The sequence below is a fragment of the Haliotis asinina genome, chromosome 13, assembly GCF_037392515.1.
Source record: "Haliotis asinina isolate JCU_RB_2024 chromosome 13, JCU_Hal_asi_v2, whole genome shotgun sequence".
NCBI classification, from domain to species: Eukaryota; Metazoa; Mollusca; class Gastropoda; order Lepetellida; family Haliotidae; genus Haliotis; species Haliotis asinina.
The window spans coordinates 21265616-21337704 of NC_090292.1; the positions used below are offsets into that span (position 1 = coordinate 21265616).

Here is a 72089-nt window from a genome sequence, read left to right on the forward strand (position 1 = left end):
TCAAATGCGTCCTCTCACGAACTCGCTTTGTATCGACACTAAAGTTTGACCGTGTAGTTCTCAAATTGTCTGCTACTGCTTGCCATTTGCCCTTGTCTTTGAACGGGTTGGAAGCCAACACTTCCCTGAGCAGTGTCACATCGTCTTTTTCAGAGAACCTGACTTGGGTTTTGCGTTGTGCCATACTGAAATTCGTAATTACTCATAATGCACATGTCTGCAACATATATAAATAATATTGACAAACTATTGATATCAACGATTCTAACGATGACCTTCAGGAATGATAGGCTAAATATCGAGTCTAAAATACTGCAAATAACTCGCTATATTTCACAGAAACTTGTCACAATTTTAATACTGGATGATACCTTGATACTTATATCAATATACTATCTTTAGGATTCAACAGTCTGTTCAGCTGTTTTTTAAAAAATGCTCACAAGTTTTCACTTACGTGTATCCTTCGAAGTAGGCGACAGCGGAAACTTGTAGGACGACAGGTTAGCAAATAGTGATGACGTAATACACACGTATTTAGGGGAATCCCCTAATCACCCGTAGCCGTACATGTACACGTCGCGCTGCTCAACCTCTCTATTGATTACTATACCCGGCATCAATCGTATTGAGGCTGAACTTTGATAAAGATATTTCATTATTTCATGGGATTTTCTATCTAGAATATGTAGACTAACCCAGTGAAATGAAATAAATTTTTAACCATTTTGTTAATCTGACTGTAGATTGTTATGTTATTTTGACAGGATGACATGTCTTAGACAAATTTTGAGTAGCGTAAGACTGATCTGAGGATGTGAATTTCTTTTTCTGTTTTGTTACACTCCAATTATTATATGGCACTCCGGGGATAAGGACACCTCTAGGTGTGTTTTTTCTTTCTTTTTTTTTTTCGTTGTTGTCTAGGTGACATGACCTCTCCTGCAGGACCTCTTGGGAAAATCATCCCACACAAGTACCATCACCATGTCAGCATGGATGTGCTATCGACATATGTGGTGTGAGATATGAGAACGAGTGATGCCCTCGTGGAGAAAATGGGCAAGGGCACATCAGTAATAGTGATGGATTACTCTGAGCAGGTTTATCCACACATACTCAAAAACCCGACACCCACTGGAGAAAAGGCTGTGGCAGAAATCCACCCATAGATCTTAAACCTGTTGGTTGATTGGTGCAACTTTGACTCAGTTATCTGCAGTCAACCTCTTGTGAGTTTGTATTTAGTAAAAATGATACGATCTACTCTTTCTTAACTTCTCGGACACTTCATGTTTACTAACTTTTACATTTAATCTGGCAAGCTGGTAATTGTAAGAAATGATGGAGTTACATCCCTTGTCAATTAAATGTCACACTTTTCTGTAACATTGTACAGTTAAAAATATGTGTTTGTGCAGATGTCAAATGACATTAGTCGACCTGCAAGTATCTTACATACTGAGGAAGGACCCATGACAGAGTCTGAATTAAATTCGGTCGTTCCATCATGCAGCAGCCACACAGTCCAGGCGACAAGTGATGGTAAGTAATGCTATTTGTTTGAAATTTTATCTTGATACTAGTGATGCATGTAGTTTGCCAAAGTACACAATCCCAACAGTAGTTTCAAATAACATGTTTTTGTGCAAAAGATGCACAAATGACAGTCTGCTACTATTAAAGTTGCAATGTTTATTCTCAGTTTGAATGAAAAATGGTGTTCACTTATTGGAGAATGCGATGCTTTGTGGTTCCTCTGTATTTGTTACAGGTGACAACATTCATGGTATTGGTTGGTAGTATATTTCCTTTCAATAAACCAATCAGTCATCAATGACATGATTGTCACATTATGATTTGTTTGGTTTTAGCAAATTATGACCATAATCAGTAGTGGTTATATTTTGTAAGATTGAAGAAGTAGGCCAAGTAGTCACTGAAATGAGATTGGTTATCAATTTCATTATTCATAAAAACAAAACATTTATTTCAACATTTCGGATGTGAAGCAATTTCATGTTGTGATATATTAAGTTCATCGTCATAAGAGAAGAAATATGATCATTCACAAAAAAAAAAATTTGTGTGTCTACCTTTTTGTACCTTCAGGCACCCGTGGCGAGCCACCTCCTCGTGGTGGGTGCTGGGTAATGCTAAGAGCTCGCCGACACCCCCGTAGTGGACCCGGGGGGATATTTGGTCCACCAACCCGTTTGCCGTGGGTTGCGGCCCTGTGTCGGCGGAGGAAGGGATCCTGGTGGTTGAGGGCAATAGGAGCTTACAACCTTGTTCCTGTTGCTCAATACACCACTTTGGCCCTGACTTCGCCTAGACGGGTGGTCGAATGGGCCCGGTTCGACCAATCGGCTGGTCATGCCAAGCCCTGTGCATGGATTATACTTGTATTTATCATTGCACAAATATCATTTGGAATTGGTGTACTTTGGTCTTGGCTTTATTGTGTAAAATATTTGTAATTTGAAATATGTTGTTCTGAACTTTGCCTAGAGTCCTATGCCAGAAGGCGGTGGCTCATGGGCCAATCTGGTGGAATTATTAATCTTTTGATTCTTCTGCTGGAGTATATCATTCGAGTATCCTTGGTGCTGCAAGCTGGAGGCCCGCTTGCTTTAGCATTGTCCTTGTGATACTCCGTGGTGGGTGGGGAGCTCGGATGACGAACCAATATACCAGTAATCATGGATTACCAAACCCCTAACAAAAAAAACAAACGTCAATTGGAAAATGACGATCAGCATCGACCCTCTGTACAAATTGATCACTGGCCGCGTTTTTTGATTATTGAAACACTTGACTCCTTTGAAATTAAATCCCTTTGCAATTTCAAAAGGCATCTCTGGCATTGCAGGTGAGGTGAAAGATATCAAACGTTTGCGATCAGGTTCACTGCTGATTGAATGTAGCAGAAAACAACAAGCTACCAACCTGTTATCAACTGATTTTTTTGTCGGAGTCCCTGTATTAGTATCTGCCCACAGAACACTGAATACAAGCAAAGGTATAGTTCGAGACCGTGAGCGTCTTCTAGCAGACATGACTGAGCTCGATATAATGTCCGAGATGAAAGATCAAGGAGTATCTTTCGTCAAACGTTTCACAACACGGAGAAATAATGAGACTGTCCAAACCAATACATATTTGTTTTCATTTTCAGCTCCAACACCTCCAAAGTCAATCAAAGCAGGTTACTGCAATCTCAATGTTGACATATATATTCCAAATCCCCTGCGCTGCTTTAAGTGTCAAAAGTACGGACATGGTGTTAATACTTGCACATTGTCTGTTACATGTGCTCACTGTGCTGAGAATACACATGTAACCGAAGATTGTAACAGTATTCAGAAAAAATGTGCAAACTGTTCAGGAAATCATTCATCCTTTTCGAAAGAATGTCCCATCTGGAAAAAGCAAATGGAAATTAATAAAGTCAAATTCTCCAGGAACGTCAGTTTTGCTGAAGCAAGAAAGATTGTACAATCTACTGAGCACACTGAAACGTACGCCTCTATCACAAAAACATCTGAAACCTTATCAAAAGGAACAACTACGCCAGTACTAACTTCGTCAAGCTCATGTCAGACTGACCTCACATGGGTACATTCAGATATTCCTGAGTCTATCTCACCTGATCTTCCACAGTCTATCTCAGAACAGTCTACTCAGACAGATACAGCTCAGTCTACGCAAAAGACTATAACTCCTTCGACTACAACTCCTTCACAGTCTGATAGACATGATAAACAAACTGTAAAATCGAAATTCAAGACAAGGCCAGAAACTTCGAAATCAAATCGAGCACCAAAGGGGTCAGATAATAAAATCAAATTGTTTAACAAGTTTGGATCACTTGAAGAAATGGATGTATCGGATCACATCCATCCCAGGGCACATAGCTTGTCGCCCTCCAAAAGAGTGCGGGGTAGATCCCCAATAAATCCCCCCAAAAGATAGTTTATTCCAATAATATTGTACAGTGGAACTGCAGAGTATTGAGGACTAATTTACATGAATTACAGCTATTAGTACAGGATTTTACACCTTCAGCGATATGTCTCCAAGAGACATATTTAAAACAAACAGATACATTTGACCTTCGTCATTTTAATGCATACCATTGTTTTTCACCTCCGGGTGATAGAGCCACTGGTGGGTCATCCGTTCTAGTCAGACAAAACGTTATTCAAAGCCCTGTTTCACTTAATACTAATATGCAGGCTGTTGCAGTGAGAATTACTTTACATGTAGCGTTTACACTATGCTCGCTCTATATTTCGCCGTCTTCGACGTTTGCCAAAACTGATCTTCAAGCTCTCTATGACCAACTCCCAAAACCCTGTATTATAATGGGAGATTTAAATGGGCACAACCCACTCTGGGGTAGTGTAAATATAAACACTAAAGGGAAATTGTTGGAGGACTTTTGTTCTGACAATGACATGTATTTATAATGATGGTTCCAACACATATTTACACCCTGGTACAAGGACGTATTCTGCTCTCGACTTGTAATTGACAAATTCCGAACTATTAAATGAATTCGAATGGTCAGTCCACGATGACCTCTGTGGAAGTGACCATTTTCCTACTATATTAAAAGCTGTAACTCCATCTGATGTTCCTCCATCATCAAGGCGGAATTTTAAAAAGGCTAACTGGGCTTTATATGAAACACTGTGTGCTGAAAAACTTCAACCCGAACGTTTTATTGACGTTCCTGATGCCATCAAATCTTTTTCTGATGAACTGAATTCCATAGCTGATGAGTGTATACCAAAGTCCTCTACAGTTCCACACATAAGAAAACCATGGTTCAACGATGAGTGCAAACAAGCTAGGAAGGCAAGGAAAAAAGCAGAACATTATTTCCGTCGCCATCCTATGGTACATAATTTAAATAAATTTAAATTTTTAAATGCTAAAGCACGGCGTACTTTTAAACAGAACAAACGCCAAACTTGGCAAAATTATGTGTCCAAAATAAATTCTCAGACACCCATGTCCAAGGTATGGAACATGGTCCAGAAAATCAAAGGTAAAGGTACTAAATCTACTGTCCATCATCTTAAACATGGAGATCAATTGCTTACTGATAAATCAGATATTGCTAATAAACTAGGTGAAACCCTTGCTAAACACTCTTCCTCTTCTAATTATGTACCAAAATTCCAGCAATATCAAAAACAAGAAGAAAAGAAAACTATTAATTTCAATTCGGATAATGGGGAAGATTATAATGAAACGTTTTCTATTCATGAACTCCATACTGCTCTTGATCAGGCTCATGACACTGCTACTGGAGCTGATAACATACATACATACATACATTATCAACTCCTGAAGCACTTACCAGAATCCTGCCTAGAAACTCTCCTAAATATTTTTGATGATATTTGGACATCGGGTAACTTTCCTCCGTCATGGCGTGACGCCATAGTAGTACCAATACCTAAACCCGGACGTGATCATACGGATCCATCCAATTATCGTCCGATTTCATTAACAAGCTGTGTTTGCAAGACCATGGAACGCATGATAAATAATCGACTTGTTTGGTACTTGGAAACTAATAACCTTATCACAGATATACAATGTGGTTTCCGCAAAAACAGAAGTACAGTCGATCACTTAGTGCGTTTAGAATCATTTGTAAAAAACGCACTGATTAACAAACAACACGCTGTGTCTATCTTTTTTGATCTTGAAAAAGCATATGACACTACTTGGAAATATGGCATTTTACGAGATTTACATGACTTCGGGTTGCGAGGTCGTTTGCCTGAATTTATTGCCAAGTTTTTAAATAACAGACAATTCCAGGTCCGCGTGGGCTCTACCCTGTCTGATCATTACAATCAGGATCAGGGTGTTCCACAAGGCAGTATTTTGTCAGTCACTCTTTTTAGCATCAAGATCAACAGTTTATCAAAAGTTTTAAACGATTCAATTGATGGATCGTTATTTGTGGATGATTTTAATATTTCTTGTCGTGGTAAAAATATGCATACCATCGAACGGCAATTGCAGTTGTGTTTAAACAGGATTAATAAATGGTGTCTTGAAAACAGCTTTAAATTTTCTAAATCGAAAACTAACTGCATACATTTTTGTCGAAAATACAAACCACATAAAGACCCTGAACTGTCTCTAGATGGGACGCCCATTAAAGTTGTGAAGGAAGCCAAATTCTTGGGTCTAATCTTTGATTCACATTTAACGTTTTTACCACATATTAAATCACTTAAAACTAAATGCCTGAAAGCACTTGACTTGTTGAAAGTTGTTTCAAATTCAAAATGGGGAGGGGATCAAGCTACCCTTCTCCATCTCTATCGATCACTAGTTCGTTCTAAACTTGATTATGGCTCAATCGTTTACGGTGGAGCCTGCAAAAGCAATCTTAAACTTCTTGATCCTGTCCATCATCAAGGTCTGAGGCTTTGTCTTGGATCTTTTAGAACTTCACCTATTGACAGTCTCTATGTTGAGGCTGATGAACCTTCTCTTGAGCAGCGCCGTATAAAGTTAGCTTTACAATACATTACTAAATTATTCTCTAATCATTCTAACCCTGCATATAACTGTGTTTTCAATCCCCTTTATGAGGATTTATACAACAAAAAGTCTTCTCTTGTCCCGCCTCTGGGACATAGAATTAAACCCTTTCTTTCAGCTGCTGGGATTCAGCTGGAAAACATAGCTCCCTCCCGTCTTCTTTCTTCTCCTCCCTGGCAGTTGGTCAGGCCTCAAGTAGACCTAACATTGACCACATTTAAAAAATCAGAGACTAATGAATTACAATATAAGCAAGAATATAATCAATTAAAACATAAATATAGCAATTATAAATCCTTATTTACAGATGGATCCAAGGATGGTGGCGCTGTGGCTTGTGCCACTGTCATTGGATCCAGAACAATATCTTCTAGATTACCAGATAGTAGTTCTATTTTTACAGCTGAAGCTAGCGCCATATTAACAGCCCTTAAATATATTCAAAGACACCCTAAACGTAAACAATATATAATCTATTCAGACTCTCTTTCTTGTCTCCAGGCGATTAAAAATTTATCATGTAAACATCCACTTTTAATTGACATTATTGAATTGTATAATAATCTTGCTACTGGCCAATACGACATCGTCTTCTGTTGGTTACCCAGCCACGTGGGTATTTCCGGTAACGCAATGGCTGATCTTGCTGCCAAGGCAGCTCTCAACAAATCTGTGACACCACTTCTTATTCCTTACACTGATTACAAAGCTAGCATTAGAACTTACATCCGTGATCTGATGCAGAAGAAGTGGGACACCCAAGTAGGTATAAATAAATTACATGAAATAAAACCGTATATTGGTTACACCTACTTGGGCTGTCAGTCCAGATTTGAAGAGGTTATTTTAAGACGATGTCGTATTGGCCACACACGATATACTCATGCATACCTATTGAAAGGTGAGGATCCTCCGTTTTGTATCCCTTGTGATGAGAGAGTCACGGTCAAGCATATTCTGCATCACAAGGGATAAATATTTCAATGTCAAAACTGTAAAGGATCTTTTTACTAACATTAATTCTCATTTAATCGTTGGTTTTTTAAAAGAAATTGATTTTTTGGTAGAAGTTTGAATAACGTGTTCTGTAAATAGATGTATTTTAATTATTGGTTGTTTAGATTTGTAACTAGAATTGTTAGTGGCTGTACCCTCAAAGGGGGTTGAAGTATTGTAAAAATATTGTCCTCCTGAGAGGGTACGTAAGTCCACAGTCAAAGTCAATTCTAAATTTCCAGGTTTTTAATCGTAGAATATGCGTCTTTTTATTGTATGGCTAGATTTCACAAATTGCTGACGGCTGAGGGAATGATGTAAATCCAGCTAGGGTCCATGCAGGTAGCAAAGGTACTGTAAGTCCCCATGGTCCCTAGTATGGTGATCTACCTTCAGTTGTTAGCAATCTATAGCCCATTTTTACATTGTATTGTCCTGTATAGATAAATTGTTTTAGGTATAGTTACTAGTTTTATATTCTACTCTGTGATATCCTAGTTGTTTTACTGTCCTTCGCTGACAGGTTTTATAATAGACATATATTTCATTTTAGTACTAAATGTTCTCGTCACGATATGGCTGAGATATTGCCGATGTGACGTTAAATATTAACTTGCTTACTTACTTACTTGTACCTTCAGTTCTATACCAGTTTTATACTTATGAATCTATCTTTCACAGAAACATGCGAATGGAACTGCCAGTCCACAAAGCTCCTGTTGGACAAGTACCGGGAGCATAAGGAGAAGTTCAATCAACCAGCCAAAAAGATATCTCTTTGGCGTATTATTGCTAAGGAAATGCGCGATTATGGCTGCAATATCCTCAATACTCATGCTGAGCGCAAATTTCGCAATCTAAAAGCACATTTCAAAAAGACCATTGCCCACAATAACAAAAGTGGGAATTCCCGCAGTAAATGGGAATACTTTGATCAAATGTTTGAACTTCTTAACAATGACCATGCTATCTTCCCAAAAGTTGTGAAAAGTACAATGGTACCCGAAATGTCAAAGACAAACTTAGAGTCCCAAAGTATCACTCAAGAACAAAACACACTTGAATGTGAATCGAATTCACTCACTACAAAAAGGCCAAAAAAGCCACAAAAACCACAAAAGAGAAAATCAACTCCACCCCTTTGGTTCCAGGTCCACATGGAACAACAACAACAAAAAAAGAAAAGAAAAAGAAGCCAGACTTGCCGCATTTCAGAAAAATGCATGATGAAAATATGCAAATGCAGAAAAAAAAGTTGGAAGAACTGCACAACATGAATGCGGCATTCATGCAGTACCTACAAAACTTAAAATGAATTTTGTCATGACATCGGAAACAAAAAACAAGCAATATGGTTTGTTCACTTCAGTATTCGTTTCTAAATAGCTTTATTTTGTACCAAATAATGAGACAGTACTAACTTCACACCCATGGTATTCAAAATTTCACCATACTTAAAACACTGGCTATACACAGTAGAAGATATCTTCAAATTTGTTAGGGTCTGAAAACTGCTTTAATTCTTAGAAACCTCACTTCAATACCTAAAAGTCATCACTAAATATTTCTTGAAGACTCCAGAAGTTCATGTTCAAGATATACTAGTATTATCATTTATCATCATTTTACAGTAGCACATTTTATCACATTTCTGTGACAACATGAATTGGAAAATTAAAAAAATAACACTTTTTTTTGGATGATTTATAATGGTAATGAGACAATCACCAATTGTGAGATTTCAAGAAATTGCCAACACTAAAATGAATATTGTGATAAACCTAAATTGCTGTGCACCGTTTTAAGTTGGGTCATTAGCTTTGTTTATCTTTCAAGAGAAAGTTTCAAGTTACATTCCATGTTATTTGAGAAAAGGTGACTCAAGAGAACTACATGTATATTGCATGATAATGATTAGCTCACACGATAACCATGTAGGTGAGTTTAGGAGTGTAGGAGGCTTTTTTTTTAATCCTCTCATTCCAGTCATCAGACTTGTTATGTTCTTGTTATGTTAAAGATATTTCTGTCATTTTGTCCAAGTTAGCTTCCCTTTGCCTGGCACACATGAGACAGAAAGGGAATGAATTAAATTTGATTCTTAACTTGCAATAGTAAGTATTTCTTCTTGTTTGTAAATATCACATATTTGTACAAATAGGAACCGACACATTTCTTAACTTACCTTACCTCACGTGACGGATAGCGTGAGATAGGATGAATATATAAATATGCATCCTATGTTAAAATTTTAAAATTTTAAAATTTATCCTACCTCACGGTAATCCTCGGATCATATAGGAAAAGTATAGAAATATACTATCTGTCTAAAAGTTTCGTTTCACCACGTCTCGTAACTTCTACACAATCAGCAGCATCAGACATGCTAATAACTAATAACTATATTCAGTATAGACCATACTATGTTTTTATACAGGATATGTGAAACATCTGACACACACTTCATAAATAATTTGTCTTGTTCTCAAACATCATCATGATTCTTTCAGCTTGCACTTCAGATGGCCATCCTATGTAACGAGGACTAAGGTTGCTCTCTGACTTGCAGAACTCCATTACATTTCGATGTTTATGTCCCCTGTCAATACCAAACCTATCTCTAACTTCTCTGTAAGATTCCCTGGTACAGAGGAACCATATGGAGGACAGTACTTTTCCTTCGAGAGACTGTGAAACACATCTACTCATGGAGCATCACCCATTAGAATCTGTAATAAAAAAAACCCAAACATATTCCATTTATATGAACTAACTGGGATTAGTCAATATTTCTTTCAGGAGAAATGAAATTTACTGATATGGCTTCCCTTCCCAGCAAGTTAACATTTCAAGTACTGCTTGAGTGCAGACAAAAGCATGGAAAATCATAATCATACTGGTCACCTAAAGAACACAAAGCAATATTAACAGTTGTCTCCTATCCATCTTTCCAATAAATGGTTGAAAATACCTTGTGTATGAAAAAAATAAGCATGTGTTTAAGAATCAGTAACTGTATAAAATGAGTATGATTCTTTACACAAAATTACAAACCCTTGAAGTGAGTGAGTGAGTTAAAATTTAACGTCACATCGGCAATATCTCAGCCATATCGTGACGAGAACATCTAATATCAAAATTAATTATATGTCTGCTATAAAACCTGTCAACGACGGACAGTAAAACAACTAGAATATCACAAGTGGAATTAAAACTAGCATGGAAAGTTAAAAATAACAACACCATTTGGACAATACACTATAAAGTCAGGCTATAGATCGCCAACAATTGAAGGTAGCTCACCATACTAGGACCATGGGGACTTACAGTACCTTTGCTACCTACATGGACCCTAGTTGGATTTACACCATCCCTTCAGCCGCTGGCGAGTGTACAATATGCTAGCCACAATTAAAACAACACGAATACTACGATTAAAAACAGTGGTAGACTTAAATTTACTATCAATGTTTTTGGACTTACGTACCCTCTCAGGAGGACAATAATTTTACAATACTTCAACCCCCTTTGAGGGTACAGCCACTAACAATTCTAGTTACGAATCCAAACTACCAATTATTAAAATACATCTTTTTACAGAAACATATTGCTCAAAATTCAGTCAAAAAATCAATTTCTTTTAAAAAACCAAGAATTAAATGAAAACTAACGCTGCTAAAAAGATCCTTCATTGTTTTAACTGAAAAATACATATCCCTTGTGATGGAGAATTCAACACAGTCAAGCAGAATATGCTTGACTGTAACTCTCTCATCACAAGGGATACAGAAAGGAGGATCCTCACCTTTTAACAGGTACGCATGAGTATATCTAGTGTGTCCAATACGACATCGTCGTAGAATAACCTCTTCAAATCTGGACTGACAACCCAAGTGGGTATAACCAATGTAAGGTTTTATCTCATGTAATTTATTCATACCCACTTGGGTGTCCCACTTCTTCTGCATCAGGGCACGGATATAACATCTAATAGTGGCTTTGTAATCACTGTGAGGAATAAGCAGTGGTGTCACAGATTTGTTGAGTGCTGCTTTAGCAGCAAGGTCAGCCAATGTGTTAACAGAGATCCCTACATGGCTGGGTAACCAACAGAAGACGATGTCGTATTGGCCAGTAGCAAGATCATTATACAATTCAATAATTTCTATTAAAAGTGGATGTTTACAAGAAATATTTTTAATAGCCTGAAGGCAAGAAAGAGAGTCGGAATAAATTATATATTGTTTTCGTTTAGGGTGTCTCTGAATATACCTAAGAGCTGTCAATATGGCGTTAGCCTCTGCGGTAAAAATAGAACTATTATCGGGTAATCTAGAAGATATTGTTCTGGATCCAATGACAGTGGCACAAGCCACAGCGCCACCGTCCTTGGACCCATCTGTAAATAAGGATTTATAATTGCTATATTTATGTTTCAATTGATTATATTCTTGTTTATACTGTAATTCATTCGTTTCTGATTTTTTAAGTGATGTTAATGTTAGGTCAACTTGGGGCCTAACCAACTGCCAAGGAGAAGAAAGAAGACGGGAAGGAGCTATATGGTCCAGCTCAATGCTAGAAGCAGCAAGAAATGGCTTAATTCTGAGCACAAGAGACGGAACAAGGGAAGACTTTTTGTTATACAAATCCTCATAGAGAGGATTAAAAACACAATTAAATGCGGGGTTAGACTCATTAGAAGCTAATTTTGTAATGTATTGTAAAGATAGTTTGATACGACGTAAGTTGAGAGAAGGCTCATCAGCTTCGACGTATAGACTGTCGATAGGAGAGGTTCTAAAAGAACCAAGACAAAGTCTTAGACCTTGGTGGTGCACAGGATCAAGTAGTTTTAGGTTGCTTTGACAAGCGCCACCATATACGATGGAGCCGTAATCAAGTTTAGATCGGATCAGTGATCTATATAAGTGAAGAAGGGTAGATTGATCCCCTCCCCATTTTGAATTTAAAACAACCTTTAATAAATCGAGTGCCTTCAGGCATTTGGCTTTCAGGGATTTAATATGCGGCAAAAAGGTCAAATGTGAGTCGAAAATAAGTCCCAAGAACTTGGCCTCCTTGACGACTTTGATTGGGGTACCACTGAGAAATAGTTCTGGTTCTTTATGGGGTTTGTATTTACGACAGAAGTGTATACAATTGGTTTTTGATTTAGAAAATTTAAAGCCGTTTTCAAGACACCATTTATCAATTTTGTTTAAACACAGCTGCAGTTGCCGTTCAATAGTATGCATATTCTTACCGCGGCAAGAAATATTAAAATCATCCACAAATAAATATATACTATTAAATCGTTTAAAACTTTAGATAAACTGTTGATCTTGACGCTAAAAAGAGTGACAGACAAAATACTGCCTTGTGGAACACCCTGATCCTGATAATAATGATCAGACAGGGTAGAACCCACGCGGACTTGAAATTGCCTGTTATTTAAAAATTTTGCAATGAATTCAGGCAAACGACCTCGCAAACCAAAGTCATGTAAATCCCTCAAAATGCCATGTTTCCAGGTTGTGTCATAAGCTTTTTCAAGATCAAAAAAGATAGACACAGCATGTTGTTTGTTAATTAGTGCGTTTTTAACAAATGATTCCAGTCGCACTAAGTGATCGACAGTACTTCTATTTTTACGGAGACCACATTGTATATCTGTGATAAGGTTATTAGTTTCCAAGTACCAAACAAGTCGATTATTTATCATACGTTCCATGGTCTTGCAAACACAGCTAGTTAGTGAAATAGGTCGATAATTGGATGGATCCGTATGATCACGTCCAGGTTTAGGTATTGGTACTACTATGGCGTCACGCCATGAAGGAGGAAAGTTACCCGATGTCCAAATATCATCGAAAATATTGAGAAGAGTTTCTAGGCAGGATTCTGGTAAGTGCTTCAGGAGTTGATAATGTATGTATGTATGTATGTTATCAGCTCCAGTAGCAGTGTCATGAGCCTGATCAAGAGCAGTATGGAGTTCATGAATAGAAAACGTTTCATTATAATCTACCCCATTATCCGAATTGAAATTAATAGTTTTCTTTTCTTCTTGTTTTTGATATTGCTGGAATTTTGGTACATAATTAGAAGAGGAAGAGTGTTTAGCAAGGGTTTCACCTAGTTTATTAGCAATATCTGATTTATCAGTAAGCAATTGATCTCCATGTTTAAGATGATGGACAGTAGATTTAGTACCTTTACCTTTGATTTTCTGGACCATGTTCCATACCTTGGAAATGGGTGTCCGAGAATTTATTTTGGATACATAATGTTGCCAAGATTGGCGTTTGTTCTGTTTAAAAGTACGCCGTGCTTTAGCATTTAAAATTTTAAATTTATTTGAATTATGCACCATAGGATGGCGACGGAAATAATGTTCAGCTTTTTTCCTTGCCTTCCTAGCTTGTTTGCACTCATCGTTGAACCATGGTTTTCTTATGTGTGGAACTACAGAGGACTTTGGTATACACTCATCAGCTATGGAATTCAGTTCATCAGAAAAGCATTTAATAGCATCGGGAACGTCAATAAAACGTTCAGGTTTAAGTTTTTCAGCACACAGTGTTTGATATAAAGCCCAGTTAGCCTTTTTAAAATTTCGTCTTGATGATGGAGGAACATCGGATGGAGTTACAGCTTTTAATACAGTAGGAAAATGGTCACTTCCACATAGGTCATCGTGGACTGACCATTCGAATTCATTTAGTAGTTCTGAATTTGTCAATGACAAGTCAAGAGCAGAATAGGTCCCTGTCCCAGGGTGTAAATATGTGCTGGAACCATCATTATAAATACATAAATCATTGTCAGAACAAAAGTCCTCCAACAACTTACCTTTAGTGTTTGTATTTACACTTCCCCAGAGTGGGTTATGCCCATTTAAATCTCCCATTATAATACAGGGCTTCGGGAGCTGGTCATACAGGGCTTGAAGATCAGTTTTGGCAAAAGTCGAAGACGGCGAAATATAGAGTGAGCATAGCGTAAACGCTACATGTAAAGTAAGTCTCACAGCAACAGCCTGCATATTTTGCAGTATTTAGTGAAACAGGGCTTTGAATAACGTTTTGTCTAACTAGAATGGATGACCCGCCAGTGGCTCTATCACCCGGAGGTGAAAAACAATGATATGCATTAAAATGACGAAGGTCAAATGTATCTTTTTGTTTTAAATATGTCTCTTGGAGACATATCGCTGAAGGTGTAAAATCCTGGACTAATAGCTGTAATTCATGTAAATTAGTCCTCAATACTCTGCAGTTCCACTGTACAATATTATTGGAATAAACTATCTTTTGGGGGGATTTATTGGGGATCTACCCCGCACTCTTTTGGAGGGCGATAAGCTATGTGCCCTAGAATGGACGTTTTCAGAAACGTCCATATCTTCAAGAGACCCATACTTATTGTACAACTGAATTTTATTTTGTGATCCTTTAGGAGCTTTGCCACTTTGTTGTTTTGAAGCATCAGGCTTTGGCTTCGGTTTACTTTTCACAGTTTGTTGACTATCAGCTGTCGATTGGGATTTTGAGTGTGACTGAGATGATGATGATTTGTCATCAGAAGAAGACTTTGATGTACCAGGAAGTAATTCCTCAGTCTGGGATGATATAGCAGGGTACAAAAGCTGTGTAGAGTCGCAATTTACCCAGGTCAAGGTAGTTTGGCATCCTGTGGATGATTTTGTTATTTTAGAGGTAGACGCCGTTGATGTTTTTGCTACCGTAGCATAACTCTCTGGAAGATCAGACCTCTTTACCAGTTTTTTTGCCTCAGAAAAGGAGATATTCTGAGTAAACTTTATTCTGTTAATTGCCATTTGCTCTTTCCAAATTGGACACTGTTTCGAAGAAGATGAGTGATCGTCTGAGCAGTTGGTGCATTTTTTAAAATCACTGTCACAAGCTTCTGTTGTGTGTGTCTTCTCACCACAGTGAGCACACACAACAGACAATGTACAGGTAGATACACCGTGTCCGTATTTCTGGCATTTAAAACACCTGTGCGGGTTGGGGATGTATGTTTCAACTTGGATGTTACAGTAGCCTGCCTTTACTGACTTAGGGGTGTTTGGAGACGAGAAGGAAAACAGATACGTGTTTGTTTGGATAGTTTCATTATTTTTCCGGGTTGAAAAACGCTTGACATAAAGCACACCTTGATCTTTCATTTCGCAGGCTATGTCAAGTTCGGACATGTCAGCAAACAGTCGATCACGATCTCTGACAATACCTTTGCTTGTGTTCAGGGTTTTGTGAGCAGAGACCGTGACCGGAATGCCCACGAAAGATTTAATACTCATCAGATTGGTCGCTTGCTGTTTTTTCCCGCACTCAACTAGCAGTGCACCCGAACGTAAGCGTGTAATGTTTTTAACATCCCCAGCAATACCTTGAATACCCTTAGATACTGCAAAAGGGTTCAACTGTAATGGTTTCTTGTCAGGAGTTTCAATTACAAGGAAACGTGGCCAATATTCAATCGATGCAGGCGGTCTGTGCTCAGTATCAACAGGATCAATATCAAGTGGACGTTTTGTTTTTTTTGTTGGGATTTCATAAGCCATGGTTAGTGTAATACGGTTCATCATCCGAGCTCCCCACCCACCACGGAGTATCACAAGGACAATGCTAAAGCAAGCGGGCCTCCAACTTGCAGCACCAAGGATACCCGGATGATATACTCCAGCAGAAGAATTATAAATAATTAATCTACCAGATTGGTCCATGAGCCACCGCCTTCTGGGCATAAGACTCTAGGCAAGGTAAAAACTTCAAAAATGCATTTCAAACTCAGAACATATCGATGAACAATAAGGCCAAGACCGAAATTAAAATGTCCAAATACAATTTGTGCAATGGCATGTATATATAGTCCATGCACAGGGCTTGGCATGACCAGCCGATTGGTTGAATCGGGCCATTCAACCACCCGTCTAGGTGAAGTAAGGGCCGAAGTGGTGTGTTAGGCAAACAGAACATGGTCAAAAGCCCAGTTGCCCTCAACCACCAGGATCCCGTCCTCCACCGACACGGGACGCAACCCACGGCAAACAGGTTGCCCAATTTAGTCGCCTCGTACGACAAGCAATGGGGTGCTGTGAACACATTCTGTCCCGGGTCCACACGGGAGAAGAGCACTTAGCGTTACCCAGCACCCACCACGAGGAGGTAGCTCTTCATGGGTGCCACAAACCCTTGAAATCCAGTTCAATGGTGAGTGAGTGAGTTAATATTTAACGTCACGTCGGCAATATCTCAGCCATATCGTGACGAGAAAACTTGAATGAACACTTAAATGAAATATATGCATATTGTAAAATTCTGACAACGAAGGACAGTAAAACAACTAGAATATCACAATTTCAATTAAAACTAGCATGGAAAGTTAAAACTAATATCACTAATATACTATTTAGACAATACAATATAAAAACAGGCCATAGATCGCCAACAACAGAAGGTAGATCACCATACAAAGGACCATGGGGACTTACAGTACCTTTGCTACCTGCATGGACCCTAGCTGGATTTACATCATCCCTTCAGCTGCTGGCGAGTGTACAAAATGCTAGCCAAAATTAAAATAACAAGAATACTACAATTAAAAACCTGATAGATTTAAATTTACATAGAATGCTTTGGGACTTACGTACCCTCTCAGGAGGACAATAGTTTTACAATACTTCAACCTCCCTTGAGGGTACCGCCACTTACAATTCAAGTTACTAATATAAACTACCGATAATTAAAATACATCTATTTACAGCACATACTACTCATAATTCAACCAACAAATCAATTTCCTTTAAAAAACCAATGATTAAATGAGAATTAACGGTGTTAAAAAGATCATTGACAGTTTTGACATTGAAATATTTATCCCTTGTGATGGAGAATTCAATACAGTCAAGCAGAATATGCTTGACCGTGATTCTCTCATCACAAGGGATACAAAACGGAGGATCCTCACCTTTCAACAAGTATACATGAGTATATCGTGTATGGCCAATACGACATCGTCTTAAAATAACCTCTTCAAATCTGGATTGACAACCCAAGTGGGTGTAACCAATATACGGTTTGATTTCATGCAATTTATTTACACCAACTTGGGTGTCCCACTTCTTCTGCATCAGATCACGGATGTAGGTTCTAATGCTAGCTTTGTAATCACTGTAAGGAATAAGAAGTGGTGTCACAGATTTGTTGAGTGCTGCCTTAGCAGCAAGATCGGCCATTGTGTTACCAGAAATGCCTACGTGGCTGGGTAACCAACAAAAGACGATGTCGTATTGGCCAGTCGCAAGATTATTATACAATTCAATTATTTCAATTAAAAGTGGATGTTTACAAGAAATATTTTTAATGGCCTGGAGGCAAGAAAGAGAGTCAGAATAGATTATATACTGTTTATGTTTCGGGTGTCTTTTAATATATTTAAGAGTTGTCAGTATTGCGTTAGCTTCAGCTGTAAAAATGGAGCTGTTACCTGGAATTCTAGAAGATATTGTTCTGGATCCAATGACAGTGGCACAAGCAACTGCACCACCGTCCTTGGAACCATCTGTAAATAAGGGTTTGTAATTGCTATATTTATGTTTTAATTGATGATATTTTTGTTTATATTGTAATTCATTAGTTTCTGATTTTTTAAATGAAGTTAATGTTAGATCAACTTGTGGCCTAACCAACTGCCAAGATGGAGAAGAAAGAAGACGGGAGGGAGCTATGTTTTCCAGCTCAATGCCGGCCGAGGAAAGAAAGGGTTTAATTCTGTGCCCAAGAGGGGGAACAAGAGAAGACCTCTTGTCGTATAAATTTTCATGAAGTGGATTAAACACACAATTATATGCAGGATTAGATTCATTAGAATATAATTTAGTAATGTACTGTAAAGACAATTTTATGCGACGTTGAGTAAGAGATGGTTCATCAGCCTCAACGTAGAGACTGTCAATAGGTGAAGTTCTGAACGACCCAAGACAAAGTCTAAGGCCTTGATGGTGGACAGAATCAAGAAGTTTAAGGTTGCTTTTGCAGGCTCCACCATATACGATGGAGCCGTAATCGAGCTTCGAACGGACCAGTGATCGATATAGGTGTAAGAGGGTAGTTTGATCCCCTCCCCACTTTGAGTTGGAAACAACTTTTAACAAATCTAGTGCCTTCAGGCATTTAGCTTTCAGGGATTTAATGTGCGGTAAGAAGGTTAAATGAGAATCGAAAATTAAACCCAAGAACTTGGCCTCCTTAACAACTTTGATGGGAGTGCCATTTAAAGATAGTTCAGGGTCTTTATGCGGTTTATATTTTCTACAAAAGTGTATACAATTAGTTTTGGATTCAGAAAATTTAAAACCATTTTCAAGACACCATTTGTTTATTTTATTTAAACACAACTGTAATTGCCGTTCAATAGTATGCATATTCGTACCGCGACAAGAAATATTAAAATCATCCACAAAAAGTGATCCATCGATTGAATCAGTTAAAACCTTAGATAAACTATTGATTTTGATACTAAACAATGTAACGGACAAAATACTACCTTGTGGAACACCCTGATCCTGATTATAATGATCAGACAGGGTAGAACCCACTCGGACTTGAAATTGCCTGTCTTTTAAAAACTCTGATATAAAAAGAGGCAAACGACCTCTTAACCCAAAGTCATGTAAATCCTTTAAAATGCCATGCTTCCAGGTGGTATCGTAAGCTTTCTCAAGATCAAAGAAGATCGATACAGCATGTTGTTTATTCACTATAGCATTTTTAACGAAGGATTCTAAACGTACCAAATGAACTATGGTACTACGGTTTTTCCTAAAACCACACTGTATATTTGTGATCAGGTTATTGGTTTCAAGATACCAAGTTAATCTGTTATTCACCATACGTTCCATGGTTTTACAGACACAACTTGTTAAAGAGATTGGTCTGTAATTAGACGGATCGCTATGATCCCGGCCAGGTTTTGGAATGGGGACTACAATGGCATTACGCCATGAAGTTGGGAAATTCCCTGTAGTCCATATCGCATCAAATATATTAAGTAGAGTTTCCAGACATGATTCGGGCAAGTGCTTTAGGAGCTGATAATGGATATCGTCGGCCCCTGTCGCAGTATCATGAGCTTGCTCAAGAGCAGTATGGAGCTCATGTAATGAAAATAACTCATTATAATCTTCGCCATTATCCGAATTAAAATTTATCCGTTTCTTCTCTTGTTGTTTCTGGTATTGTTGAAATGCAGGGACGTAATTTGACGAAGAAGAATGTTTGGCAAGAGTTTCACCAAGCTTGTTGGCAATATCAGCTTTATCCGTTAACAAATTGTCATCATCCTTCAGATGGTGTACCGTCGACTTGGAACCTTTGCCCTTAATTCTTTGTATCATATTCCACACTTTTGAAATCGGTGTACGGGAATTGATCTTAGATACATAGTTTCTCCAAGACTGACGCTTATTCTGCTTAAATGCACGTCGAGCCTTAGCATTGAAAATTTTTATTTTATTCAAATTATGAACAGTAGGGTGGCGTCGAAAATATTTTTCAGCTTTCTTCCTACTCTTTCTGGCCTGCTGACATTCACTATTAAACCATGGTTTACGAATGTGTGGAACTGCAGAGGATTTTGGTATAGATTGGTCAGCAATGTTGTTCAGCATATCTGAAAATAACAGTATAGGATCTTTGCTGTTCGCGAAAAGGTCATGTTTTATGTAATAAGTACATAGTGTCTTATATAATGACCAGTCAGCCCTGGCGAAGTTCCGTCGTGACAATGGCGGATCATCACCAGGGTGGAGTGTTTTAAGAATGGTTGGGAAGTGATCACTCCCACAGAGGTCTTCATGGACCATCCATTCAAATTCATTAAATAAGGTAGAATCGGTGATTGACAGATCCAGGGAAGAATATGTCCCCGTTGCTGGATGCAAATAGGTGGGTGAATCATTGTTAAATATACATAGGTTATTGTCTGAAATAAGTTCCTCAAGGATTTTACCTTTATTATTAGTATGGGCACTTCCCCAAAGCGGGTTGTGTCCGTTGAGGTCGCCCATGATGATACAGGGCTTCGGCAGTTGATCATACAGATTTTGGAGATCCGACTGTTGAATAGTAGAAGATGGAGGAATATATAAGCTGCACAATGTCAGTGCAATGTGAAGGGTCAGTCGAACAGCAACAGCTTGAAGATCTGTATTTAAAGTGACTGGGCTATGTATGACACTCTGATGAACCAAAAGAGAAGCGCCTCCTGTTGCTTTTTCACCAGAGGGAGAAAAGGAATGATAATTACTATATCGTGTTAAGTTAAAGCTGTCTGTGTTTTTCAGATATGTCTCCTGGAGACATAAAGCTGCCGGCTGATAATCTTGTACGAGTAATTGCACTTCACTGAAGTTATGATTCAATCCTCTACAATTCCATTGAATAATATTGACCAATTGAGTCATGGTGCTACAACCGGGGACCGTTCACGTGAACGTGAGGAATTTTTCCTCTGTTTGTCCTGTGAGGACAAAGTAACCTCCATATCTAGAGGCCCAAATGTGTTTTCTAAAGGAACCTCTGGTGGGGAGGGGATGGTAGGTGTTTGGTTCCTGTTTAGTTTCTTTTCTTTCCTTTTTTTGGAATTAGTAGTTACTGGTTGAGAAGAAGACGTGTCAGGTTGATTTTCAGATAAACTCTCTGTCTGGCTTCCACACGTAGACTGACTGGCTCGGGACGTAGATGCAATGACCGCGGACTGAGGTGAAGCATTAGAAACAACAGGTCTTTCTGACTTGACCCAAGTCAAGTCAGTCTGACATGCTATAGAGGACGTTGCTACAGGGCGAGAGACTGCAGCTGAATAGGTTAAATTCAACGGATTTGAGTTTTGGTTTTGCAAGAGTTTTTTAGCATCAAAGTATGAGATATTTTTCTAACATTTCAGTTTCATGATCTTCGCCTCTCTTTGCCACACAGGGCAAGACTTGGAAAAAGTAGGATGTGAGCCATCACAATTTGCACACCTTGGATCTTTTTGGCAGTTAGTATCCTCGTGGTTGTCTCCACAACGTTGACACACCACAGCGTTACGACATGATTGTGAGCCATACACCTCCACTCCGATATTGAAATACCCTGCCTTAATTGAAGTTGGAATACTAGAACGAGAAAAAGTCAAGAGGTAGGTGTTGGTGTTAATAATGACTCCTTCTCTCTTAGCAGTAAAACGTTTCACTGATGTGACAGCCTGTTCCCGGAGCTCCGTAGCAATGTCCTCTTCAGACATGTCAGAGAGACATCGTGCTTTATCACGAATGATGCCGCGACAGGAATTTAACGTTCTGTGCACAGACACAACAACCTCAACGTTAGCAAATGTTTTGATAGATATCAGATTCAGAGATTGTTGTCTCCGTGCACACTCGACCAACAACGAACCAGTGCGAAGACGAGTGACATTGGACACTTCTCCACATATTCCAGAAATGGCCTTAGAAACGGCAAACGGATTAAGCTTTAAAGGTTGTTTATCTTTGCCCTCGATTACAAGGAATCGAGCCCATGAGTCAGCATTAGGAGATATATGTCCAGAAGGTTGATCAATTTCATCTAATCGTCTCTTCTTTTCATTACGAGTTGAACCAGATTGCTTGGGATCCATGATGAAAAAAAAATTGTTCAACACCCCTGCTCCCCATCCACCACGGAATGCCAACATGGACAGTGTCACAAAGCACCGGATATCCAAGATGCTAACACTGGGGATACAGGGGTGGTATACTCCAGAGACAACAACACAAATAGCTGTATTTGTCTACCAATTTCATGCCCGACTGGTTCGGCCCAAGGCAAGAAAGTAGAGACATACATCATTTGGAGGTTATTATCACCAGATTGGCCCATGAGCCACCGCCTTCTGGCATAGGACTCTAGGCAGTTCAATATATAAATAGTTTAGATATTTGAGATAGATATGGCCAAGACCCAGTAACAATTTACATGTGCAAAATACAGCCTCCATGCCCAGGGCTTGGCGTGACCAGCCGATTGATAGAATCGGGCCAATTCTACCACCCGTCTAGGTGAAGTAAGGGCCAAAGTGGTGTGTTAGGCAATAGGAACACGGTTCCAGGCCCCTATTGCCCTCAACCACCAGGATCCCCTCCTCCGCCGACACGGGCCGCAACCCACGGCAAACGGGTTGGTGGACCAAATATCCCCCCGGGTCCACTACGGGGGTGTCGGCGAGCTCTTGGCGTTACCCAGCACCCACCACGAGGAGGTGGCTCGCCACGGGTGCCAGTTCAATGGTGAAATGAACTGAAGTTGAAGTAAATGTCATTCAATACATATTGCATTTAGATGGATGTGCAAACAGGACTATAACTGCGAAATGAACATTAAGTGCAGTAAGATTCTCGATACAGGCCTTTGACCGGAATCGAACCGATGTCTAAAGAAGAATCTTTAAGACTGCCATTCAAAAGCTTCATTTGAGAATTTTGTTAAATATACATGTCAACATTATAAATACAAACTGTGTTATAATTATTAATAAGTGAATGGAGTCACTGAACCCATCACACAAGCTAAAAAAATCAAATTGTGTGAACCCATCACACTAATAAAATTATAAATTGTGTGAACCTATCACACAAGCTAATATAATTATAAATGTGCGAAACCCATCATATTAGCTAATGCACTCACTGCATAAAGGATGATGAACTTGACAATCCTGTCTAGCCAAGGGGGTGCAGAGCTCCAGGATCATTATTGTGTACATTTATTTCCAGCAAGGAAACACCAAGTGTCATAATTCAAAATCTGTACCTGATATGTACTTTTTTTTTCATTTCTTAAACAATTACATTAATTCTCCTTTACTCCTTGGGGTGAACTGGGACTATTTTGGAGTTTATTATGAGATGCATTTATTTTGCAAGGTAACAATCAAATTGCCCCAGCTGCAAAATGCCAAAGACTTTTTGTTAAATTACCATAGGTGAGAGTCCAATATAATGAATAAAATTACAAGAATCAAATGAAATGAGTAATCGCAACAATACACAAGTATATATAGTATAATATTTATCTAAACAATCTAGAGTTTTCGGGTTAGTCTTGTTCAAAGGTGAGCTCACCGAGGATAAGAGCTGAATGTAAAAACCACTTGACATTCACGTGCTACGCTGTTGTCTAAACAGGCAAATAATTTAATCCCTCCCACACCAACCACCAGTATCATGGAAATAATCTGTTCCGTGAATATCTTCTTGTCAGCTACAAATCTGATTGTGGGATGTTATTTGAAACGCTTAAACTGGGATGACAAACAACGTTACCTCTACCGTTGTGCGTGACATCCGGAAATGCATATGGAAATCGTCCGGACTGTACTAGCTAAGATACATAGCGTTCACAACATGTAGTGAACGCTATGTATCTTTGCTAAGATTGTGTATAGAGGGCTTCGGCCTTTTTACTAAAAATAGTAACAGTATCCCAGAAGGCCTCAGTGTCGGCCATATTGGTAGGCTTTGTTTGCCGAGTCATTCTGCTCACGATATAGCGACTAGAAGTACACGTGTGATATTTCCGAAGTATTCAGTGAAAAATTACAGTTTACCTGATCTACAAAATGGAGAAGTATACTGAGTCACTAGACAAGAAGGCTTTCGCCAGTTACAAGGAGAAAACGTCCCTAATTGGTGGTGAAGATCCTTACAAGATCGACAAGTCTGAGTGGAGTAAAGATCACGATATCTTCCCAGAAGTTACCTACCCGGACTTGGTGAACTATTTGATATTTCAACCCAGCCCATTTTACGGACTGAAAGATTTTCAGAATTACAAGAGTCTCGAAAGTTACGACCGTTTTGTTTGTGGATGGGTTCGTGATGTTTGTGTCTATGTGCACAAGCCCAGTGGACATCGTGTTATCAAGGCAAGAGTCATGCATTCACTGAAGTTATCTGATCCAAGTTTGACTCCCTGGATTATCACTGATAAGCAGTCTAAAGTAACGTCAGCTCACTGTGACTGTAAGGCAGGATTAGGAGAATGTTGCTCACACGTAGCATCAGTCCTGTTTTATGTAGAGGCAACAGTCAGGATGAGAGAGACCAGTACAGTGACGCAGAAACCCGCTTACTGGATGTTACCTGCATCAAAGACAAGTGTTGCGTATGCTCCACTACGTGAGATTGATTTCACTTCGGCCAAGACACGGAAAAAACAACTGGATGAACAGAGTGGTGGTACCCACACAGAGGTAAATACAGGTGAAACCCCACTGAAGAAGCAGTCAGTGAACATATCTCAGGCAAGGTATGACACTTTCTTCAAGACACTAAGGGAAGACAAACCAGTTTTTTTGTCAGTAAAGAAAGACTACAGTGCCGACTATGTGCCAACAAGTCTTGAGGCCAAGTACCCCAAAGTGTTAAGTGAACTGAGGGATGACCAGTGCAGAGGAATGTCTCGAAAAGAACGTTTGGAATATTGTGATTCACTGCTTCCCAGTATCACATTTACTGACGAAGAAGCCATAAGTGTTGAGGCTGCTACCAGGCAACAAGCTGAATGCAACTTATGGTTTCGGTTCAGGACAGGAAGAATAACATCTTCACGGATAAAAGCAGCTTGTGCAACCTTATGTGATCATCCATCATTCAGCCTGTTGAAACAAATTTGTTATCCACATGAACACAGATTTACAAATGTTGCGATGCAGTGGGGCTGTGACCATGAAGATGTTGCCAGGAGACACTACACAGGCATATCTTTGGATAATCATGTCAATTTCCAGACCCAACCTTGTGGATTGTTCCTCAATAAAGATTATCACCAGATGGCATAGTGGCATGTGATGTTGTGGAAGAGGATGTCTTGAAGTAAAATGTCTTTATTGCATGAGAGATGAGAATGTTAAAGCTCAGAAAGGATCTTGTCTTGTGGACAGCAGTGCAGGACTCAAACTAAAGGAAACACATGCTTATTATTCACAAGTTCAGACCCACATCCATATTGCCGATGTAGATTACTGCGATTTTGTAGTGTGGACACCAAAAGACATTTTCATTCAGCGGATTGAACCCAACAACGAGGTGTGGAGAAAGTTACTGAATCAATCATCAAAGTGCCACCGTCATTCTTCCAGAACTTGTTGGGAAGTTATACAGTTCAAGTCAGGAGGAGACACACCCATGTGCAGAAAATAAGTCAATGAATAAGATACCTCTTAGACAGCCTGATTCTACAAATAGAAAGAAGACCAAGTCAAAACCAGCCACAAAAGAGAAGAATCCATGTCCAAGGCTAAGGCAGTAGTTTCAAAGTCCTCCAAACCTTCACCTAATGCAAGAAGACTGGACACATCTGAGGAAAATCTGACCCTTTTCTGTATTTGTAATGGTGCAAGAGACGGTGTAATGATTGGCTGTGACTCTTGAGGACTGTCCAAACAAGCCCTTTGAATGGTTTCATTTGTCGTGTGTAAACCTGAAAGCTGAACCAGGTTTTGTCCAGACTGCTTGGAAGGCAACTTCCTGAGAAGTATTAAAAGGAAATAAAGTAACATGCCTGGAATTCAGATTCCCAACCTAACTTCACTGATTGTTGACATTAGTTGTTTGTTCTGACACAAACAAAAATCAAAAACATGTCTGCAGTTTTCTCCAATATTTTATTGAGAAACCCTAGCTGCACTGACGAGCCTTGGGAAGGCGAAACATGTTTGTAATTCACTCAAATCGGGAACATTTATTGTTCTTGGCAATTTAATTGTCCTCACTAGTTACAACCAAAATAGACATCAACTTGACTAAATATGTCAAGTATGTTGTCATGTTGGAAAACAACTACAATATGATACACATTTCTCTCTCTCAAATGTGTTGACCAAACAAAAACATTTCTCTGGTCAAATATCACAAGATTCAATTGGAAAATTCAACATCTTTCGCCCTCCCAGGGCTCTTCAGTGCAGCTTGGGTTATCCAATACTGTGATTAAACTTATCACACAAATGGATAAACTGCAGACATGTTTTTTGTTGTTGTTTTCTTTGTTGTTTTTCTTTAATTCTAAACATGCCAGAAACCAATGAAAAGTAACACTGATGAATGAAAGTCAATGAAACTTTAATAGATGAATGTTAAATCAATGACAGTGACATGGCACAACAGAATGACAGATGTTGCTGACTGTTAATGTTGGTCAAATGGCACAACAGAGGGGCACATGTTGGTAAGAGCACAGGATACAAACACAATTTTGTCAAGAATTGTACACTTGTCACCAGCTTTCGAAATGAGATAATCAATTGGACTAGTCGCTCCAAGAATCATGAACTTCTGACGTACAGTTCCAATGACCCTTTCCACATGAATCCTAACATTAGCAATTTTTCTTGTTGATTCAACTTCAGTGGTACTCAGCTGCTGCTTTAATCTCATAAAAGATGGAAATTTCACTTCGGCCCCTACCAATGCAACCACTTCCTCGATGTCAAATCCCCGATCTGCTAGTGTTAAATCTCCATTCATCAGATTGTCTAGGAACTTGCAATTGGCTGTTAGATGTTTGTCACTTACTCGTCCTCCCAAGCCCTCTGATATGAAGCTTACACTACCCTGAGGAGTAACTCCAATCAGATACTTGGCTGTGCCCTTGCAGTCATGTTAGATGGTCGGTCTGTGAAAATCTCAAAACAATCAATGATGCAGGTGACTCTCCTTCCAAAGTATTTACGAAACACCATCGGCATTGTTTCCCTTAGTTCACCACATCAGGCCAATGCACTAAAGGTTGCAATGCAACATGCATTAAGTTCAAAGTATCCAAGAAAGCCTTAGATAATGTAGCTTTAGATACACCAAAGCGATAACTTAAGTCTGTGATTGGCAAATTTAATCTAAGTCTCATTAGGGTTATGATTATCTTCTGAAATTTGCTGAGAGACGAATTTCTGTTCTCAGTCATTTCAGGGGCCGAGAGATGATTCAGTGCCATAAGAGTTACAAAACTTGGCAATCCAGTATAATACTTCACTTTGTCATTGTCACCTTCAAAGTCCTCTGGTGAATTAGCCTTCATTTTGTGTACAATATTCTTTAAACACTCATTTTGTTCCCTCAGTTGCTTATTTTCTTCTTTCAATCCAGTTATTTCCTGATAAGCTAGCTCCAGCTTCTCTGTGATGCTTGGTTCCTCTTCAACTTCAAGTGACTCAGGGATGGGTTCAGCTAAATCTCTATCAGATCCATGTTCCATGTATGCACTTAGTTCTAGTAGACTTAGAGCAGCTTCTGTTTTCTTTGCAGCTTCCTTTCTGTTTTGCAGTCTTTCATGGCGGACAACTGCTTTACTTGGAGACTTTGTCTGGATGCGATTCATCATATGGATGCGGTTTTCCTGCAAATATGATAATCATCCATTACACAATATCATTACTTACAGTTTATCTGTCTGTAAACTTCTCTACATGTAAAAATTATAAAAAAATAAGTTAACTCATGATTTCATATGACGTTATGTTAATTCCACATTACTCCTTTGAAACAAGATAATAAATATACCATTAAAAATAGGTTACTATTTTTCTGATAAAACAAAAGTGGACACTGAATTCATTGCACAATGATGTACTACCAGGCCCAGCTCTACTAACGTATGCTAAATATTTAAATGTACAGTCAGAGATTCGAAATATCGCATCCATTTGATACATTTTTCAATATTTCCACTATTTTAGATTGACATCTAACTACAAAACGTTAACAATATACCTTACCTGCGATGAAATGATCCGAACAAACACGAAGTTGATCGTAACACGTCACATCGGACCGGTTTATTACAGCAATCCATGCTCTCCTTCGCCGTTCGCTCTTCTTTTCTGCTGCTTCCCCCTGTCCATAAATAACCTTAGGAATGCGATAAAAGCTCTTTTTATCTCTCCCACTCCGATTGTGGCAGTAAACAATAGCACACGTAGTCGGCATTATCTCTGGATGAATGATCAACAACAATGGAGCTGCGTAAACAAAGCCTACCAAAATGGCCGCCGGGAATGCATTGTGGGTAATGTAGAAAAGCCCGAAGCCCTCTATACTCTTTCATATGAGAGTGCCTCCTCCTCTGGGAAGTGAGCAAAGGCCGCTAAGGTGATAATGTGCTCGTCCTGCTCTGCATCATCAAAGAACTCATCCATGGTCATTAAATTAGTTGGTTCGTCATCGATGACTTCTTCGTTCATATTATTCAGGAAGGCGAGTACCCCAAGCGGTACGCGCGCCGCCATTTTGAAAGAGAGCGGACGCGATTCGAACTGTTGTAAACCCCGGATGAGCGATTATTTTGCTTACTCTAAGCGATTCATGCGTTGCAACGCACCCTAGGTCAATGAAACTCCGATCACATGGAGAGAATTTGCTGTGGATATCGACAGTATATTTTCGTGATGTTATGTTCACAGTGAACCAAACTATTCCAATACAAATTTCCCCAATGTGAGAGGATACCTTTTGGTAGTTTCACAATTTGTAAGAAAAGATGCAAGTGTACTGCATCAAAAAGCAGGTAATAACGATTTGGATGTCCCTGTCAGATACATATTTTAGTTCTTAGATTACCATATTCTCCTGTTTGTGTATATGTATTTTTATTAATTTTCCATCATTATTAACGGAGTAACAGCCACATTATCAAACATAATGAAATAACTGAAAATAATGCGACATTTTAGTTGACGTCACGGCATGTTTTGTGGATTTTGTGACGTCGGAAAAAGACTACTCTGGTTGCTGATTAGTATATATCTAGCCTAATTTCCACTCAATGTCTAAAAGATCTCGGCTTCTGTGTCAGAATTCAGAATTTTTAGCCATAATATAAAATGAATGGTTTTATCACTGAAACAGTGTCCTGAATATATAAACAATTACGCGGTTTTACTACATATCTTATGGTAAGCAACACGCGCACCTGCCTGGCATCTACTTAGCGTAAATGAAAATTTCACAACACCTGAATATTCGTTGAGTATGCATTTAGGAAATAGACTTTTCTTCTCATGATTATGAAATCAATTCCCTTCTTAAGTATTCAATGAAAGGTACAAAGAGATCGCTTTTTCAGTAAAGAAGTATTAGAAAATGGACGTAAGGCTTGTCCAAATTAAGACATGACCTGATTTATATATTTTTAACAATTTTCGTATGAATATTGTTTGAGTTAGACATTCTGCCATCAGATATATTTCAATCGCATTTGAATTGACTTTATTATCGAAAAACAATGACAATGAATCATGAAACGTTTTGACAAACTCGCACCCATACTCAGTTAATATTCATAATTGTTTTGTCTATAGAAACGACACAAACCAATACAATGAACAAGACAATTCCTTTAAATAGTAGTATGTGTGCCCCTACATTTCATAAATGTACAAATCATTTTAATTAATATTATCCGTTTTACTTATAAGTTGGAATTAAATCGCTGTTTATTAACCTGTTCATATGAAACTGCAATATTTGTCCCAACGTATTGAATATTGCGCGTCACGGGAACTAAAGCACGTTGCAGTAATGGCTACGTGTGATCTTCCAACACTTGTGTAGAGGCTTCAAATGTGGTATAGTGCACTTACTGAGTCAATTTCCCATGTAAATATTATTCAAACAATCAAAAGCTTTCAAAGAATAAAAACGGATACCTTATATCCACACGATATGGTGTTGAACATGGACATATGTAGATACTGAAATCAGTTTCATGAAAAAAATATCTGAACGATGCGCAAAATATACATCACAATACTAAAAGTGCAATCGGAATGGCATGGGCATTGTGTTTACTCTTGTTCAACCGACCTTCACCTCAAAGAGAGGGCGACACGGGATTTTGCGAACACTTTTTGCTTGATTCTGGGATCTTTTGTATATAAATGTGAGATGTAAGTAATCAGAATTATTCTGGCTATCTGTATTGTTATATGTTCTTATCGTTTACATTGTAAATGACGAAAGAAGCCAGAAATGCCGATAAGTACCGTTGTCGTTCTGTGTGATTTTGAGTCAGTCATGGCGTCACACTGCATTAAAGGTTTGACAGTTTCTTATGAATTACCAAATGCTTTAATTGTATCTGTTTTCAATTTGCTATTTTTTCCTCCGATACTCTTCCCCCGAATATACTTAGCGTGTTGAGCCATTGTCAGCAATTATTAGAGGGCTGGATGTTGGAAAATTTCCGAAAATGCTACGCATTGTAAAATTGGAATTTTTCTTTGTTTACATTTCAGTCAAGCGCTGTCTTTCGAGCACAGCGTTCGTTTTCATACAAAGTATATTTCGTTTCGTTTTGTCTAGACAGTTGGTATTGGTGACAAAGACCATTTGTAATTTGATTCTAAGATGCTTGGGGAATTCAATGATGCATTTGTCGCAGCTAACTATGAAGTATACATGATGTAATACGCTTCTGAATCTCGAAACGTGATTTTGTAAAGACTATCCAATATGGCGGAAAGCGCACTTCGGCGTTCGTGTAAGTGTATTTTCGAAAAACATCCTAACCGATTCTGGGTTCATCAACGTCATCTGGTATTCATGACGTTTCACAATTATCATTCCTGGTTACATGAAAACATGATATCAGTGATCATTAATGTGCTATTTTTTAAATTCATTACTCCCAGTAATTATCCGATTTTCAAAATATACTGCAAATAACGCTGTGAATCTCGATTTTGTACAGTTTGAAAAATGGCGACATTTACGATGACGCCTATTTTGAAAGGCGATTTTAAGCACTTTAGCTTGGTCTGAGATAATAGTGGATGGTATCAAGAAACTTGGAATTTTCCGCAGAATTCAAAACTGTGAAGTATTTATATATGCGTGGTATGTTTAGAATTTTATTGGACTTCCAAGTGAGGTATGTAGAGGAAGGACATATATGTCCCTGTGGCATCCAGGGGGTTAAGGCATGCTTCTAAAATCATTTTTAAAACTCAATGAACGAAACATGTTTGTACACATGGAACAAATCTGGCAACAGATAAGAACTGAAGTTCGTAACTGCATTTATTGCTTTCTAGAGTTGTGACGATTAATCGATACACAAGTTATCGCGATTCAAGAGCTGCACGAGACGATACATCGATACGATTGTCGTGTATCGATTCAACACGATACTTACATACTAAGCAATCTACAAAAACACCGTCTCCTCTTCTATTTAGATTTTCGTGGAAAATATTGCCATGGACATGCTCCGACTGGAAATAATTTTCACAAATTTATTTTATCTGTGCAAAAAAGCCAGTTGTGCCAATGTTGATCCCTGCTGTTCCATTTTTTTGGGGAAAACACTACTTTACTGACATTTGTAATAAAATGTCTTGCATGATCACGTGTTTTATTTTTCTTGGGAGAAGAATACCTTCCCTGAAATGATAACATAACAGCACAATATTTCCAGTACTTTTATTTTTCTGTATACAAGGACAAATATCGTGATACGTACCGTATCGTATGTATCCGACTACCAGTATCGTGATACGTACCGTATCGTGGCATGGGCGTATCGTCACAACTCTATTGCTTTCTTCCAACGTATAGGGGTAGGCACTGACAAGGATCACAATGTCATGGTTACAGCAATTTTGTAATGATGATGCGTTTGTGTTGTAAGTCATAATACCAATGATTATATTCATGATAATATGTTGATGTTGAGTAAATGCGAGTAAGAATACACAGATGTGAAGATGTTGGTTTTCAGATTGGATCACTATAAAGGTTTTCGGGGGGTAAATTGAGAAACTTAACTTTCATGCAGGTAGCATGTTGGTTCTGTGTACGCTCTCAGTTCTTTTACCCAATTAATTACAGTTTTTGCAATGAATAAATAAAATGACAACACGTAAATTGAAACAATTAACAAGAATTTATTACATATACATTTGACAAAATCACTACGGTCAAATATAACGACAGAATCTGGGGCACCCATGAAGAGCCACCTCCTCGTGGTGGGTGCTGGATAACGCTAAGTGCTCTTCTCCCGTGTGGACCCGGGACAGAATGTGTCCACAGCACCACATTGCTTGTCGTAAGAGGCGACTAAATTGGGCAACCTGTTTGCCGTGGGTTGCGTCGGTGGAGGACGGGAACCTGGTGGTTGAGGGCAGTTGGGCTTTTAACTGCGTTTCATTTGCCCAACACACCACTTTGGCCCTTACTTCACCTAGACGGGTGGTTGAATTGGCCCGATTCAACCAATCGGCTGGTCATGCCAAGCCCTGTGCATGGACTGTCTATCTGCCATTGCACAAATTTGATTTGGAATTGTTTTAAATTTCGGCTTTGGCAATACTGGTGATTTGTAACTTGTTTGATTGTAAATTATGATAATATGAACTTTGCCTAGAGTCTTATGCCAGAAGGCGATGGCTCATGGGCCAATCTGGTAGATTAATTTCTTATAATTCTTCTACTGGAGTATATCATCCGGGTATCCTTGGTGCTGCAAGGTGGAGGCCCGCTTGCTTTAGCACTGTCCTTGTGATACTCCGTGGTGGGTGGGGAGCTCGGATGATGAACCATATGACACCAATCATGGCTTATGAAATACCAACCAAAAAAACTAAACGTCCACTTGAAATTGATCCTGTTGATGCTGATCATAGACCGTCTCTATCGATTGAGTATTGGCCACGTTTCCTCGTTATTGAGACTCCGGAAAAGACACCATTGAAGTTGAACCCTTTCGCAGTGTCAAAGGGTATTAAAGGTATTGCAGGAGATGTTAAGAACATTAGACGCTTACGTTCGGGTGCCTTACTAATTGAGTGCAGCAAGAAACAACAAGCAACCAACTTGATGAGTATTGAATCTTTTGTGGGTATTCCGGTCACGGTCTCTGCTCACAAGACCTTGAACACGAGTAAAGGTATCATCAGAGATCGGGATCGATTGTTTGCTGACATGACCGAACTTGATATAGCATGTGAAATGAAAGATCAAGGTGTGCTGTATGTGAAGCGTTTTTCAACCCGAAAAAACAATGAAACATTCCAAACGAATACTTATCTGTTTTCTTTTTCATCGCCAAATGCTCCCAAATCAGTGAAGGCAGGTTACTGCAATATCCAAGTTGAAACGTACATTCCCAACCCACTCAGATGTTTTAAATGCCAGAAATATGGACACGGTGTAAATACCTGCACATTGTCTGCTATGTCATCACAGACTGAGGAATCACTTCCTGGAACATCAAAGTCTTCTTCTGATCATAAATTATCTTCACAGTCACGCACTGAGTCTCAATCGACAGCTGATAGACAACAAACTGCTAAAGGCAAACCTAAGCCTAAGCCTGATGCTTCAAAACAACAAAGTGGCAGAGCTCCTAAAGGGTCACAAAATAAAATTCAGTTGGACAATAAATATGGGTCTCTTGAAGATATGGACGTTTCTGAAAACGTCCATTCTAGGGAACATAGCTTGTCGCCCTTCAAAAGAGTGCGGGGTAGATCCCCAATAAATCCCCCTAAAATATAGTTTATTCCAATAATATTGTACAGTGGAACTGCAGAGGATTGAGGACTAATTTACATGAATTACAGCTATTAGTCCAAGATTTCACACCTTCAGCGTTATGTCTCCAAGAGACATATTTAAAGCAAACAGATGCATTTGACCTTCGTCATTTTAATGCATATCATTGCTTTTCACCCCCGGGTGATAGGGCCACTGGAGGATCATCCATTCTAGTCACACAAAACGTTATTCAAAGCCCTGTTTCACTTAATACTAATATGCAGGCTGTTGCAGTGAGAATTACTTTACATGTAGCGTTTACGCTATGCTGTCTTTATATTTCACCGTCTTTGGCTTTTACCAAAACCGATCTTCAAGCTCTATATGATCAGCTCCCGAAGCCCTGTATTATAATGGGTGATTTAAATGGGCACAACCCACTCTGGGGTAGTGTTAATACAAACACTAGAGGCAAATTGTTGGAGGACTTTTGTTCTGACAATGACTTATGTATTTATAATGATGGTTCCAACACATATTTACACCCTGGTACAGGGACTTATTCTGCTCTCGACTTGTCATTGACAAATTCAGAACTATTAAATGAATTCGAATGGTCAGTCCACGATGACCTGTGTGGAAGTGACCATTTTCCTACTATATTAAAAGCTGTAACTCCATCTGATGTTCCTCCATCATCAAGACGGAATTTTAAAAAGGCTAACTGGCCTTTATATGAAACACTGTGTGCTGAAAAACTTACACCTGAACGTTTTATTGACGTTCCTGATGCTATTAAATCTTTTTCTGATCAACTGAATTCCATAGCTGATGAGTGTATACCAAATTCCTCTGTAGTTCCACACATAAGAAAACCATGGTTCAACGATGAGTGCAAACAAGCTGGGAAGGCAAGGAAAAAGGCAGAACATTATTTCCGTCGCCATCCTATGGTACATAATTTAAATAAATTTAAAATTTTAAATGCTAAAGCACGGCGTACTTTTAAACAGAACAAACGCCAAACTTGGCAAAATTATGTGTCCAAAATAAATTCTCGGACACCCATGTCCAAGGTATGGAACATGGTCCAGAAAATCAAAGGTAAAGGTACTAAATCTACTGTCCATCATCTTAAACATGGAGATCAATTGCTTACTGATAAATCAGATATTGCTAATAAACTAGGTGAAACCCTTGCTAAACACTCTTCCTCTTCCAATTATGTACCAAAATTCCAGCAATATCAAAAACAAGAAGAAAAGAAAACTATTAATTTCAATTCGGATAATGGGGAAGATTATAATGAAACGTTTTCTATTCATGAACTCCATACTGCTCTTGATCAGGCTCATGACACTGCTACTGGAGCTGATAACATACATTATCAACTCCTGAAGCACTTACCAGAACCCTGCCTAGAAACTCTCCTAAATATTTTTGATGATATTTGGACATCGGGTAACTTTCCTCCGTCATGGCGTGACGCCATAGTAGTACCCATACCTAAACCTGGACGTGATCATACGGATCCATCCAGTTATCGTCCGATTCCATTAACAAGCTGTGTTTGCAAGACCATGGAACGCATGATAAATAATCGACTTGTTTGGTACTTGGAAACTAATAACCTTATCACAGATATACAATGTGGTTTCCGCAAAAACAGAAGTACTGTCGATCACTTAGTGCGTTTAGAATCATTTGTAAAAAACGCGCTGATTAACAAACAACACGCTGTGTCTATCTTTTTTGATCTTGAAAAAGCATATGACACTACTTGGAAATATGGCATTTTACGAGATTTACATGACTTCGGTTTGCGAGGTCGTTTGCCTGAATTTATTGCCAACTTTTTAAATGACAGACAATTCCAGGTCCGTGTGGGTTCTACCCTGTCTGACCATTACAATCAGAATCAGGGTGTTCCACAAGGCAGTATTCTGTCTGTCACTCTTTTTAGCATCAAGATCAACAGTTTATCAAAAGTTTTAAACGATTCAATTGATGGATCGTTATTTGTGGATGATTTTAATATTTCTTGTCGTGGTAAAAATATGCATACCATCGAACGGCAACTACAGTTGTGTTTAAACAGGATTAATAAATGGTGTCTTGAAAACAGCTTTAAATTTTCTAAATCGAAAACTAACTGCATACATTTTTGTCGTAAATATAAACCCCATAAACTCTCTAGATGGGACGCCCATTAAAGTTGTGAAGGAAGCCGAGTTCTTGGGTCTAATCTTTGATTCACATTTAACTTTTTTACCACATATTAAATCACTTAAAACTAAATGCCTGAAAGCACTTGACTTGTTGAAAGTTGTTTCAAATTCAAAATGGGGAGGGGATCAAGCTACCCTTCTCCATCTCTATCGATCACTCGTTCGTTCTAAACTTGATTATGGCTCAATCGTTTACGGTGGAGCCTGCAAAAGCAATCTTAAACTTCTTGATCCTGTCCATCATCAAGGTCTGAGGCTTTGTCTTGGATCTTTTAGAACTTCACCTATTGACAGTCTCTATGTTGAGGCTGATGAACCTTCTCTTGAGCAGCGCCGTATAAAGTTAGCTTTACAATACATTACTAAATTATACTCTAATCATTCTAACCCTGCATATAACTGTGTTTTCAATCCCCTTTATGAGGATTTATACAACAAAAGGTCTTCTCTTGTCCCGCCTCTGGGACATAGAATTAAACCCTTTCTTTCTGCTGCTGGGATTCAGCTGGAAAACATAGCTCCCTACCGTCTTCTTTCTTCTCCTCCCTGGCAGTTGGTCAGGCCTCAAGTAGACCTAACATTGACCACATTTAAAAAATCAGAGACTAATGAATTACAATATAAGCAAGAATATAATCAATTAAAACATAAATATAGCAATTATAAATCCTTATTTACAGATGGATCCAAGGATGGTGGCGCTGTGGCTTGTGCCACTGTCAATGGATCCAGAACAATATCTTCTAGATCACCAGATAGTAGTTCTATTTTTACAGGTGAAGCTAACGCCAAATTAACAGCCCTTAAATATATTGAAAGACACCCTAAACGTAAACAATATACAATCTATTCAGACTCTCTTTCTTGTCTCCAGGCGATTAAAAATTTATCATGTAAACATCCACTTTTAATTGACATTATTGAATTGTATAATAATCTTGCTACTGGCCAATACCACATCGTCTTCTGTTGGTTACCCAGCCACGTAGGTATTTCCGGTAACGCAATGGCTGATCTTGCTGCCAAGGCAGCTCTCAACAAATCTGTGACACCACTTCTTATTCCTTACACTGATTACAAAGCTAGCATTAGAACTTACATCCGTGATCTGATGCAGACGAAGTGGGACACCCAAGTAGGTATAAATAAATTACATGAAATAAAACCGTATATTGGTTACACCTACTTGGGCTGTCAGTCCAGATTTGAAGAGGTTATTTTAAGACGATGTCGTATTGGCCACACACGATATACTCATGCATACCTATTGAAAGGTGAGGATCCTCCGTTTTGTATCCCTTGTGATGAGAGAGTCACGGTCAAGCATATTCTGCTTGACTGTGTCGAATTCTCCATCACAAGGGATAAATATTTCAATGTCAAAACTGTAAAGGATCTTTTTACTAACATTAATTCTCATTTAATCGTTGGTTTTTTAAAAGAAATTGATTTTTTGGTAGAAGTTTGAATAACGTTTTCTGTAAATAGATGTATTTTAATTATTGGTTGTTTAGATTTGTAACTAGAATTGTTAGTGGCTGTACCCTCAAAGGGGGTTGAAGTATTGTAAAAATATTGTCCTCCTGAGAGGGTACGTAAGTCCACAGTCAAAGTCAATTCTAAATTTCCAGGTTTTTAATCGTAGAATATGCGTCTTTTTATTGTATGGCTAGATTTCACAAATTGCTGACGGCTGAGGGAATGATGTAAATCCAGCTAGGGTCCATGCAGGTAGCAAAGGTACTGTAAGTCCCCATGGTCCCTAGTATGGTGATCTACCTTCAGTTGTAAGCAATCAATAGCCCGTTTTTACATTGTATTGTCCTGTATACATAAATTGTTTTAGGTATAGTTACTAGTTTTATATTCTACTCTGTGATATTCTAGTTGTTTTACTGTCCTTCGCTGACAGGTTTTATAATAGACATATATTTCATTTTAGTATTAAATGTTCTCGTCACGATATGGCTGAGATATTGCCGATGTGACGTTAAATATTAACTCACTCACTCACTCACTCACAGAATCTGAAGAGAATGTAAGCGTTTTTTTCAGTGCGGCTCACATAGAGATTTCTGTGACGCTTCACCCAATATCAATCAGTATTTGTCTACACAAGAAAGTCTCGAGCAAAGCTCAGAAATTGAACTCTTACATGAGTAGTGTTGCTCTCGGTATTTAGCGGTGGAATTTCTGTGGAGCGGAAACTTCTTCAGCTCAGAAAACAGCGTCCACCACAAAGATCGACAACTAACTGTCAACCACTGCTAACTGACTAGAGCTACGTCACAATCCTCATGACGTAATTTGTTTACAGTAAAACAAGCAATATTAATATTAATATTAATTTATCATTGGTGCAGTATTTTTACCTGTAGACCGTTTTGTGACTCACTATACATATGGAAATGTCCCTTTGACACTCAAAACATAAAATTTGCAAAAGTAACTTTGTCAATGAAGTATGCACACGAACTCATGACGTCATCATCAAATATGGCTGCCCCCACAGATAACGTCGCCGAAGCAATAGCTTTGACAAAACGCCAGTTAAATACAAGTTTCCACAGTTAAAAGGATGTGCATTAGTGCACACAACATTATTAGTAGTTTCTGAATGCCACATAAACGGTATTACATCTCCCAGTCTGAAACACGAGCATCAGTACAATGAACTGTGTTGATATACCGACACTGGAAACTCGTCCAATGCAAACACCACCGGAATTAACCCGAGGCCGAATGTCACAGTGAGTGAGTGAGTTTAGTTTTACGCCGCACTCAGCAATATTCCAGCTATATGGCGGCGGTCTGTAAATAATCGAGTCTGGACCAGACAATCCAGTGATCAACAACATGAGCATCGATCTGCGCAATTTTGAAACCGATGACATGTGTCAACCAAGTCAGTGAGTCTGACCACCCGATCCCGTTAGTCGCCTCTTACGACAAGCTGAGTCGCCTTTTATAGCGAGCATGGGTTGCTGAAGGCCTATTCTACCCCGGGACCTTCACGGGTCCCGAGTGTCACAATTAGGGCTGTATATTACAATATGATCCGTTGTGAACACTTACTGACGATTGTGCGATAGAGGGGATGATCAGCAAAGCATGCCTTTCCCTTTCGTCCCTTCATACTATAGAGGGACCACAGTCGGTTCGTCCCCAACCTCCACAACATCCCCCTGACGGTGTGCCCAGCTGAATTGCCGCCCAGGGAGCTGAGAAAAGTTATCTGAAAAAGACATCAACACAAGTTTATGCTTTCCTCAAAATGGGTTACTGTTTGGAAGCTTCATCCCTGAGAGTTTCTAGACTTCACCCCTTAACGAAGCACATGTGATGCATGTGGCCTTAGGCAAATGAGTTTGTTTAAAATGGCCTTTGTTCACCCGGCGGGATAACTCATGTGACTAGTTACCTTTTAGTGGCTCACAGGCAGCTTGGGTTGTAAGGGGTATCATTGCCAGGGCTTTGAACGTGCCCCTCCATGGTATTAAATTAATCACATTACAAATGCCCTTATTTTCATGTTTTACAAATTCAGATGAAATGCAGCAATGAGGGTTCTGGTGATCCTAGCATGCTAATTAATGTTCTTATTATCATTATTGTCATTTTCATAGCCGAAATCATTGCAATAAATAAAATGGCAGAGGAGGTGTAACGAAATTACACACAAAAATATTACTCTGAATTTGAAAATAGTTTTACAATAGAAAAGCTTTGAAACAAGAACTATAAACAAAAAGTTAACTGATATTGATGAGTAAAACCATACATACGTTTGCTATGATTTTGATATTCCATCCTCAATTATTCATATGGAAATGTAATGCCAAACATGATATCAATATTTAGTGTATATGGCCATAAAAAGAAGAATTGAGAGAGTGATATTACCATCCTCGCCCGGTAATCGCTGTCTGACAGATTTGTTGTCATGGATGTCACTTTTTCTTGTTTGTCCATCTTCTCGACATTTATGTTGATATCTAAGTCGGCGGCGTGGCAGGATCAGTAACCGTAGGCGTGGCAGGCTTGTGCGTTCCTGGATTTAAAAAAATGACATATTTTCATACAGACTTATCAGATAGAGAGGAATGTTGAACGTATGTCTACATATTGACATCTATACACTTGGAAAATGAAACAAGTAAACCACGGGTGCATACTTTTTGCATTCACTTCAGTTTTACATAAAAAAAGAAAAGAAATAGAAACAAGAGCATAAACTCTATGTTAATCCAAATTCCAGTTCATTTCAGATGTCAGTTAATGCAAAATATATTGTTAGGGAGAAATTTTGAATATACTTAAACTACCTGAAGCTCCAGTAGTAACGTGCGTATCAGAAGAGGAAAACAATATGGTATACTGGTGGGGCGGGAAGTCCTTCATACGTCCTCCTCTTGGGTGACTCTATATCAGGAAAAGATATATAAAAAGCGTTTGTGTATTAGTTCTGATTGCCATCATTAACTATACATGTTTTGTGGGCGTAATTGTATCATTTGAAATGAAGTCAGAAAACAAATGCTGTATGAGATGAGTTGCGTATCAATACATCTTTCTGCAAATGAAAACGCAATTATTTACTTGAAATACTTTTCACCAAGATGTTCCTAGTTTTATCTTAACGTGAGTTAGTTAATATTTAACGTCACATCGGCAATATTTCAGCCATATCGTGACGAGAACATTTAATACTGAAATGGAAGATATGTATTTCATAAATAAGCCTGTCGTCAAAGGACAGTTAAACAACTAGAATATCACAGTTCCAATTTAAAACTAGTGTGGAAAGTCAAAGCTAATATCACTATCTGGACAAAACAATATATAAACAGGCTATAGATCTCCAACAACTGAATTATCATAACGATTTGAAATAATACATAACACCTATAACGGGCTTAAGATATCAACCCATGCCCACACTATGAAATTTATACGAATTAAATATTTATATTAAATTCTGTGAAAATGTATTATTACTGATAACCTTGTTCAGATTCGTCGCTTGAATCATTCAGAAAACGCGAGGGTCTTGGGGCGTCACGGCATTGTATGCTTTCGGATCGGCATTGCCCATCAGACTCGACACTCGATGTCTCCACCGAGCGATTCGCCCGCCTGGATGCCTGTTCATAGGTATATGTAAACATATGGGACAAGAAACTGTTACATACGAGATAATGAAGATAATATTCATGTCCAAACACCCACATGAATAATTAAAATTGTTTAAGTGCCAATAAGCCGTATCTATCCCCTTCCCTCCATAAACGTATCATAACGTATACTTGCAGAGCAGATGACGCGGACAGGAAACACCGCCCATCGGGATTTGTGCTGAATCTCCCGTTTCCTCGCCTTCTGGGTGGCATTGAAGCAGGACCAGTATGAATGAGTCTCTGTGACTCTCATTGTCACTTGTCAAAGGGTATACAATAAAATAGAAAAACATGTGCGTTATGATCAGAAAAAAGAAGAGTATTCAATGTGGACATTTTCATAGGACTCGAACACGTCACCCCTATTTGGACGGGTTTTGACTATAAATCTCATCGGTCAATGGAAATATTAAAGAAATAATAACACAATATACATTACGTTCTCTTAATAAAACAGCCACGCAGATGGAACAATGGCCACAGACTGCTCTTCAGTGAACTCAACCACAGAGAAGGACATCTACAGAAAAAAGAAACATTATGTTTCAGTTGACAAAGTACTGCTTATGCGGTGACTGATATGCTTGTTGGCTGTGTTAGAGTTTAGACATATATTTCTTTCTAATATGATACATTATACAGTAAATATATGTTAGAAATTTAGTTAATCAGTCTGTCAAATGTTTAACTTATTGAATGATAATTGGTGGGATATATTACACTGTCATCACATATTGTTTTACAGTACGGTGGAAATAGCACCGTACTTTAGTTTCTTTGCCTAGATATCTTCTCATGTAGAGTAATTCCTCGCAAACGTTAATAAACGTTTTCTATCCTTTTGGGTTAACAAGACGCTTGATTTGTAATTATTTGTAAACATATGATTTTAAAGTCAGTTAATAGATGAACTATATTTAGAAAACCTACATCATAATTGGTGAAGGATGGTCATCAAGACAGTACAGCTGTCGGTCTTTATCATTATTGCCCTTTTTTCCGACTCGACTTCGTGTTTTGGCATTAGAGTCATTCGAGTATTAGGTGTATTCGAGTAAGTGTAGGTAGTCATTCGAGTACCGATAGTGTCGTAGCAGCTGAGTAGCCGGGAATTGCAAGGGTCTGAGACACAGGTGAACAGACACTGAGGTCTGCTGTGGAGCCTTCAGAGGAACTGATCTCCATTTGTTGCACAGACAACCTCGAGAATGACATCTTTGTCAGTGATATAAGCGTTGTCTGACGCTCTGTCAGTCATGAAAATTCCTTGTTTGCTGCTTGAGATGTTGAAGCCACCAAATTCCGCCATACGTCTGATCACTTGTGACAGAGGATTCTTGCCTGATAGAAACCATGCGTTTCAGTTGATGCAAGCAGGTCTCAACTTGAAGACAGAGCAAACATCTAGGCTACTTTGAGCTTCGGCCTCAGCACTCAAATGCAGAAGTGAGTGCACGTTATAAATTTATACAAGAAACTAGTCCCCATACAACATCCTCCCATGGTTTACGAAACATTCGAGCAATTTGTGAGCGCATGCTGAATGAGAACGAACAAGTTTGGCAGAAACAAGAATTCCAATAGCAACATATAGCGTCATGAAATGGATGTATTGTCTCTCTGGCAGTATTCCTTTTAGAACATTTTTTTCCTGTGTATTGTCTAAATTCGTTTGCCTTCCATCTATCGATCTTGGTTTCCTACCAAATAGTGAAGGGATGCTAGACTTAAGATCTATCAGACGGGCGCCAATGATCTCAATATTTCCCGAAGATAATCTGACTTTCTTCTTCCCCCTAATCCAAACATGCAGAAGCCGCTTCACAACTCCCAGACACACATGCTGCATATAATCAATTGTGAACATATGCACCATATCTATAGGAGGACGAAAATGGTGTGATGCCCTGATGGTGGTCCTCGTTCGCCTTCTCCCAGAAGGACTCGTCCGTCCTGAGGTTCAAATCGTCCACTTCAGGGTAAGTGACGCGGCCGTACCACATACCAGACTGGTATATTTATCACACCCGTAGTATCCTGACCCCGGGATCATGAAATTGCTTAGCACGAAATTTGTCTGAAGTCTGGTGTTTTTGCTTAACTGTTGCTGTATCATGAGCCTGCTCGGGGGCAGTATGCAGCTCATGTAGTGAAAATAGTTCGTTGTAATCCTCACCATTGTCTGAGTTAAAATTAATTCTTTTCTTTTCTTGTCGTTTCTGGTATTTCTGAAACTCAGGGCCATAGCTGGTTGGAGAGGAATGCTTAGCGAGTGTTTCACCAAGCGTGTTGGCTATATCAGCCATACCTGTCAGTAAAGAGTCACCATCCTAAAGATGATAAACAGAAGGTTTCGAACCTTTACCCTTGATACGTTGAATCACATTCCACACTTTTGAAATCGGTGTGCGAGAACTGACTTTGGAAACATAGTTGCTCCAAGACTGATGTTTATTTTGTTTGAAAGCTCTTGAAAGTTTTAGTTTGTGTGAATTATGGACTGTAGGATGTCGACGAAAGTATTTTTCGGCTTTCTTCCTACACTTTCTGGCTTGTTTACATTCATTGGTAAACCATGGTTTACGAATGTGAGGATTTGCAGATGACTTAGGTATTGTGTGATCAGCTATGGTATTGAGCTTATCTGAAAATAACTGAATTGGATCTTCGGTATTATTAAAATGGTCAGGAGTTAGATTTGAAGAACACAGTACCTCATACACTTGCCAGTTTGCTTTTTTAAAAATTCCACCTAGATGACGATGAACAGTGGGAAAATGATCGTTGCCACACAGGTCGTCATGAACTGACCATTCAAATTCATTTAATAAGTTCGCATCTGTGCTGAATACGTTCCAGTGGCAGGATGTCATTAAATATGCACATATTATTATCATTTATGAATTCCTCGAGTATTCTCCCTTTGGTGTTTGTGTTTGTGCTTCCCCAAAGAGGGTTGTGTCCATTCAGGTCCCCCATGATAATGCAGGGCCTAGGAAGCTGGTCGTATAACTGTTGAAGATCAGATTGTTTTAGTGTAGTAGATGGAGGGATATACAATGAACACAGAGTAAATACAATGTGCATAGTCAACCGTACAGCATCAGCTTGGAGATTTGTCTTAAGAGCAATGGAGCTGCTTATGGCATCCTGACGGATCAAAATAAAAGATCAGTTAGCACAGTTAGCACACTTGATTTCAATATTGTAGTCAGAGCTCTCATGCGCCGCGCTGCAACGGACACAGATAACCTTGTGATTGCAAGTCTTGGTACCATGACCAGATATTTGGCATTTGAAACATCTCAGTGGTGTTGGTATATAAACTTCCACAGTAATGTTATGAAACCCGGCCTTTATAGATGTGGGCAAAGATGACAAGGCAAATGGTAGGAGGTATGTGTGTGTTTTGACGATAGTGTCGTCCTGTTTCCTAGTGAACCGTTTTACAGATGTTACACCTTGACTTTTTAAAGCAGCTGATATTTCATCTTCTGTCATGTCAGACAGACACTTTGCATAATCCCGCACTATTCCTCTACATAAATTGAGTGGCTTTTGCACCGAGATAACTACCTTGGTGTTAACAAATTGCCGAAGGTTCAGCAAACTGACAGATTGTTGCCTCCGTGTTCATTCAAGAAGCAGTGAACCTCTTTGGAGAATAGTGACATTTTTCACCACTCCACATACACTTTGAGTGCCTTCGGACACAGCGAAAGGATTTTAGTGGGTTTCCGCTAAAAGAAGAGATAACAATAAACTGCTTCATTCAAGAAGCAGTGAACCTCTTTGGAGAATAGTGACATTTTTCACCTCTCCACATACACTTTGAGTGCCTTCGGACACAGCGAAAGGATTTTAGTGGGTTTCCGCCAAAAGAAGAGATAACAATAAACATCTGAAGAAATTTCTTCATCAGAGGATAAAGATTTTACGTGGCGACGTTTATTTGACTTCCATGAACCAGGATTAGGGTCTTGAGACATGGCGTGTGAATAATATTCAGGACCGTTGACCCCCACCCGCCATCGAATGTCAACAAGGACGATGTTGTAGAGGCAACCATCTACAACACCAGGGCTACAAGAGTGGTATACTCCAGAAAATACAACGTGAATAACCATATTTACCTACCAAAAAGCACAGTCAGGCTGGTTCAGCACTGAACAGGAAATTGGCGGCAAACGGAATTCAGAGGTTGACATTACCAGATTGGCCCGCCTTGGCATAGGGCTCTAGGCAATATAACATCAGGAATGATTTGAAAATATTTTGTTTAACAGATATCAAAGACACCAAAACGCAACTGATTAAATGTGCAAAAATAGTTCTACGCACAGGGCATGGTGTAACCAGCCGATTGGTTGACCGGGCTCAGTCAACCTCCCGTCTAAGTGAAGTAAGGGTCGAAGGGGTGTGTTGAGCAAAGGGAAATCGGTCACTGGCCCCCAGTGATCTCAACCCCAGACTCCCGTCCTCCACCAACACGGGGCCGCAACCCACGGCGAATCGGGTTGGTGGACCAAATATGCTCCCGGGTCCACAAGGAGGTTGCTCGCCACGGGTGCCTCAAGTCCTTTGACAAGGGTCACTATCACTCGTATTCCGCAAGAGAAAGTTGTCCCAATTGATATTTCTGTGTTTTATCATTTTTCTTTTGTTATGTTGAGTTATTTCAGCAACCGTTCATGCATTCCATTGCAATTAGAGATTTGTAAGCACATTTGCCAACTACTTAACATTTGATTGTAGATTGCAATTGTTAGTGCTTTTATTGTGTTTGTTAACAATAATAAGTCGATGCATTGTTTTATCCGTTCTGTTCATTTCTAGTAATGACATCGGTTGTTCACCTTATTCCTGGATGCGAATGAAGGTATGTTATGAAAACCGTAACGAGAGAAAACAGCAATACATGGTTGTCTGATTTCAGTGCTACCCGGACCTTCATGGGTGTAGACAATGATGGTCTACTAAAGATCAATGCTACCCGGACATTCATGGGTGTAGACAATCATGGTCTACTAAAGATCAATGCTACCCGGACATTCATTGGTGTAGACAATCATGGTCTACTAAAGATCAATGCTACCGTGATCTTCTTGGGTGTAGACAACCATTGATATTTAGTAGACCATGATTGTCTACACCCATGAAGGTCCAGGCAGCGTTGATCTCTAGTTGACTTGGCTGACAAATGTCGTGGTATCCCAATAACGTAGGACGGTGACCATGCTGTTAATCACTGGATTGTAAGGTCCAGACCGTCGCGTATCTTTGGAATGTTGCTGATTGTGGGGTAAAGTAAAACTTACTCACTCCAAAAGTCATCTCGGAAAGCACTAGACAAGCAGGGCTGGATTTTTGCAGGCATGTTCCTGCACATGATAACACATGATATGTTTCAGAGACGCTTGAGTCATATAGTCCGTTTGAACTGACTGTAGTTACTGTTAACGGCACGAATATTGCAAATCCCGCAAATATTGCCTTTTTATATGAACAGATTATGTAATCTGTCATTTTCAACACCATGTATGCTGAAGCTTTCCTGAAACTTGTTTGTAAGAAACGAAAGGCCAAAATATATCTTCTGGATTATTGCCCTGTTTTATTCTTCATCTTCTCATTTAAACAGTGCAGAAAGCAGAACAATTTGGGGGCTACCTCACACGGTCCTCTTTCAGTGTATGAATGTATTGTAAGGAGGACTGGTGAATATATGCATTTATGTGTATAGTACTGTCGGAAATAGAAAACCCAACTGTTTTAGGCTGTTACTCTGTATCCCTCAAATTTACACAACTGCAAATGGGATATGTTGATATAACTCACTTCGGGCCATCTGGGCATTCAGTCGGATACGTAAGAGGATATCCAGAAAAGCATGTTTACTCGTAAGATCGGGCAAAACTGAGAAAGACAACGTGACTACCTGCTGAAAACAATGGATCGAACTATAGATGTCAATTACGTAGCTGAGCCAGGCATGACGACGGAAAATCGCTCGCATGAAATGCACGAGCTGCCTGCTGGCGCAAGGGTTTATCTCAAAGATATTTTGTGGTTTTTCATTTGTGTTGAATATGTCTAATTTTATGACTAGCATATTACGTGTCCGTCTTTTAAGTTTTCTTTACGATATGTAAAAGAGTAAATGACCATTGAAAGTCGGGTGAAACTAAAATGTGCACCCTCCTTTGCTCAATAGCGTGCACCCACCCTTCCTCAAAAATCTGTATTCGCCCCTGCCCAATTATCGTCTGCTTCACCCGTCCTGGTTTCACTTTTGAGACGACCCCTCCTGCTTGTTTCATTTTATGGTGACAGTGACACTCCATGGCAAGTGCATCCTTATTTATCTTACCTCACACATGAATTTCGCTTCCTGATTGGCTAAGCGCTATTCCATTATTTTCAATGTACCCCGCTTCTGGCGATGTATTATTTTCAGTGTACACTGCTGGGAATTCCGAACTCTTCTGGTGCTTCATGGTAGTACGTTTTTACCTCGAATAACATTGTGCTTGCCATAAAAGGTGACTAGGCTTGTCGTAAGAGGCGACTAACGGGATCGGGTGGTCAGACTAGCTGACTTGGTTGACACATGTCATCGGTTCCCCATTGCGCAGATCGATGCTCATGTTTTTGATCACTGGATTGTCTGGTTCAGACTCGATTATTTACAGACCGTCGCCATATAGCTGGAATATTGCGAAGTGCGACGTAAAACTAAACTCACTCACTCACTCGAATAACATTGAATCACGCACCAAGCACGAAAATTACCGATGTTTTGCGACTGAAATCGATGGAAGGGAGATAACTCTAAATCTGTTTACTCTGTGTCGTCTGCGAAATGGCGATTCGCCTCGCATGCAACAGAAGTGCTTCAAGCAGTTCATAATTAAAATTCAGGTGTTCGGTAAGACAAATACATGGGCTCATGTACCCTCGAGGTTTGTTTATGTTCCCCGAGCCTCGCGACCGGTGAACAACTTGTATATTTTCGGCTTGAATGTTATATTTATGGCAACTATCCTTTATAACGTCCAATTTGAAAATGGGCATATAAAAAGTGCCCTTCGTAATAAAATATTATCGCACACTAGTTTGCAGAAAGCCATGGTCTGTTCCAAATAGTCGCTTTGGACTTGGAACAAATCCGTATTGCTCATTTAGTAATCTCTCCCTTTCTAACCCATCGCCCATCTCCCTACCACTGGAACTGTAGTTAGACAGAACTTATTGTAACTGATATTTTACACTTTCGCATATCAACTACATAAATTGTAGAGATAAACGTAAAAAAATGTTTTTCCTATTTCCGACAGTACTTTAGTGAGGGAGAATGTGTTTACGTGTAGTGCGGTTTCAAATTTTGAGCATTACTTTTCTATCTTCCCTCAAGCTGCATACTCAAATTAAACATCATCCAGAGCTCCAGATAAGCTTTTGGCCATGTGGGTATGATACCCATACTTTTCAAACTAAGTGGGTATTTCCAACTTCAAGTGAGTATCTATACTTTTTGATACCCACCATATTTTTAAAATATGGGTATTCATTTAAAAAAATATGTTTAAGAGGTGTCATCACTTTCCTTCATCAACTCTATTAACTTGTGAAATATTTGAACATTGAAAACCTATCGTTAAGTTCCCATACAACAGAAACAACTTAATAAACTATTTGTTAGCTGAACACTAGCTCTTGACTTTGGATGCGCTGAGGATCTTTCAGAAAATTGATTCAAAAGACACTGAGCAATAAATTCTTCTATTTCGAAATATGAGCATATTGCCAATATTGTAACAATATAAAACTGTGGTTAATAAATTAAACAATGTTTGTCACCCACACACGCACCCACACATGCAATTACACACTCTTTAGAATGGTACTAGTGATCTGCATCAGAAATTGCACTAATAACATACTCTGATGACTATGCTTGTCACTGTATTTTAAAAAAATATAAACTTTGTAAAAGAAATGACCCAATTAATTAGGGAAATGAACCAGACTTTCAAGTAAATCCACAATGTAAAAATACTCCATAGTAAGTGCCGACAGTGAAATATATTCCTGTGATTTCGCGGATACCAAAACTAAACATTGAAACAATCTGGAACAGGTGATTTATTTAAATTGTAATCAACAACAAACACCAACATAATAACAGGAACACAAGTTTATAAAAGGTTATTTACTAAATGTGTATGATTTTTAACTTCAGACACATTCATGACATAAATTATAATAGTAGGTATATTATATGAATCAATGCTATACTTTCAACATAACACAGCTCATATAATTCTAATCTAGATAAGAGAATGAATAATTTTGGAGTAAAACATCATACATACTTACATGTAACGTGTCATTATATGTGAGTATCATTGCCACAACTGGACTATTGCAATACCTCTGCAATACAACATTTATAGAGTCTCTTCAAAATGATCTAACAAAATGAATTGTTGGTAATAATTGAACGGGAATATCTTTCCCATTTGAAGAAATGACAAGAAGATTGTAAATAAACTATTGTCACATAATGGCTTTGACTTGGTTTGTTCTCTTTGATATCAAAAATCTTTCCCATTTGAAGAAATGACGAGAAGATGTAAAAAAATTGTCACATAATGGCTTTGACTTGGTTTGTCACTTCGATATTCAAATGAAAATGCAGTCATATAAGTATAATTTCAGTTGTCACTTTAGATTTCACTTAGTCACAGTGGCAGAAGAAAGCCTTGGCACTTTGGCAGGCCTGGGCTTGTATTCAGACATCAGTCTCCCCTTTCGCCTCTTTTTACAAAGCCAGCGGCGGATCGCTGGACGTGGATCATAGGCTCTTGGTGAAGGGCCAAACATGCTAATTTTCAAGAGAACGTCCAGCTTTTCAGAGCCCAAAGAAGATCTGAATTTTGTTTTCAAACGATTTTGTGAGCTAAAGCTTCTTTCGCATTCGACACTAGTCAGTTGCATAACAAGAGCAATGCTCGCAAGTTTAGCACAGTTGGGCATTATGTCCTTGTGCAAAAGAATAATTCTTTTGCATAACTGGTCTGGTTGAAGTTTGGAGTATGACCCCTTTATCATGCCTAGAAGTCTCGGCCACTCCTCTGCAAGCCATTGTGGGTCAAGAAGGGGTTCCACTCTCTCCACATGATCAGTTGTACCTTCAAACAAACCTCCTTCTGTTATCTTTGTTTCTTTTTCAGTTCCGTAAAGCTCACCAAGATGAGTGACTGAATCCATTGCATCTTCTTCGGCTACTGAGCAGACTGTGATGGGTTCAAATACTTGGCTCAGGTCTTCAAATATTTGTCTGTCATTCTCTCTAAACCTGCACTTGATGTTTTTCTCTAGTTTCTTTACATAGTTGGTCTTCAGGGTTGTGAGCTGCTCCTCCATAGCTTGTGAAAAGGTGAGGTTTTCACCCTTTATCTGAGCCTGCCCTTCAGTGACATCCACCCGAGTTGTCATTTCTTTCTCAGCCTCTCCTCCATTGCTGCCAATTACACTAATTTTGGCCAGAGTTCCTTCAATGAGTGGCTTTAACTCGCTGAAAAGAAGGTTCTGTTTCTGTAAGGCTGTGCTCAGTCTTGCAAGTTCAGAATGAATGTCAAGCATAAATGCTGTCAACATAGCAACCTTGTAGTTGCTGAAGTACTTGAGCAATCCTTTTGCCACAGGATTTTTCTCAGCTGAGAATTTGGATAAGGTTACAAGAACAGAGCTATAGCTCTCATACACGGCTTCCACTGCTTTCTTCAAACCCAACCATCTGACTGAATGAGGTTCCTTCACAGTCAGTTCAGGCTCGTTCAGCAGATTTTGCAGTTTCTTGAGTGTCAGTGTTCTAGCGCTTGATGCACTGATAAAGTGATATAAAGCATTGAATTTGTCCCTGAACTTTAATAGGCATTCATCCTTCTTAATGGAATCAACTAATGCCAGATTGAGCCTGTGTGCTACACAGTGTGTTTGTATAGCGAAGGGTGAGTATTTTCTCTGCATTTGTTTACCAACACCAGTGTGTCTGACCATCATTGCTGCTGCACCATCTGTCGCAAGTGAGACACATTTGTGTAAGTCAATTCCATGCTTTGTGAACTCATGCGATACACTATTCACAATAGTGTATGAACAACCATCATCAATTGGTTTGTTTGCCAAGAAACTTGTCACTGGTTCACCTGAACGGATATACCGAACACAAATAGACAGATGCTCTTCCACTGTGACATCAGTACTTTCATCTAGCATTAGTGCAAATACTGGAGAGGACTTGATGTCATTAACAACTGAAGCAGTCAACTCATGAGATATACACTTTTGTATTTCTGACACTGTGTCCCAACTGAGATTCTTATACTTGACATTTAATCCATTCTGTTCTTGTAAAGCTAATAGTCCATTGACCTGTTCTGAGGGAAGTTCTGACTTGGCACAATAATACACTGTATTAAATAGCAATATATCGTCACTTGAACATTCCTTCGCATCAATGTCAGCACGTTGCAAATGCTGCATTGCCAAATCTTTTTCACCCTTGTTAACACAACGTTTATGTTCGACACTTTCATTGTGTCGGACAATGCTTGAAATCTGAACACTCGGCGTACCTTCGTAAGCCCACACAGTTGTCAAGTTTAGATTTGTCTTTTCTGCTTGACACAGACTACAACATAATCGCATGAGATTGTCCTTTTGATTCAAGACTAACCAAGGATACTTTCGTTTCCACATGGAAACAGTTTTTTTCAAGACCTTATTCCCATCGTGTCGTTTTGCATGTGCTTCCCCACCGGGAATCGCTGATGTGACAAGTTCATTCAAAATTTCTGCAGCAATTGATTCTGACCGAGAAACACAACACTTGCCTACTAAATCATCTTACAGTCCTCTAATGAATGTGTGTTCTGTTTCAAACGTAAAGAAACGAGATATTTTGGTCTGATCGACTACGTCTGCCCGCCATATTGTCTTGTTTACAGGACACATAGATAGCAAGCAGTCTTTTGATTGGTCACTATTTATAGATGGACCAATCACTGAGGGTTTAACAAACCCTAGTTTTTATAGATACAATTTTAGATACTTTCAATCGCGAGCATTTGGAGATTAAAAAAATAGAAGTTTGTTTCGATTAGCTCGAATTTATACGATACGCAATATGATTTTGTTGTGTTGGGTAAATACGCAATGTTATTCTGACATAGCGTAAACGTAAATATTTAGTGTTTTTCCATACGCAGGCATTTATTTTTCTTGCGTATTTCAGTTTTTTTGTTGCGGATACGCAGCTTATCTGGAGCTCTGAGATTCATCTCACAACTAATGATGTTGAAATTTGACATGTTTGTATTTGTCAGTGGGAGGGTCAAACGTCTTCAAGAGATTGGATGTCACAGAGCGGCCAGAATCCTTCGATTCTGCGTTCAAATCCGCTTCACACCAGTCACGAATCCAGACTTGTAAGTTCCATAGCGACGCTTTTTAATTTTCACCAAATTGGTGTTCTTGAAATCAACATCCATGCACAGTAAATGAATTACTGTGGAAAGTCGTGGAAAAAACTTACCGTGTCACAGCGTGAATGGGTTTAGTTTTACGCCGCTTTTAGCAATATTTCAGCAACATCACAGTAGGGACACAGAAATGGGTTTCACACATTGTGCCTATGGGATGAATCGAACCCAGGTGTTCGGCGTGACGTGCAATCGCTTCAACCACTAGACTACTGTGAGTCATTGAGAAAGAAAACGGAGAGGTGCACTCCTTAGTGCTTACCACTGTCGTGGCACACTGCACCTTTAATTCTGCTCCAAGCTGTGGTACACCAAGCTCTCTTTAGAACATTACTAATTAGTACAGGTTAGTCGATTGTGAAGAAGCACAGAAAAAGTGTCATATTTAATGTTCTTTGTCAATGACTCATATTCAGGCTCGGTGAGGTAGTCTAATCATTAACGGGTTCGCTCTTTACGCTAAAGGTCCGGGGTCGATTCCCCACATGAGTGCAATGTATGAAATCCATTTCCGGTATCGGAGATAGCGACGGTGGCGCAGCCTATTGGTTAAAGCGTTTCCTTGGCACACCGAAGACCAGGGTTCGATTTCCCACAAAGACACAGTGAAACCAATTTCTGGTATCTTTCCCCAGATTGCTGGATTATTGCTCAAAGGGACTAGAAACTAAACTCACTCACTCCAGTGAGTTTCTTCTTGTCTGATATAATTCAGCTTCGGAAGCTTCCAAAACTATCTTTAACGTCCCGAATCATTCAACATACCCATAATAATAGCAACGCGGCAAAGCCCTTTCTACATTCATCAGACTTCCCTTCTAAAAGAAGAGTAGATTGTACGATATTAAATAATGGGTATATAATTATGAACAGTTTGCAGTTATGACAGAGGTGTCATAAAGTGAGTGTATTTTGCTCCAACGGTGAAAAACGGTGAAAACACATGCAAAGACAGGACAATTATTCATTCACCATTCCCATAACAAAAGCAACGCGGCAAGACCCTCTCTACATTCATCAGAGTTCTCTAAAACATTCATTCGAAACACAGATAAGAACCTACGGCACAAGACAGACTAGAGCGAGTTTAGCTTTACGACACACTCAGCAATATTCCAGTTTTATGGCGACTGTAAATATTCGAGTCTGGCCCAGACAATCCTACGATCAACAGCATGAGCTTAGATGTATGCAGTTGGGATACAATGACGTGTCAACTACGTCTTTAATTAAGCACCGTGGACTTTGTGACAGAGACCATGACACGAACAAATGTGTCATAAGATGTATGCGAGAGTCTTTAGACATTTCTCTGTTGTGTAAATGAAGGCATTATAATAGTATCGTGTGACAACATGTTATAATACTATCGTGTAACTAAAGTCATTATAATCCTATCGTGTGTCTAAAGACATCATAGTGCATTTACAGTCACAATACCAGATATCTGTGAAACTCTACGCATTCCTCCTGGTTGATATCCTCTCAGAAAACATGGCCGTCTTACAGTCACAGTCAAATGTTGGCATAGTAACCACTTTATTCCATTATGGTCGTTATGTAAACAATTTTAGAACAGTTTTTCGTGTATCTCTTTCTGCTTGTGACACAGGTGTGTTTCCTCGATGGCACCGATGTCTGGGGAAGTCTCTCAGACTTGATTAGATGCCAGAACACATGGCGACAAGAGCACTCCCTGACATAAAGAGATGACGTAGACCCCTCGTGCTGTGAGGATCTACCACTCGTCTCATACAGACAGACAGGTGCGTGAATGTTACATCACATTGGCAGTATTACAGTCATTGGTCGATATAACTTACAGTTCACTAGCGAACAAAGTTAGACCACCTTTCTGGAGATGACGGGGACTTATTGTACCTCGGCTTCCGACAAGATTCTATCTACCATTATCACATACAACCGTCATTACACACTATCGTCACAAAATACAATCATCACGATATATCATCATCATCATCTTCACTACAAATCCTCATCACAAAAATCACAGTACGTCAAAACACGACATACCGTCATCACCTCAAGCCATCATCACCACATACCATCATCACCACATATCAACATTAACACATACCGTCATCACTGAATATCATCATCTTGTCATGCCATCATCACTACATACCATCATTACTAAATATCAACATTTCTAAATATGAACAGTACTACATTCCATTATCAGTGAACATCACCGTCCTCACATACGATCATCACTACATGCCGTCATCACTACATATCAACATTAACACATACCGTCATCACTGAATATCATCATCTTGTCATGCCATCATCACTACATACCATCATTTCTAAATATCAACATTTCTAAATATGAACAGTACTACATTCCATTATCAGTGAACATCACCGTCCTCACATACGATCATCACTACATGCCGTCATCACTACATATCAACATTAACACATACCGTCATCACTGAATATCATCATCTTGTCATGCCATCATCACTACATACCATCATTTCTAAATATCAACATTTCTAAATATGAACAGTACTACATTCCATTATCAGTGAACATCACCGTCCTCACATACGATCATCACTACATGCCGTCATCACTACATATCAACATTAACACATACCGTCATCACTGAATATCATCATCTTGTCATGCCATCATCACTACATACCATCATTACTAAATATCAACATTTCTAAATATGAACAGTACTACATTCCATTATCAGTGAATATCACCGTCCTCACATACGATCATCTCTACATGCCGTCATCACTACATGCCGTCATCACTACATGCCGTCATCACTACATATCAACATTAACACATACCGTCATCACTGAATATCATCATCTTGTCATGCCATCATCACTACATACCATCATTACTAAATATCAACATTTCTAAATATGAACAGTACTACATTCCATTATCAGTGAATATCACCGTCCTCACATACGATCATCTCTACATGCCGTCATCACTACATGCCGTCATCACTACATGCCGTCATCACTACATGCCGTCATCACTACATATCAAAATCACCACACATCAACATCACTGAATATCATCATCAGCTCAAGTTGCCATCCTCACAAATGGCATCATCATCACGTACCATCATTACTACTTAAAATCATCACTTGTACCCTCACAATAGTGAGTGAGTGAGTTCATATTTCACGTCAGATCGGCAATATTTCAGCCATGTCGTGACGAGAACAATTAACACTGAAATGAAACATACATACACCATAAAAACCTGTCGACGATCGACAGTAAAAATACTAGAATATCACAGATATAAATATAAAAACTAAAACATGTAATTAAAGAAGACAATACATTATAAAACACGGGCTATAGATCGCCAACAACTGAAGTTAAGTCACCATACTAGGGACCATGGGGACTTACAGTACCTTTGCTGCCTGCATGGACACACCCTCACAATAAGAGATGGAGATGGGGGTGTCAGAACTCATGAATGATTGTTGTTGTCAGCTTACATAAATGATACCCTCATTGTGGCTTAAACATATTTGTCATTCATGAAAGTGAACAAGCACTCCTGCTTATGTTAACACTGCTCCCATGCAACACATTACACAATATAAACTGGAGGCTTCATCGATATTGAGTATTACACACATAAAATGATTTGTAAACGTGAAATATATACAATTTGTCTCTAAGTAGAGCCTTAGTGTCTAAGTAATATTCAGGACAGCCATCGTCCAAATATTTGTAAGAACACCCAAAACCTATGTAGTCATGCCATATGATAATTATTTATTGTTATTCAATCTGCTTTCTTAATGTTCATCACTACCGCAGCGTAGGGTGTCCTGTCAGCTACCCTGTTCCTCTTTGTCATTTCACGTTAATTACTGTATATGACATTTAAGACCTTTATTGGTCATCCCTCGTGGCTTTGTATGTCATCATATAAACTGTAGAGGAAAGTGCTATTGTTTCTCTATCTGTCCATTGTTGAATCTTTGCCTGTCCATCGTTGTTAAATATTCCGTCTGTCAGTGTAAGGACGTCCGCGAGCAGGATTATGCCGCTCGCAGGAAAGGTCATGGGGTTGAGCTGGAAGTTCGCTCACCTCATTCATGTATACTTGTTTTTATGTCTTGTGGAAGCAACTGATAACGTTTGAACTCAGCTTTGCTTTCGCCCTCATCAACATTTCGTCCTCCTCGCTATCCCGTTAGTCGCCCCTTACGATAAGTATAGTCGTCTTTTAAGGCAAGCGCGGTTTTCCCGAAGGCCTATACTATCCCGGACCTTCACTGTTCTCTGTTATATGTCTGGTATACTTATTAGGTCGCTACATCCGATCCTGAGGCGGCAGTAAACAATTCGACTAACACGAGAGCCATAATTAAGGTCAATGCAAGTTTTATTTTCGGTTTTTGTGTGAAACTGCACGACGCTTTGGAGTTGTTGAAAGCGTTGTGATATGTAAACAGGGGACGAATGGTCCACTTTGACATTGCGATACTCGTGCATAAGAGGCAGTTTCATTGTAAATTTCCAGCATTTCAGAGTTATTTCTGAAATTACAGTTTGTAGTTCCGGAGGTGAAGTTTGGGATGAGGTCACAAAAATATTCTGGGCATTTGTTAGTTTCTGGACACACGTGCTGGCGAATTGTGGTATCGGGGACGTTTTTATACATTGATGGCAAATGCAACATCTGGGATTAGTTTGTTAGTTAAATAGAATCCAAAGTAGATTTACCCGTGGATCTACAAAAACTTATGAGTAATGTCTCTGTTTACATCTTGCGTTATTCTTGGACAATTTCCAGGTGGAACATGCTCACTACACTGCAGCAGGTTCCACGTGAGCAATGTCAGCCTCCATGATATATATACCCTGGGTCACCGTGATACGGCATATATATGTGCGAGAGAGAGAGAGGGGGAGAGAGAGAGAGAGAGAGAGAGAGAGAGAGAGAGAGAGAGAGAGAGAGAGAGAGAGAGAGAGAGAGAGAGAGAGAGAGAGAGAGAGAGAGAGAGAGAGAGAGAGAGAGAGAGAGAGAGAGAGAGACCAATGGCATACCATGCAGATGTGGTAATCAGTATATTGTTGAAACTCTCAGGCTCATCAACACCCGTCTTGCTGAACACAAATCATCAGTTAGTATACGAAAGCATAAGTCGGCTATATCGGAACACATGGTAAATAACCCTTATCATGTAATCGGGGTTCTTTCGAGTACTAACAATGATTGGCGTCGGCGTAAGCTACAGGATATAAAATAACATAAACAGGCAATGAATCGGGACCAAGGCATCTAGCTGGCAAGCACGTGGGACCTCTTAATTAACTCTTGATGAATTGTTCATAAACTCTTGGTAAATGTATGCCTCCTACCTATTCATTCTGAGACGTAATTAGCCACCGTTGTGTAATTAGCAATCACTGTCCATTAACTATCAAGTTTCAACTCTAGCATAAATTCATCATCACTATGTGCGGTGAGTGAGTGAGTGAGTTTAGTTTTACGCCGCACTCAGCAATATTCCACCTATATGGTTGCGGTCGAGTCACGACCAGACAATCCAGTGATCAACAGCATGAACATCTATCTGCGCAAATGGGAACCGATGACATGTGTCAACCAAGTCAGCGAGACTGACCACCCGATCCCGTTAGTCGCTTTTTTCGACAAGCATAGTCGCGTTTTATGGCCAGCATGAGTTATCGAAGGCCTATTCTACCACGGGACCTTGTAAGGTCAAGTTGAGTATCAATAAATATATACCACCCATCAAAAGGTTACACTCGCCTACGGCACTCACTCAACCAACATATTTCACGATGGGTCTCGTGTAATTATTTCAGAAACTGCCTGCTATATATGTTATATGTACCATTGTATGCTCAGTATTCTCATCACTTCCTTAATATATAGGTTTTGAGAGTAAGAGGTCACAGCTCTAAATTTCGTGTCAGTATATATATCGCGAGTGCGAACTCATTTTAAGCCGATTAGTGAACATATAACATCAACAAATCTGTGGATTTTCACCAGAAGTGAATGCAACAGTTACATTAATATGAGTATTTAGTTTTCTCCCTTAGCTTCTACTATACAGTGATTGAGTGAGTTAATATTTAACGTCACATCGGCAATATCTCAGCCATATCGTGACGAGAATATTTAAATGAAATGTATGAATATAGTACAATCTGTCAACGAAGGACAGTAAAACAACTAGAATATCACAATTTCAATAAAAACTAGCGTGGAAAGTTAAAACTAATATATAGCACTATTCGGACAATACAATATAAAAACAAGCTATAGATTGCCAACAACTGAAGGTAGATCACCACACTAGGGACCATGGGGACTTACAGTACCTTTGCTACCTGCATGGACCCTAGTTGGATTTACATCATCCCCTCAGCCGTTAGCAATTTAGACACATCTAGCCAAAAAATATAAATATACATATACTACGATTAAGACCGGTTGAAAGTTTAAATTTACTGTGAATGTTTTGGACTTACGTACCTCTCAGGAGGACAATAATTTTACGGTACTTCAACCCCCTTTGAGGGTACAGCCACCAACTATTCAAGTTGCTAATCTAAACTACCAATAATTAAAATGCAACTATCTACATAATATAATAATCAGAATTCATTCATGAAATCAATTTCTTTTGAAAATTTTTAAAATCCAATGATTAAATGAGCACTAACTGTGTTAAAAAGATCTGAAATTGTTTTTACATTAAAATATTTATCCCTTATGATGGAGAATTCAACACAGTCAAGCAGAATATGCTTGACCGTGGTCCTCTCATCACAAGGGATCCAAAATGGAGGATCCTCACCTTTAAGCAAATATTTATGGGTATATATTGTGTATCCAATACGGCATCGTCGTAAAATAACATCTTCAAATCTGGACTGACGACCCAAGTAGGTGTAGCCAATATACGGTTTTATTTCATGTAATTTATTTATACCTACTTCAGTGTCCCACTTCTTCTGCATCAGGTCACGGATATACGTTCCTATGCAAGCTTTGTAATCTGAATATGGAATAAGAAGTGGTGTCACAGATTTGTTGAGTGCTGCCTTGGCAGCAAGATCAGCCATCATGTTACTAGAAATGCCAGCATAGCTGGGCAACCAACAAAAGACGATGTCATATTGGCCAGTAGCAAGATATTGTTCTGGATCCAATGACAGTGGCACCAGCTACTGCGCCACCATCCATGGACCCATCTGTAAAGAAAGAGTTGTAATTGCTATATTTACGTTTTAATTGGTTATATTCCTGTTTATATTGTCAGTTTCTGACTTTTTAAATGCAGTTAATGTTAGGTCAACTTGTGGCCTAACTAATTGCCAGGGAGGAGAAGAAAGAAAGAAGTCGGAAAGGAGCTATATTTTCGAGCTCAATGTCGGCAGAAGAAATAAATGGTTTAATTCTGTGCCCAAGACGCGGAACAAAAGAAGATTTCTTATTGTATAAATCCTCATAAAGGGGACTGTAAACAGAGTTATAGGCAGGGTTTCAGGCAGAAAATGTGTTTCAAAGGTTTGCTTATATTCTCTGAATTCATGACAGTAATTTTCAGAACTGCTTACAGATTTAAATTGTTCAACAAGAGCATTTACCTTCTGACATTTTAATATTAGTCTTCCAGCTTCTCCCATTACCGGTAACGGTGAATGAATATTATTACCACTGATCGTTTTCACCTTGGACCAGATACTAGTTAATGATGTAAATCTATTAATACTATATATATATTCCCTCCATCTTAATCGTTAGTACTCCGTGCAATACGCTGGAACGTAGCTCGTTTCTTACGAACGTCAGCTAAGTCACATGGCAAAGGTGAATGGCAAACTGCCATTTTCCTTGCGATATTTGCTTTTTCACAGGTGTCATTCCATCAGAACTTTGGCGGGAAAGCCGCTTTCTTACCAGACGATTGTCCAATGGACTCTTCTGCGATTCTGATTGATTGTTTTGTGATATTTTCAATAGACGTATTAACATCGCCATTTATTAGATCGGATGTAATATGTTCAGCACACATGCTAGAAAATAGTGCCCAATTAGCCTTCTTAAATTTCCACCGAGGTATACTATCACAAAAATTACGATATGGTCAGATCTGAATATCGGTAAAAACTAGGACAATTGTCACTACCTAACGCATCTTCCTGGTATACTTCCCGCTTACACTTTCTAGCTATTGGTGATGATATCATTGACAGGTCTAAGGAAGAAAAGGTTCATTTGCCAAGATCCACTCGGGTCATTTTACCATTGTTTAAGAGGACAACATCTGCCTCATCTAAAAACTGTTCAACAATCTGGCCATTATAATCCATCTTGTTGCTTCCCCAAAGCATATTATGGCTGTTAACGTCCACACATATCAATTACCTTCAGATATTCATCTACGTTTGGCTTACCTGTATTATATATATATTAACAATAGTAATAACTTTGTCTGCCTCATAATAAATCTTTACTGCGTTAGCCTCATAAACCGTTTTTGGTAGTTTATGTACCTGATACGACAAATCAGTCTTAATAAATATAGCAAAGCCACCTCTCCGAGGAATTTTAGCATTCGGATTGCTGGTTAGCCTATCCTGACGAAAGACCAAGATAACCTTTAACTCTGATATGACTCTCTGGCCATAGAATGTTTTCCTATTCACAAATAATATCCGGCAGTTGTGTCCTGTTTGACAGAAAATGCTTTGAATTATTCCCATGTGCAATAAGACTTTGAGCATTCCAGTGCAGTATAGTTAGGAATACTAAAGCCTTATCTATCATTCATTTCAACATGTACCTCCTTCAACAGATCACCAGGAAAATCTTTGTGAAGATGTATTTTGGCCGCCGACACAAGACGACCCATCTGTTCCTCCTTAGTTGTTGCATTAAAGCATCCTGAAATCACCTCAAACAAGAAAGCTAAAAAGGTTTAAGGAGAATTGCTAAGGAATTGATTGGCTACTTGTCGAGAGCTAACTTGAGCTGTATCAGTTGAATTTGATACACTCTGGTTTAAATCAGACTCTCTTAACTGAGGTTTGTAATTACCGTAAGGCTTCGACCCTGATCTAACTGTAGAGGGAACAGGACAGATTTCAACTGGTGATTTCGATGCTTGTACTGAAACGGATCTAGACTTCTGAGCGGTGGTTACTGAGGCTGCATAAGTTTGAGTTTGAGTGGACTTGACTATACGATTTGCTTCAGCATAGGATAGTTTTCTCTCTACTCGTACCTCTCACACCCCTTGTAGGCAGCGCTGTGTCTACAACCACAATTGCAACATTTTCAACATTATGCTCACCACTGCACCTTGGACATACAAGCATTTCACTTTTATATCCGGATGAAACATGGCCAAACCTCTGGCAATTGCAGCATCTAATTGCTGGTGGGATATGCAGGGATTGATAATACATCCTAACACGTTCAGGTAAATATGGGGTTCAGAAAGTGAGTAGAATGGAGGTAAAAGTCTTTGGGCACATTTGACCTTTTGACTCTCAATTGTTCAACTATCTCATCCTCAGTTACATCTTTGTTAACATTGTAAATAACTTCCTTGGATTCACTCACAGACTTTGAGACAAAGTCTTGACAATTACGTCGCAGTCCTACAATCACTTAATCTCCCTTTTCCAGTTTTTTCATATGCTCCACATCGCCAATGTTTTCATGAATATCCTGAGTCAAAGCAATTGGACTCAAGTTTGTCAAACGTAAGCTTGGGTCAACAGAAGTAAAAATGACAACAAATTTAATAGTCAGTGACGAAGTGTTTTCGTTTCAAACGTTTGGAAATTATCGACAAGTACTCTCATCGGTTTACTCGATCCCTCTCTTCATAACAATTGGTCTTGGCCTGGGCAGGGTAGGGCAAGCTCTTTACTGATCGATCTGCCAACTCTTCTAACCGCACCGCACCTCGCACTTTTTTTGTGCTGACGGTATCTTTTTAAGGTGTTCGAGCCTGCTCTACCCTTATCACATGACCCTCTACAATCTCTCTGATTCGTTAAAAGTTACATCATTCCCTGGTCTCACGCACCTCGTGATTGGAAATCTCCCTTAATTCTTATCAGTGACTCAGCTTTAACTGCTACTTGACGAATCCATTCTGTTCTGTTGTTTGACATTTAATCCCTTTTTCCATCCCTTAATCTATTACCCAATAGTAATAGCATTGGTGCTCTGCCGAACTAAACGCAAATCTCAATTATAGATGTATAAATCGTTTCTTGTATACGAATGCAATTTTCACCTTATGACAGTACCGAACACAACTGTTGCCACACGATCTAACGACTCGCTTAGGGATAAATAATGCAATATGCAATTTCATTTGTAAACGCAACCAAAAACATAAGATTGCAAAAAGAAAATTCGTCTCTGGCATGGTGTACCTTGAGACAAATGAAAAATTCCTTTAGTGAGTTAATATTTAACGTCACATTGTCAATATTCCAGCCATATTGTGACGAGAACATGTTTGATATTGAAATGAAATATGTATACATTATAAAAACCTCTCCTCAAAAGAGCGTGCAACAACTAGAATATCACATTTACAAAAAAATCTAACGTGGAAACTTAACATTAGTACATTATTAATTTATATTTTGGACAAAACAATATAAAATACTGGCTATCTCCAACAACAGAAGGTGATCACCATACTAGGGACCATGGGGACTTTCAGTACAGTATTTGCTACCTACATGGACGCTAGATAGCTGGATTTACATCAACCCTTTAACTGTTAGCAATTTAGGAAATCTAGTCATACGTTAACAAAAGACACATGGTCTGCGATTAAAATGGGGAAAGTTTGAATTTACTTTGAAGGTTTGTGGACTTACGTAAACTTTCAGGAGGACAATAATTTTACAGTACTTTAACCCCTTTAAGGATACAGACACTAACAAGCATATTTACGAATATAAAGTTCCAATAATAAAATATTTATCTATTTACAAGTCATTTAACAAATCTAATTCTTCTTTAAATGCAAAAAGTAAATGCGAACTGTGATTGTCAAGAAGATCCTCCATACGTCGGGATTAGAAATACGTACCCCTTGTGATGGAATATTCAACAAAGACATGCTTGACCGGGATTAATTCATTTCCGATACAATGTCAAACTCAGTTATGTCTGCAAACAGACGGTCTCAATCTCTTACAATACCTTTATTGTCGTTCAGAGTTCTATGTGCAGAGACCCCCAGGAAACATTTCAAAGGACAGCAGGTTGGTTGCTTGCTGTTTTCTATTACATTTCGAGCAATACATATCCTGAACGCAAGCTTTTCACGCCTTTAATTTCTCCTCCTATTCCGTGGACACCTACTGATTCAGCTTTAAGGGAGTCTGATCAAGCGTCTCAAGAATGAGAAACCGAGGCCAACATAATCAACGGATTTCGAGGGTCGCTGTTTCTCATAATTATTGTCAAGTGGGCGTTTCTTTCGTTTTGTTTGGGGTTTGGTATTCCATGATAAGTACTATTGGAACCACAGAGTACCACAAGGACAGTGCTAAAAACAAGCGGATCTCCAGCTTGCAGCACCAAGGATACCCCGATATATTCCATCAGAAAAAAATAATAATAATGATTTCACCAGATTGGCCAATGAGCCACCGCCTTCTGAGCATACGACTCTACGCCAAAACATGAAAATGTGTATTTGAAATTACAATATCAAAATAATTAGGGAGTGAGTGAGTAGGTTTAGTTTTACGCCGCACTCAGCAATATTCCAGCTATATGGCGGCGGTCTGTAAATAATCGAGTCTGGACAAGACAATCCAGTGATCAACAACATGAGCATCGATCTGCTCAAATGGGAACTGATGACGTGTCAACCAAGTCAGCGAGTCTGACCACCCGATCCCGTTAGTCGCCTCTTACGACAAGCACAGTCACCTTTTATGGCAAGCATGGGTTGCTGAAGGCCTATTCTACCCCGGGTAGACCTTCACGGGTCAAAATAGTTTGGCCAAGCATGAATGACCAGTTGAGTCAATTTAGAGATCTATACAATCATATCGTTGTAGTTCAGAGCTGGGCGTGACCAGCCGATTGATACAACCAGGCCAGTTCTAACACCCGTCTAGGTGGAGGGCCGAAGGGGTATGTTGAGCACAGGGAACGAAGTTGCAGGCTCCCAGTGCCATCAACCATTAGACTCCCGTCCTCCACCGAACAGGGCTGCAACCCACGGTTGGTGGAGCAAATATGCCCCGGGTCTACAACGTCTGGGAGGGTTGGCGAGCACTTAACGTTACCCAACACCCACCACGAGGACATGGCTCGCCATGGGTGCCTTGTCCGTTCACAACGTCTCCGGTTACTACAACAGTCTGATCCCAAACGCGTCATACCAAAAGACTTATCAGCTGAGAATCCGTATACTTTGCCTGAGATGGGTATGCGTGTTTTCCTGTGGCAAATTATTTCAGATAGCTTGCACTAAAATACCAGATGACGTCCGAGCTAGTACAAGCACACACAAATACACATGCACGAACGTCGTCATATGGGCGAAGTATTCGTAAATATGACGATGAACCTAATTTCACCTCACCTCATTTAATTGCTTTATGTGGACCTGTATAACACGACATCTCCTTTCCTCTTTCAGCTGCAAAAAGAAAATCTCGAACAATATAGACACGACAAAGCGTTTGTTTTCTCTTATATGACAATGCAGGAAGCCTGAGCTTCCGGAAGCAGCTAAAGATATCAGAAACAAGTCAATTAATCTGTTGACATGGATATAAAATCATTGAACTTTCTACGATTGCTTGATTCCTGGTTGGTGTGCAGACAATGCCGTTGCGAGGCATTCACATGATCAAAGAGTATGCGAGTGAGTTCGAAAAGCTTCTTTCAGTCAAATGTTATCCATATGTAGTCACGGGACCAATCGGGTTTATGAAATATACGTCACACAAGAGAATCAAATTCAGGGTTTCGGTGTGACGGGTGAAGGCACAACCAAGTAGGCTTTCACACTGTGCATTTTTGTCGAAGTCCGTCTAATCAGAGCCAAACACACGCCTCATCAATTATGAAACACTGTAAAGATACAACCAGTCATCGTCAAATCAATACTGTCACTTCACGGGAGTTGGCTGTGAATTAACATGTACTGAATACTACGTCCATGCTTTCTGCTCTGCTTACACCACGAAGAAACTTACGAACTGTACACTCGATCGTCTGAATATGTCACCAATGTACCCTATATGTCTAATCCTGCTGATGTTCACAAGTCATCTTCATGGAGAAGCAATTGGACACATCCATTCATACTTTGGCAGTCGTGTTAAAGACAGTGCGATGCCAAACATTAACTTCGTTGAGGTCTCGGCGTTTTCAAGACTGAAAGGTTTCGCGCTATGTGCAAGTTATTTCAAGTCTCAACATCTGGTCTTCCTTGACGTAAAGAATGGGAAAGCCTATGACCCCAGGCGCAAGCAGCACATTGAGAAACACCAACTAAAATGTGGTATGTTATGACATCATCCTTAGTTTATAAAGATCTCATTTCAAATTACTGGACAAATTTGGGTTTTCACCGCCCTCAGCAATATCCCGTCCTTATCAAGACAGGGACACTAGAAATGGGTTGAACACATTATACAAACATAGGCACACCTGGTCCTCAGGGTGATGGGTGAATGCTGCAACCACTTGCCTACGCCGTCACCTCAAATTCACATAGAAGAAACATAGCCAAAGGTCGTTAGTTTCATTGTAAATGTCACTTACCCCACTAGCATGAAGCGAAATATGCAGGTTTAAAGAACGTATATAGCTGTCAATTCTTGAATAAGGTACATCATATTCAAACAATGTGCGGACATGGAGTAAAACGCAACCAAACACTGGGCATCCTGTTTGTCGTAGGTTGCTCACTCGTGTCTTTCCCACCAGTGTCAGAAGAACATTCCCCTGCCCAATATCCCAGCTCAGCACTGCTAGATGGAGGTTGCAGGACGGACCCGGAACTATCAATGCCCCTTTATATAAATTGTAAAGTAACAATTTGTTAAAATATAGAATACTATATATGTTGGGGTTTTTTTTCCTGAAGACGTCTCGTCTCGGCCAAATGATGAACCCACAGTTTTCCATAACTTTGACAAGATATGGTTGTAGTGCAGGTTTCCACAGTAGAAATTAAACACTACTTATTATTTCTTCACAAAGCCCGCACTGGGTATGTGTTGTGGATTAGAGATGTCTTTTGACTGGAAATGTTATAGAACATATTTCCGAGCGTCCATGGCAATACTTACGCAGATCGATGCTCATGTTGTTGATCACTGGATTGTCTGGTCCAGACTCGATTATCTACAGACCGCCGCCATATAGCTGGAATATTGCTGAGTGCGGCGTAAAACTAAAACTCACTCACTCACTCCATGGCAACACAGCAATTTATGGATGAACAAGTTCTTAACGGTGTAGGCACCCGTGACGAGCCACCTTGTGGTGGGTGCTGGGTAATGCTAAGAGCTCGCCAATCCCCGAGTGGACCCGGGTCAACAAGGTCCATAACACCCCATTGCTGGTCATAAGGAGCGGTCGAATTGGGCAACCTGTTTGCCGTGGGTTGCGTCCTGTGTAGATGGAGAACGGTAATCTGGTGGCTGAGGCTAATGAGAGCCTGCAACCGTGTTTCTTTTGCTCAATACACCACTTCACATAGACGGGTGGTAGGATCGGGCCGATTATCTGTGGGGAAGTGAAAAACATCACCCGGCTTCGTTCTGGCTCAATCCTCGTGGAATGTGATCGGAGACAACAGTCTGTTAATCTGTTGTATATTGAGCATTTTGTTAACTTAAATGTGAAATGTTTCTGTGCACAAGTCACTCAGTTCTTGCAAAGGCATAGTGAGAGATCGTGCTCACTGTCTGTCGGACATGACAGAGGAGGACATAGCAGCTGAACTGACATCTAAAGGTGTAACTGCGGTAAAGCGCTTTACTAGCAAAACAGTTAATGTTATGAACACTCACACATATCTTTTCACCTTTTCATTATCAAAAATTCCCAGATCAATAAAAGTTGATTACTTTAACATCAGAGTGGAGACCTACATTCCGAATCAACTCCGATGTTATAAATGTCAACGGTTTGGCCATGTAGGCAGATTTTGCACTGGTACCACAAAATGCTTCCGTTGCATTGGAACTCATGTGAGTGCTGAATGTACGAATGGGATTCAGTGTGCCAACGGTGATGGTCAGCACTTGTCTTCGTCCAAGACCTGTCCAGTTTTTGGACATATTAAAACTTAAATATACCAACGACATGTCCTACACTGAAGCAAAATGGTTACTCTCCGCTCAGTCTCCTCCTTACGCTAATACCTTTTCAGCTGGTCTGTCTTCCACAAGTCGAACTCTACGACATCAATTCAAACTGACATCTGTTGGGTAAGTGATGACCAGACCAACGATGGCAATACGTCAGTACTAATATCTGCCACACAAACAGACATTCCATCCACAACACATCCTAAGCCAATTCAAATACCGATAAGAGTGACACTCATTTATCTAGATAATAGAAAAAAGGCAATTGAGGAGAAACCCCAGGGCACTCCAGCACTTGGAGGAACTTTCTCCAACACAATCCCCAGTAGAGGTTCAAAATATGGTTGATCCTCTGGAGATAGAGGAGAATCCCTCACTCCCAGGGACTGGGAATAGGACGTCCTCCCGTTCTCGATCTCCAGTTGAACCTCCTTAAACGGTTTCATGACATGCTACAATTTGCTTCAGTAGAATTGCAGAGGACTGAAGTATAACTGCACTGAAATACAATTACTAATACAGGGTCATCAGCCGTCAGCATTATGTCTCCATGTGACATACCTCAAACATACTGATACCTTTAACTTAACACAGCAGAGCGATTACCATTCCTTTTCCCCTCCAGGGGATAAAGCCACTGGAGGCACCTCTATTTTAGCAGGGTATTCTCACTTATTACAAATCTTCAGACTCTTGCCGTTCGTTTAACTTTCCACATTGCACTGACTCTGTGCAGCTTATATATCCATCCTTCGTCTTCTATTCGACTATCGGACCTTCTGAATCTCTATGATCAGCTTCCAAAGCCATGTTTTATTATGGGGGACCTCAACGGACACAATCCACTTTGGGGAAGTGTCCATACTAATAACAAAGGTAAAAGCATTGAGGAATTCATTTCCAATAATGATTTATGTATTTCAAACGACGACTCAGCCACCTATTTACATCCAGCTATGGGAATACATTCTTCCCTGGATCTGACAATCACCGATTCTACCTTATGTAATGAGTTTGAATCGGTGGTCCATTATGACCTATGTGGGAGTGATCACTTCCCCACCATTCTCAAAAACATTATCCCTGGTGATGATCCACCTGCATCAAGAAGGAATTTTGCCAGGGCTGATTGGTCATTATATCAGACTGTGTGTTGAACACTTGAAGCACGAACGTTTCAGGAACAGTGAAGATCCTATGCAGTCGTTTTCGGATACATTAAATGACATTGCTAATAAAGCAATTCCTAAGTCATCTGCAATTCCACATATTCGTAAACCATGGTTTACTAATGAATGTAAACAGGCCAGAAAATGTAGGAAGAAGGCTGAAAAATATTATCGTAAACATCCTGCTGTCCATAATCTATGCAGTTTCAAGTCCGAGTGGGTTCAACCCTCTCTGATCATTATCACCAGGATCAGGGGGTCCCACAAGGCAGTATTTTGTCTGTCACTCTTTTTAGCATCAAGATCAACAGTTTATCAAAAGTTTCAAACGATTCAATTGATGGATCGTTATTTGTGGATGATTTTAATATTTCTTGTTGTGGTAAAAATATGCATACCATTGAACGGCAATTGCAGTTGTGTTTAAACAAGATTAATAAATGGTGTCTTGAAAATGGCTCGAAAATTTTCCAAATCGAAAACTAACTGCATACATTTTTGTCGTAAATACAAACCCCATAAAGACCCTGAATTGTCTCGAGATGGGACGCCCATTAAAGTTGTGAAGGAAGCCAAGTTCTTGGGTCTAATCTTTGATTCACATTTAACGTTTTTACCATATATCAAATCACTTAAAACTAAATGCCTGAAAGCACTTGATTTCTTGATTTTTGTCTGAGAGGGTGCTTACGTCCCAGAACATTCCAGGTTTTTAAATCGGAGAATATGTGTGTTTTTACTTTAGGGCTAGATGTGTCTAAATTGCTAACAGCTGAAGGGATGATGGAAATCCAACTAAGGTCCATGCAGGAAGCAAATGTACTATAAGTCCCCATGGTCTCTAGTATGGTGATCTACCTTCAGTTGTTGGCAATCTATAACCTGTTTTTATATTGTACTGTCCTCTATGGATACGTTGTTTTAGGTCTGTTCACTAGTTTTACATTCTACTCCGTGATATTCTAGCTAGTTTTACTGTCCTTCGTTTACACGGTTTTACAATGCATGTGCTATTAATTCATTTGTATTTTTATAGTTAATCGTTCTTGTCACGATATGGCTGCAATATTGCCGATGTGATGTTAAATATTAACTCACTCACTTAACGGTGTAAGTTCTTCCACCGTTATCAAGCATTAAATGTGTATAGGTTCTAATTAAGCACAGATTGCTACATACATGCAATACCATATCACTCAATCGATCTTGGCAACAGTGAGTGAGTGAGTTAGGTTTTACGCCGCTTTTAGCAATATTCCAGCCATATCACGGCGGGGGACACCAGAAAAGGGGCTTCACACATTGGACCCATGTGGGGAATCGAACCCGGGTCTTCGGCGTGAGGAGCGAACGCTTTAACCACTAGGTTACCCCACCGCCCCCAACTAATGAGTGAGTGGGTTTAGTTTTACGCAGACCTTAGCTGTATCCCAAACAAAATTATGTCGGGGAACACCAGACAAGGGCTCCACATTGTGCCCATGTGAGAATCGAAACCCAGTCTATGGCTTAACAAGTGCCATATTAACTTACTTGTTTTGATACTTTACAAATGGGAAGACTATCTATTTGTTTAAAGTAGGGCTACAAGTACACTTTTGTCTGTTGATAGTTTGGGGATACTGAAGGATATCTTTTCAGATTGTCCCATATCAATCAACGAAATAATATTTTCTCTAAACACGGATTTAGACAGCAATCAACCACATACGACTAACAAGTTGTTATTGCTCTAGAAAGAGAATGATTTTCATCGTTTTAACAAATGCATTTTGCAGAAAGCAGTTGTGAAATCATATCGATTTCTTTCTCAGCACCCGTGTCACCTAGCGCCGTAAATGACAGCAACAAGCGCAAGATGAGTGAGGGAACCCCACAAGGTGAGACTTCTCAAGCAACAAATTGTAAAGATTTGACTTATCTAGATCTTGAGTACCAGCTGTACTGATTCATTAACACCATAACTCTTAGAAATACGCAAAGGTTCCTCAGTTTATTCTTCAATTTCTAGCAGGTTTTGGTTGCATTAAACATTTATCCGATCAGGTCACTTCAGGAGCTTGACATCAGGACTGTCAAAGATCGGTCACATTTGTGGCATGGTCGGTTCTTCTGTACCTTTCATCATACTGTCAGTGTGAAAATTTAATACAATGTTTGTCCTATCCTCGAATATCGATATTACATGGTGCTGTTGACAAGGCATTTGATAATGTTATAAACAATGGATCCTCATATAGATATGAGAAGCCTCGCATCTACTAAACCACCCGCGATGTACGTCTCTTGATGGATGAATACACCAGTTGAGTAAATCGATGGTCAGGTCCGCAGTCCATATTGTATGCTTGGTTGGTTGGTTCTTGGTTATAACGCCCCACCCAACATAGCATATTGCATTTTGTGAGCGT

General features: G+C 39.3%; 1 pseudogene; it reads right to left on the minus strand.

Annotated features, from left to right (window-relative positions):
• Nucleotides 1-26812: 26812 nt before the first annotated feature.
• Nucleotides 26813-28908, minus strand: LOC137259415 (uncharacterized; annotated as a pseudogene).
• Between the last annotated feature and the right edge of the window lie 43181 nt (nucleotides 28909-72089).